Below are 72,089 nucleotides of genomic sequence, written 5' to 3'. Positions count from 1 at the left end.
CATTCATTAGCACATCAGAAGCAGAGCTGTCATGGTACTGTGAGCGCAGCACCACGAGCAGCTGAAGAACACAACTGATTTAGGCAGCTCGCATTCGGTAATTTCACTGTTCAAAAGCTCTCTGAGCTTTTATAGGATGAGTTACCTACAAATGTCTGTAACACACAGAAGTCTCTAGAATCTCCTTCTTGGGCTTGGATGGGGATGGACCTGGCAGTCCCCCAAGCTACCCAGTTTTCCAACTTCAATTTCAAATTTCCCGCAAACGTCAAGCGCTTGGACAGCTAAATTGAGGAAGTATGCACAGTTACACACAACCCTACTCTAAATTAGGATATCACCATGACTTATGGTCAACTGGATAATGCTTCCCATGCAAACACAGCATGCAGCTTGAGAAAAATTTCTCAGATCTTTGTAGATGTGATGAATGTGAGGAATAAAAACTTCAGTATGATTCTATGCTGAAACATGCTCTACTTTTATCATGATGTCATGGTTCAGTTCCTTAAATTAAAGGAGGAAATAGAACATAAAATTTGATATAATGGGAAAATTAAGCACTTTCCTTCCTAATTACACTTCTATCAACTTTTGCTGAAAGACTCTTGCTATTTCCTCCTATTATTAAAATAACATAACAATTTTGTTACCCTAGTTTTCAGGAAATCTTTTTTTTAGTTTTTTTTTCCACTGGGTATGACAACAAAGAGAAAGAGAGAAAAATTACTACAGAAAGAATTGTACAGCCTGAAAATTGCTTTTTCATTCAATGGGGACAAAAATTTTCATGTTCACAGATTCACATAATAGTTTTAGTTGGAAGGGACCTTAAAGACCATTAAGTTTCCAATTTCCATGTCAGGGACAAGCACACCTTCCCCTATATCACGCTGCTCAAACCCCCATCCAACCTGACCTTGAACACTTTCACTAATGGAACATCCACAACTTCTCTGGACAACCTGTCCAGAGGCTGCAGGGGCTGCCACACTCTCACTATAATTCTTTTTCTTTTATCTTGTCTAAATCTATGCTCTTTCAATTTGAGGCCAGTCTACCTTGCCCTATCACTACATGACCTTGTGGCCCCTTTTAGGTACTGGAATTTTCTATAAGGTCTCCCTGGAGCATTCTCTTATCCAGGCTGAACAATCCCAGCTCTCTCAGTTTGTCTTCTTCATAGGGGTACTCCAGCCCCCTGATCATCTTCATGACTGGACTCACTCCAATGTGTCCATATCCTTCCTGAACTGATGGCTCCAGAGCTGGACCCATTACTCCAGGTGGGGTCGCACCTGGAGAGGGGATTAAAAGGGAAAAATCCCCTCCCTTAAACTGCAAGGTTCACACTATAAGGCTGAGCATGTCATAAATCCATACACACACAAAGATGTGTTTGTGTACTATCTAGTCAGGCTGCAGTCTCCTATAACTTCATATAGACTGCACATTATTTTCAGGTTTATGTTTGAAGGGAGACTGCTGGCTTGCTGTAGTGATGCTTCTGTTGCAAATTTAAACTGGGACAGGGTCCTCTAAGGAACGAAAAAGAGAACACAGTCCAACATAGAATGATCTGGTGCAGGAATAGGAGGTCTGGAATCTCTCCTTACCTCCTTTATAATTAAAAGCAGAGAGTTTTGGAGTCTATGGTCAGCAAAACCCCAGAGACTATAGATATGACCCAATACTGTGTATATAGAAGAGAAATGCTGACTGAGTGCTTCAAGCATTAAAGTAAGCCTAAACTACTTAGAGTAATTGTATAACCCTGACAACTAATTTCTAATACTGATTAAGAGTTATAGGGCCCTGATTCTGGATCTGACCCTGTACAACATCTAGGATCCAGTTTAGCACAAATCTTACCCAGCTAGAGACTCTCACATCTCAGTTGACAATGGAGAGGTGTTTCCAGGTGTTTCCACAGAAGCATTCATGTGACCCATCTTGCAGACATCAAACCAGAACAAGATGAATCATGACTATAGAGGGGAATCAGGGTGACTAAGTCAGAAGTGAATCCCTGCAATGCAAACACTTGGAGGTGGTCAGATGAGTCCTGCCTTGACAGACCAGGAGCATTTGCAAGATAACCACAGGACTAGAAAACAGCCAGAAGGGAGTACAACAATGTAATTAGTCATCCTGATAGCTACTAGTGTAATAAAAAACTGAGCAATCTTTAATTGTCTCCATCCTTCTTCAGAGGGATGCGATTTACTCAGCTTTCCCCTTTTCTCATGCTTTGTCTTGTCATGTTACATCAGTCTGGGCAGAATTTCACATAGATCTCAGGGGGCCAAAGCCTCCATATCAAGTTTTGGTCAATATTAAAAATAAAACTGAGCATTTAGTCTCATAAAAGTCTGCATGAGGACTCCAATGACTTCAGATATCATCAGAAGGGAAATTGAATTAAAAAAAAAAAAAATCAAAAAAACCCAAACCAACAACGACAGCAACAAAAATCCAAACAACAGCAATGAACAAAACAAAACAAAAAAACACAATGAAACACACCAAAACAAAAACAAAACAAAACAAAATAAAACTAAACTAAACTAAACTAAACTAAACTAAACTAAACTAAACCAAACTAAACCAAACAAAAAGAAAACTGCACCAAGGAAAAGCTAGGGGAAAAATAGGTAAGTATAGTATAATTTTGGTAACAGCAAACTTAAATCCTACCAGGACTAACATTTTTTGATGGCTTGTACCAAGTCTTACAAGAATACAAAGTTTTTCAGAAGCTTTTTTCTAACATAATGACTAAGTGCATTAAATAATTCGGGAAAAATAAAAGTTGAAAAAGTTGTTGCTTCTTTTTCTTCACAATTTCCTACTTGTGCAGAAAATTTGTATATGACTTAAGGACTCCTCATGCTGAGAATGCACTAGAAGTTCATAAAGAAGTTTCTAATACTCTTTTCTTTACAGTGACTCAGTTGGATCTTCGTAGAGTTTTTTGCTCATTAATGATAAAGCCAACATGACAATCAGCAAAGCTGTCAAATGTTCAGCTCCAGTCCTTGTGGCTTTATCACCAGGATGTGATAAATGTTAATTGCAGCAACATTCTATAAAATTAATCACCCAGAGTTATTTCCTGAGCTTATAGTTCATGTGAGCCTCCTGCATTTCAGGTAGTGATTTGAAGAAAAAGGAAATAGCCACTGATGCTTGATGTGTGGCCTTCCCATTGCAGGGTGGTATTGTGTGAAAGACTGTTAAAGAATACAAAATGTGTCATGTTCAAATGGAGAATTTCAGATAAGCTCAGTAAAGTCACACCGAGAAAGATGATTAGCAGAATTGCTCTTTGAAGCCAAAAGATTTTGCAGGGTGTTGGGTCAAGTTGACAGCATCAACCATGTTCTCAGCTCTTACCAAAGAAATCTCTAAATTATGTCCTATATCTAAGATACTTCAGACCACACTTTGGCTGCACGCATACTTTTAGACAAGTGGTAAATGTTCATCATCTCTTTTTTACTTTCTTGGCATATCTGTCCTACATTAGCATATCAACAGAGCCATAAAATCTGCTTCATTGTCCAGATATTCATCAGCATGTTCCCTTTTGAAAATGCTGTAATACTGGTGAAATACAGCAAATCAAGCTGGTGCAGAAAGCTACAAGCACATTTGTGTGCCAGCTTTGATGATCTGCCTCTTCCAGGTTTCAGTGGGTTTTCATCTATACTGACATTGTCTCTTTGTAGTACGCAATTGTTAATAAAGTCGGGGAGATTATTTGTGTTTTTGCATCAGCTGACCACGTCCTGTGGCTCCATGGCTGCCAGGAGGAAACAAAGCCCACAGACAGTTATGTCCCACACTCTCTGACCTCTCAAAGGACACAGATGAGTCATAAGCTCATGATGCCTTTCTTCCGAGCTGCCTGTTGTTGTAGCAATTGCATGGTAGATTTTAGATATTTTCCATCAGAATCAATATATACTGGCACTCATTTCTCTGAAACCTTTATTTCTGACAAGATAATCACTGTTTTTAGCTACTCTTCTGGAACATGTAATAGTTTTACTAGTACTATACAGGCATCTCAGACTTTAAGAGAACTAGCTATTTTGATCATAGAAAGGCCAAACATGACTAAAATCCTCTTCAGTACTGGAGTTAATACAAGCACATTGTAAAGCTGTATCCATTGGTTTGGAAACACATCCCATACTTTTCTACATGTACTTTCCTATGTATGCCATACCTCTGCTTCAGCTCCCCTGGGCTTCATGAGAATCCTACACTTTCTTGGAGAAGATACTTATAAACTGCCTCTGCTCCATAAAGGTTTTCACTACAGTGGGGAAGCCTTAGTCCACATTTTACCATTCCCATTGTAAAAGGGCAGGGGCATTAAGATGCAGAAAAAGACACCAGTAATGCTTTACAACTTACTAATTAAAAAAAAAAATAGAGGAATGATATGCAGTCTGATGTCACTAAAAAATAATTTAGAAGTATGGACAGAGATAATATCCAAAGTGAAAATACCTGGTTATCTTCTTTTCAGTTCATCAAACAATGCTTAGCTCTCAGAGGTTTCCAACATATATCTGTATTTTTTGTCCATTTCCAAAGTTTCATAAGCCCAGTTGTAGGTCACTGGTATTTCTTCTTAGCTTCCCGAGGAAAAGTCCAGGGAGTTCACCACCCCAGTGAGGACCCCACTTTGTGGTTTCAGTACTCAGAGTATATAGGACAGGTCCTGAAATGCAGTGTTGAGATGGGTTAAACAGAATGCTAGATTTTAGATCTGTTAACATTAAATTGACACAGGTCACAGGAAATGTCTGTAACAACATGTAACAAGGCTGATTTAACCAGGCAAGATTTAATGTGACACCCTTTAAGCTGTTGTAAATTTAATTACCCAAATAGAGTGTTAAAAGCTAACACAGAACAAAATAGTATATCCTCACACCATTTCTGTTCAGAACACCAAGTAATGTAACAGATATGCCAGAATTTTGAAATGAAATAGCAAAACTTTGTATTGCATTATGTTAAAATAATTATTAAATAAAAACTAATTATGTTTTTACTATTTTTATTAATAACTTTTAATTTCTTTTTATTTTGACTACACAATTACTATGTTGAAAAAATAAAACATAGAGAAACACAAATCCTGTTTCAGTTCTTCCTGTTCTTGACAAATTTTTACTCTATGCTCATCAGCATAATTTCTTAGTTCTTTCCCACCCAAGCAGCTGAGAGCTCACTGTTTTGGAGTGTGTTGTGCAGTGCTGTGTGTTGCTGAATGCTTTATTGGAGAATGCCTGGCCACAGAAATACCCCTTTTGACAGCAGAAAAGGCAGCAGTGTTTCCAAAAGCCATTTGCTCTCACTGGAGATCACTCCACAGCCTGGAGGACTCCCCAAAGAGCCCCGCACCTTGGCGCATGACCATCCCCCATGGCAAAGGACTGAAGGTGACCACTGAGCAGGCATGAACACCAGCACTCCTCCAGTGTCTGGACTGCATGGTTCTTGTTCTCCCAAAGCCACTTCCTCTAGTCAGGAGATCTTCCCTGTGCCCTCCCAGTGCTGACCACAGCTTTACTCCTCTCCCCAGCAAGGTTTCACTTAATGGGGATCTGGAGGTGTCAACAGACTCTTGATGCTATCTTGTGCTAGACATTCCCACCGGCTGAAAGGGAACAAATAAATTTCAACTCAAAATCTTCAACATAGATCTGCACTAAATTTGATCATTGTTGCTCTTGTACTACAGAGGACGCAGTCATAATTCTGGTAGAGATTTTATATCTAACTGTCCCTGGGATTTATAATTATAATATGATATAATATAATAATACAATATCACATTATATGATATGATATGATATGATATGATATGATATGATATATAATGTAGTATAATATATAATATATAACATATAATATATAATATATAACATATAATATATAATATATAATATATAATATATAATATATAATATATAATATATAATATATAATATATAATATATAATATATAATATATAATATATAATATATAATATATAATATATTATATGTCATATGTTATATGTCATATGTTATATATTATATATTATATTATATATACAATGTAATATAATATAATATAATATAATATAATATAATATAATATAATATAATATAATATAATATAATATAATATAATATAATATAATATAATGTAATATAGCTATCAAACCAAACTTTGGAGCTCAGATTCTCAAGAAATATTTGGATGGGCACAGGAATTATTCCATGTATTGCTCTAAAGATTTAGGTTTTAGAATTAAGTTCATTGTGGAATACAGAAAGGAAAAACCCAGGGACATTTTACTGGGGAGAGAAGGTATTTGTGTGTATTAAGTCTTCCTGGTGTCAGCATTTTCCTGTTTGCATGGCAAGGAGTCATTCACTTACAGTGTGTCTTCACCCAAGCCTGACTGCATTGTTCAATGATGGATTTTTGTGCTGCTCTAAAATACATTATATGCTGATACCACAGGCTGCACATAAGAGTCTTCCTGATCTCCCTTCCAGCCTGAGTTATCCTGTGATCCTCTGATTGCATAAGGACTTTGACTGTCATCAAGCAAAAACTGCCTGTGGTAAGATGAACTTCAGATGCAACCTTGGATAAATATAGAGGACAAGTCACTAGAGAAGTGCAGCTGTCTCTGTGTGTGAACACTCCAATTTAGCTGCATTGGCTCATGGCACTTGTGTGTTCACACAGGCAAGTGATTCTGTCTGGTGCTGTCCTTTTTGCAGTTTCGAATACAAGCAGCTGGGAAAGCCCGTACTTAGTCATCTGTCTGCTTGTCTCCTTCCAGGAACTCCACAGAATGCCCATATGTTACCCTGTCAAAAGTGGCACTGCTGCTATCCACTCAGAGCAGAGAAACAGCAAGGGGAATGTTCAGAGAGCCCAATGCTGAGCAAGATCTATAAATAACACAGGTTTGAATCTGTGCTATCATTCTTTATTTAGGTATAACAAAATGATATGACATTTAGATGAGCTAGAATCTATAAACATTATTTTTACACATTTAGGCCAACAATGCTTACATGTAAAGAGCATATAAACTGTAATAAGCCTAACTGCAATTGTTGGGGCATTTTAGTGATGCCTATCACTAAGTAAAAGACAGGCCAGATGCTGATTTGTGTCAGTATCATTACAACCGTGGAAGAACTACAAAACCAGCTGAAGATGTCTCTGGATTAGAGAGGATTTTGGGGGGTTGGAGTTTTGTTTTTTGGGGACTTTGATGTTGTTGTTGTTGTTGGGGATTTTTAATGGTGTCTTTAATCTTCTTGACATCAGCAGGAAAAGCAATACAACAGATTCAAGCAATCCTGAAGATGGCTGCAGGATTCCATGCATCTGGAAGAGATGACGAACACCTGGATCTGCTTTTCACTATCAAAGAAGAACTGGTGACAATCCTGGCTGTAGTGCCAATGAAATAGTGGCCTTCAAGGGCTTGAGGGGACTGAGAAAAGCAAGGAGCAGAGCACACAGCCAGGATTTCCAATCAGCAGACCTCAGGCTGCTCAGGAAGGTCAGAGGTGGGCTTCCATGGAAGATAGCTCTGAGGAGAAAAGTAGTTCAGTGTATCTGTCAGGTGTCTAAACAGAGAGATAGATAAAATGATTCCAGTCCATCATAGGACCAAAATGTTCAGCAGATGATAGAATCATAGAGCCCTAGAATGTCCTGGTTTGGAAGGTACTTTAAAGATCATCTCATTCCAACTCCCCTGCCTTGGGTAGGGACACCTTCCACTAAATCAGGTTGTTCAGAGCCACATGAAACCTAGAATACTTTCAGGGATAGGACATCTACAGCTTCTCTGAGCAACCTGTAATTGTGATTCACCGCCCCCACTGTAAAGAACTTCCTTGTTATATCTAACTCAAATCTGCTATCTTGCAGTTAAAAACTATTCCCCCTTGTTCTGGCACTAAATGCTCTTGTGAAAAAGTCTCTTGCCATCTTTCTTGTAGGCTTTCTTCAGGCCTTCAAGATGTACACCTTAGGCAGTCAAAAGCCTCCAAGAGGAGCTACACTCAAGACAGATGATGGTCACAAGTTTTTCAGGCAGATACGTGTGGTCTATTTACATATCAGGGGTTAATTCTCCAATTACAGCTTCAGGTAATCAAGTCATATACCCCCAGTTTTCTCTCTCCAATTCACTTTTGTTTATGCTTTTTGGGGCCTGAGGCAGTAGGGTGTCCTTGAATTTCAGGCTTAGAGGGATTGTTTAGTCTGACCAAAATGGGAAGACAGTAACTAACACTCAATGTGGAGTTTATACACTAATGCAGCACAGGATTTGAAAAATATAAAAGCAAAAAACATAAGGCATCACATCTAATCAACTTGGTGCCCCTCCTCTGAACTTGCTCTAACATGCTGATGTCCTTCCTGTGCTGGGGACCCTGGAGCTGGATCCAGTATCCAGGTGGGATCTCATGAGAGCAGAGTAGATGGGGCGCTTGGCCTGTGAGGAGACACTGAGGAAGCTGGACTTGTTCAAAATAGAGAAAAAACAGCTTCAGAAGGACCTTATGGCAGCCTTCCAGTACCTGTGGGTGGGTTTTCAAAAAGATGGATCCAAGCTCTTGACAGTTGTATGTGGCCTGAGGACACGTAACAGTGGTCACAAACCTTAAGAAGAAAGGTTCTACTTGGATATAAGAAATTTTTCAACATCTAGACAGACAAGTATTGGAAAAGCTGTCCATAAAGGCTGTGGAATTTGAATCTTTGAAAGTTTTTCAGGGTCCAGCTGGAAAGAACCCAGAATAACTGAAATAACTTGGTCTGACATCCTATCTGATCCTTCTTTAGGCAGGGACTGGACTAGTGATGTCTGCATCCCTCCCAAACAGAATGATTTTGTGATTCAGCTGCTGCTGTCATGTTTTCATGCAATCAACAAAAATTTCAGTGTGTGTCAAACTCAGGGAGCTATGAGGTACAATTCTCTGGGATCATCCAAGAGTAATATGAAAGGCAAGAGTTACTGAGATAGATGTACCACATCAAAGCATACTATTGAAGAAGGAAAATACAGAGATTGTTATAATTGCATTAGAGCTCTTCAAAATCTTGAAATTCAGTAGAGATTCATACCAAGTGGATCTGCAGAGCAGGAGGATGACCAGGGATTGAGAATGACATAAGCTTATCTGAAAAAGAAAACAAAGTTAGAAAAAAATAGTTTCCTTTAGTATATAATATAAAAGTAATTTTTAAAATTTTCCTACAATATGTTTGAAATGCAAAAACAAAGGAAGGCATATGTCTAGTAAGAGTCAATATTATCTGCAGATCATATAGCAGATGATGCAGAGAAGGCTGAAGTATTCACTAGTTTCTTAAATTTTTGTTTGGAAAGAAAAAGCTTGCTAAAATCCATGTGAAATTCAACAAGATAAGAATTTGGCTAGAATGCAGACAGGACACATTAAATAATGAATTTGAGTTGGCAAGGCCTGGTGGATTTCACACTAGAAATTATGCAGAGCCTGTCTTCCCTCATCCCATTTTCCCTAAAAATGAAGAGGAACAAACCCAGTACTTATGTCATTAAAAGGAAAAGGACATGCACATGAATAGAAGACCCACCATTTAGAAATAATGTTTGAAACATCTGACTGCTGTCAGAGCTGCTCTTGTGTAAGTTGACAGCGTCTAACTTTGATGGAAGTATAGAAGTAAAGAATTAGCCATCCAGTATTACTCATAACTTGAGGCTTGATTAAAAGCAACCTATGGGGAAAAAAACTCTTATAGAATTTAAGGTTTTTATAAGCAAGGCCAATTTCTTTCACATTTAATTTGAAAGACAGCTTACGAGAAAGATGTTCACTTGTCAATTATGAAAGATGATTAATACAATTTTCTGTAGATCTGCACGTTCAAAAAGAGGCAACAGATATATTTCAGTTTAATGAGCTGTTAGGAAACATGTGTGCCTTAGGGTATCTCAAGTTTAGAAAAGTTCTGCACCAGGTTCATTTTTTTCCAAAGCTCAGACCTACCTCTATTTTAAACTTTAGCAATAATAACTTGCTAATATTCTCCTATGGAGCCTAAGAACATATCACTCTGTGTGCATGATTCAACATAGAACATTTCTATGAGTTAGGTTCATTTAATGATCTCATAACTAATTAAATGCTGGCACTGAGAAGCATCTGCAGCTCCCCTTAATAGAGTCCAGAGCCCACAACACCTGGTTACCTTTTGGTGCCTAGTTATGACAGTGATCTCAGCAAGTGATTGCCCAAGTCCATTCACATGTTCAATTTCCTCAACAAATTCATTACTTAAAGGAAAGATTTTCACACAATTTAGTATAGAATTGAGACCTAGCATAGAAAAGGGCTTCAATATAGACATTTTATTTCCATTTCACCCTAATTCCATTTCGGAATTGATCTTGCCAAGTCCAAGAGTTAAGTTCGGACTCCAGCTCCTACAAAAAAAAAAAATCAGTAGGTTATTACAAAAAAAAATGTAAGGTTATTAATTAATTTCTGTTTATTTAAGTTGTCTAGAACTGAGACCCATGTCCTCTAATCCTAGGCAGTGCAAACCATAAACCACCAGCTGTATATAAGTCAATTAAGCTGCAACAATTTATGCCAGCAAAGGAGCTAGAAATCCTTTTTAGATAATATAAATTAAACAAGTGGGATCATCTCATAGCTCTGAGTCTTATTGTGAGTTCACAGCAGGTCCTGCTGTTTTGAATTCTAAGTGCTAAATGCCTTTAAAACCTGTGCAACAGTGCGGAGTTTGAAGATGCCAAGGAGTCTAAGGAAGCAGTCTCCCGGCCCCATGGAGAGAGGAGCTCACACTGGAGCAGGTTTGCTGGTAGAACTTGTGACCCCACTGGGGATCCACCTTGGAGCAGCCTGTTCCTGAAGGACTGCATCCCACTGGGGACCCAAACTACTGCAGTTTGTGAAGAACTGTCTCCCATGGGAGGGACCACACACTGGAAAAAGGGAATGAGTGCTGAGTCCTTCCCCTGAGGAGGAAGGAGCAGCAGAGACAATGTGTGATGAACTGACTGCAATCATATTCACCATCCCCCTGCACCAGTGTCAGGGAGGAATTGGGCAAGAAGCTGAGACCAGGAAGGAGGGAGGGGTGAGGGGAAAATAATTTTATGATTTGGTTTTATTCCTCACTATCCTGCTCTGATTTGATTGGCAATAAATTAAACTAATTTCCTCACTTCAGGTCAGTATTGTCTATGACAATAACGTGTGAGTTCTCTGTCCTTGCCATTATCTCAGCCCAGGAGCCTTCCATTCTATTTTCTCTCCCCTGCCCAGTTGAGGAGGGCAGTGATGGAGACACTTTGGTGAGCACCTGGTGTCCAGCCAGGGCCAACCCACCACATCTGGGTGAAAGCCATTTCAGGCTTTTACTCTTAGACAGTTCAGTACATCTCTGCACACAAAGTAAGAGAGTTTATAGTATTTGGGCTTTTATGGGCATTTATAGTATTTGGGCTTCTATGGCTAATGTTTTTTGTATAAATGTGAAGCTCTAGTGCTGTTGCAGATACCCTGTGGTATTCAAGGCACCTGTGTGTGATTTGCTAATGCAACACAGAATCTGTGTAAAAGCTGTGCTCTTCTGGACTTGTAGCTAGCACCAAGCCAGCATACCTTAGATACTCAAAGGCATTGAACTGTCTTCCAAAAACTGAGCTGAAGTCCTAGTCAATAGACCTTCCTGAATGACCAACCTCTACATGCCTGCTTTAGGATGAAGTGCATCATTCTATCCCTTGACTTTAATGAATAGGACTCATATGCCTAGGCAGATGTTTCTGGCATTATTTGAGGTGGTGTAAGGTTGCTACTTGGAGGTGCAACTCCAAAGGGGCCCAGGTTTGGTGTATGACCATTGTCACATCTGCCAGCCCCAAGCAGAGGTTTTGGGCAGCCCCAAGGATGCCTGATCATAACACTGATGTACTGAACTGCAGTCAGCTGAAAGCTGTAACTATAGCCTAGGCACACAACTAACATATACACATCCACATGATCACACCCTGGTTTAAAGAAACTAATTTCAAACTGAATCCTTCACAGTTTTGTCTTAACTCTGATGCATACTTCACCAAGCTTCATGTACTCAGGTGTTACAGATGAGATCAGCCAATTTCAGGAAACTGTGGGATGACCTGAAACAGTCAATGATGCTTCAAGCAAGAGAAGCAACGAGTATCTGTGTGGGGGACACAATGAGATTAAACTAGCGCCCATTACACAGTATAATGAGAAGCAGTGACACTCAGTGTAATGAGCAGTGGTGACTGCAGTGCATGATCACTCTCTCACTGACAGTCTGGGAAATAGAACATGAAATACATGAACCCAGAGACCCAGTGATCTTGAGTCGTGTCTTGCTCATCATTAACACCTATATGAGTCATTAGAACATGGTGAAGACATTGCATAAACTTTTATTCACTATCTGCTGCAAACTGCATTGTTTAGCTGTTTTTGTGACTATCAAACACATTTCTATAAGAAGCTATGAGAAGAAAAATAAAAAAGAAAAACAAGAGTGTGAAACATTTCTGTTTGTCAAAGATAAATTTCCAGTCAGACTGTCTCTTCACTGTGATACATATCTGTCAGCTTGGTTAATTAGCAAGTCATCAAAGAAAATAACTTTTCACCTTTGCTACAGTTTCTGTTATAACTATAATTTGACAGGATGGACTTCAGTTCAGTCATATTTATGATAAACCAGGCTATGTTGTGAATGAGATTTTTCTCTTCATCATTTGAAGGCATAAATGTTACTGGGGCTCTAGCTCTAAAATCCCATGGAGCATGGTGAAAATGCTTACTGATTTGTGTCAGGTACACAGTGAAAAACTGCTCCTGCTCTGGTGAATCATCCTGGACATATTGCATTTTTTTTCTGGGCCGTTGGTCTACTAAAGGATATTTGCAACACGGCAGAGAAATACTGTGGACCAAAGGGGTGTAGTGGGATCTAGGATCTTCTGTGTTTAACACAAGTTACATGCTTGACCTCAGTTACAAAGGGCAGGATTTGATTTGATGTTCTGTGTTTCTATAAAACAGTATAGCACATGTATGTGTATTGATCAGCATTTGAGTGCTGGTCATAATCTTTTTTAAAACTTATTTTCTTATCTACAACATACATCAGCAAAACCCCAACGGCCCCTGGAGAGACTTCAGAAGAATAAACAGCCCTTGTGTGAGCAGGGGCTTGTGCCTGAGTATGAGAGCACATGCTCAGTCTGCCGAAGATGCTGTAAGTTTGAGACTGTGACTGTGGTCTCTGAAATGGGAAAGAGGTGAACTATGCAGAGCTGTGTTGCTGTTTTCTCTAAAGGGAAAAAAAAGATGTGGAGACTGTGTTTGTCACATGCTGCATTGTGAAGGAGATATGTTTTATCTCCAGAAAGTCAAACAGAAAGCCTCCTTGGTGGCTGTTGTGTACCGGATCAGGGATGACTGCAGCTGGAGCACTGATCTGAGCTAGCGAAAGTAGATGCATCTTTTTCCCACACAGTGGTTATTTGCTTTCCACCTCAGCCTGGCCAAATGCTGCCTTTCTCACCTTTTCTTCTTCATGCCTGTCTTATCTAACTTGAATTTAGTATTTGTAGTCCAACAGGTCTTACAAATTAGCAATAGTGTCTTGGCACTCTGTGATCCAGACTCACCTTGCCTAACTTTAGAGATAGTGAGACTAAGCTTCCTTTCAAGAGAGAAACCAATTTTGCAAGTGTAAATGTCATCCTAGGAAAATTGTTCTTTACTCTGCATTCTGCTCTTTTAGAGGCTCGTTATTCTGAGTTTCCTATCTATTACCTGTACAAACAATTTCAAAGCAGCATATCTTCAAGGCATATCATTAAATTTAGGAATTTCTGCTATGTAATTATTATTAGAAAGCCAACCTACTTCCCTTATCTGCTTCTTTAAAGGTCTGTGTTCTGGCCAGAAAAATTCTTGCACCTGGCTAGAACAAGCATTTCAGCATGAAGGAGGCCATCAAGGATCTAATGCAACTCTAGTGTAGATGTCTTTGGTGACAGCACTCTTGACATGGTTTTCACTTGAGCTTTATTAAATATCTATTTCAGAAGAAAACCACCACCGCAATTTCATCACAAAAACCATCTCACCTGCTTCACTAATTTACAATTACTGGGATTGTGAACAAGTAGTTCAACAGTAGCTGAAAATATCACAGTCAGATGAATCAGGCCTAAGTTTCTCTGGGCCATTGTTTTCAATGCAGAAGACACTCACCTGCTACATTAAAGAATGAATTCTAAAAATATAATAAGTGGAATTACATAATTATCTTAAGCTTTATCCTAGTTTCATTATATTGATATGTACTACTCTCAAGTAAAGGGTCAACAAAAACTATAGAAATGAATAAATAAAAATTGTGATATTTTTTATTTTGGAGTTTCACAGTGAGAGTGCATCTTGCATACCTGTTTCCTCTAGAATTTTAATTTCTAACAAGAAGAACTGTGCTTCATGTCTTAAACTACCCTAAATGCTGCCAGTGTTCAATAGACCCTGACAGCCTTTACAAGACATTGGGACAGCACAGTGATGATACAGCAAACTGATTTGCTTCTCTCAGCTATTTAGCATCAGCATAATTACAATAAGCAAGAAACCTTCTTCAAATATTCATAAATACTACACATCACCTTGCAGATATTCTGGAAGAACAGCCGCTTGAGGCATCAAAGAATTAGCATGACAAAGAGAGCTGAATTAACATAAATGCCTTCTGACTTACTCCCTGTGTTTATGTACAGCCTGCCACCAGTTACCTGCATTTAGGTTATAGCAGATGGAAAAGAATGTCATGAAACTGGAGAATCATTCTGCTCCTCAGCTTAGCTATGAGTCCAGAAATTAATCATTCAGGAAAGGGATTACTCATGCTGACCTTATATTTACTGTTTGCTGGTCTGTTCTGTTTGCATGGGCCTTCAAGCATGTTGATGTTGATGGATAGGCTTTGGGACATACAGACACACTAGCCTGTTGAAAACCCTCCTCAGCTTTTCTCATCCTATTCATTAAGAAATAATCTGTGAACTTTTTTCCTCTGAAGAAATGTGTCAATACAACTCTTATAAGAGCAAAAGGAGGAAGAAAAAAAACCACTTTGTTTTAAACACATTATTTCCTTTAGTAGCATAAATTATTTCATTAATTCACTGATAAAATTGTTTAGTTCATGAAGGCACTATGTTTTGCAATGCATGAAGAAAAAAGGCAAAGTACTTTTCTTTAAATTAGTAACTTGGATGTTTAATTACTTTTCTTAATGTAAAGAGATGTTAAATGACATACTCTTATTCCCTGCTCTTTACAATAGTTTTTAATGCAGTCTGCTTATCAACAAAAATGTATTCATATGCATAAACGTGGATATTTATAGACACATAAACCAGTGAATTCTGAAGGAAATTTCCTTTTGAACATATAGGGAAGATTTGACAGACTTTGCCAATTCCTCAAGCAGTAGCTCAATCCATTCTGTACATGAGATCTGCATACCTGACCCACAGGGATGTCAGTCTTCCTCCGGCAAATCAATGTTTGAGCTGATTGGTATTTATTATTTTTCAGATGTACTTATACATTGTATTTCATACTTCTGAAGACTCTTCAGGCAGAGAGGTGCTCCCCATTGAGCACAGAGGTGTTTTTCTGACACAAATATCCATCCTTATGGAATATTTCACAATACTATAAACTTCATGCCTTAATTATCTCCTCCAACACCTGCTGTTCTGTTAGTACCAAACCCAGTTAACTTGGGCAGATAGAGAGCCTGTTTCTTCCTCCTCTGGTCCTAGGTCCCTTCTTTCCCCCAGAAACCCAGACATCTTTTGTCACATAAACCTCCTTGAGAGTAACATTTCATCCTTAGTGGCTTTCATAGACAGGCATAGGTTTCATGCAAACAGCCAAGTGAACAAAATGAGAACATAATTATAATGCAAAAAAAAGGCACCAGTGATGTTAATATATTTCTATTTTATGTTGGAAGGGATAAGCCGTCTTGCAGTCTGCATTTTCATTTGCTGTCCATTCACTGTTCAATATAAATTATGTTCAATTTCAGGCTTCATGTTTTACACAGCTTGTCATTCCTTATTCATTCATTCTCTTCAACATCAGCATTGCCAGGCACATGAATAAGTAATTGCACATTTTACAGGCATGTCTGTGGGAGGGCATGAATGAGTTATGACCTTCTTTGATTTACAGTCAAGAGCCTCGAAAAATTCTGATTTTAGAGTACAACTTCGCCTTGTTGCTAGGACCTAGCTCTCTGGCAGCAAATCTTAAGCCTACAGTCTGAGCTTGGTTTACCTCCCTTAATCTAGAGTTTTCATTATCTCCACACAGAAAGCTGTCTCCAAGCCCCAAATAAAATCTTTTCCTAAAATAATAACCCCTTTTTCTTTACTGTAATAAATCAGATTACTTCTCTCTGTCTCCTCCAATCATCGTGTGTGGGGAGAGCAATTGCTCATTGTCTATTTTATAGCAACTTGTTATAACCAGAATGGTGTCTTTATATTTTGTCTCATGTTGTCTTTTTCTGGATTAAACATATCCAATTTCTTTAGATCTTCTTCTTAAGTCATGTTATCTAATTGCTTAACTATTCTTGGAAAGAGTTCTGAGAGCAATCAGAATTTGTCTACATTTTACTTAAACACAATGCTCAAATTGTATGCAGCATTTTAGAAAAGCTTAACTTAGCTAAGTGTTTAGTAGATGGGAAAAAACCTTAATTCTTTCTTATCATTTCCTCTTCTGTTAATGCACAACACAACTTTCTGGAAAAAAAACATTGCACTGTGCCTCAATTTCTTTGACATGATAACTTGTTGGGTTGGTTTCTGATTTATTGCACCCCTAAATCCTTTTTCTGCTTCTCTTCAGCCTGGTTACTCATCATTTTTAAGTTTATCCATTTGATTTCCTCTTCCTAACAGTTGTTCTCCATGATTACCTGTATTGAATTTAATCTTGTTGATTTTAAATTTTGCTCTCTGCAGTCTGCTGGGATCTCTTCACTTACAGAAATCCTTGCAGGCAATTTTTAATGGTTAAGTTCTTTAATGACTTCAGAGTGAATTTCAGTATGTCTGAACAAATTGAATCCATCTAACTTATCTAAATGCCTTTAATGTTTCTCTTCTCTATCTGGCTCTGCACCTCTATATTGTCATTAAAATCAATTTAAGTACCTGGTGATGGCTGACATTGCGCTTTTTGCATTGGCTCAAATGAATAACTGCATACCTCCATAATTTCTACATATCATTCATATACACCTCTTCAATGTTCCCTCCTTTTTCACTGCAACCATGGTGAAAATACACAATAAAGGTAACAAGCAAACAGATTATCCTTCCCTTTCAAAATGAAGTCTAGCCCTGTTATCACAATGAGACATGAGCAAGCTGATATGCATTTCTCAACTCTAGTCTGCTTAAAACATAAGCAAGGTCAGACAAGAAGATGTCTAATAATGGCACTTTCTTACTTAGCAAAGTTATTTCCCCCATTGACATGAAAGGATACTAACTAGGCAAAATATCTTCTTTTTCTAGCTAAGCTGCTTTAGCCCTGGTGCACCAAGGAAGAGAGAGACATATTCAGCTCTTCTTGACTGGAAACAAAATTCTAATGAAGCTTGTTTTTTGTTAAAGGAGATAATTAAACAATTAGAAGGCAATCTCACTTTTCTTTTTTGCAGATTTTAAGTTTGTTGCTGGCAATCGGATGCATCATTTGAAATCTGTAAAACAGATTTTCAAATCTGTAAAACATAGGAGAAGTATGAAACAGCATACAACGATACTATATGTACAGGCTCTTATGACCACTGCTGTCCTGATTCTGCAATGAACTAACCATGGGTACATTTTTGTACTTGAAAACTTTACATTACTGGGAAAGTAGCTGTGGCCTAGAGCAACAAATTAGAGTACTATCTCCAAGATAGAAGATAAATAGATGAGAACCTCATGGACTCATAAAATAATTCAGGTTGAAAGGGACCTCAGGAGGACCTCTAGCCCAACTTCCTGCTCACAGAAGGATCAGACCAGGTTATTCAGACCTTTATTCCACTGACTCTTGAAAATTTTCAACAAACCACATGCTTGGACTCCACAACTTCTCTGGACAGTCTGTTCCAGTGCTCAGTCATCATCACAGGAAAGAAGTGTTTCCTGGTGTTCAGAAGGAAACTCCTGTATTTCTATTTTCTGTCCCTTGCCTCTGGTCATGTAGTGCACTGGGCACTACTGAAAAGAGCCTGGCTGCATCCTCCAAGGCCTCATCTCCCCTCAGCTACTTATTGATATTGATGGGATTCCTGTAAACCTTCTCTTCTTCTGAAGAGGTGCTCATTCCTCCCTCTTCCCTTGGTTGGACTCTCTCCAGTGTGTCCATGTCTCTCCTGTACTGAGCAGCCCAGCACTCAACACAGCACTCCAGACCTGGACTGACCAGCACCAAGGGATCACCTTCCTCTCCCTCAGTGCATTCCCTAAGGCAGCCCAGGATGCAGTTGGCTGTTTCTGCAGCCAGGGCCCATTGCTGGCCCAAATTCAATCTGCTGTTCAGACTTCCTGCCTAGTTTCTTCTCAGCTGGGTGGCCCCCAGTATATACGGGTGCCTGGGGTTGCTCCTCTTCAGATTCAGGACTTTGCACTTCTTTTTTTTGAACTTCATGAGGTTCCTGTCTGTCCATTTCTCCAGACCATCCAGATGCCTCTGGGTGGCAGCACAACCCTCTGGCATATCAGCCACTCCCGGTCTCGCGTCATCAGCAAAATTTTGAGGGTACATTCTGTCCCAGCATCCACTTAATTAATAAAATTTTAAATAAAACTGGACCAGTGTTGATCCCTGGGGTGCATCTTTAATTACTGGCCTTCAACTAGATCTCCTACCATGATTGCAATCCTCTGAATTCAGCTGTTCAGCCAGCTTTCAATCTACTGTATTTATCTGCTGATCTATCCCCTCTCTGTGAGAATTTTACAGAAGAGAGTATTGAAAGCCCTTCTTCAACAGAGCCACAGTTTTTCACCTTCTCCTGATGTTTCTCCTCCAGTGACTTCTCCCATAAGACACTATGAGGTTAACAGTCACTGCTCCTGAGGTTTTCTTGTGGATGGTTGGGGTGCTCAGTTGTTCACTGTAATCTTCTGTTCATGAAACAGCATTACATTTGAACTCTTCCTTGACTTTACTATGTAAGGGTTGCTATGTAACTTTGGTTTCAGATGAGTCACTCCTGCGACAAGCCTATGCACACATTACAGCATAGTAATGGTGTCTTACTGGTTCAGACTCCATGCAAGAAGTCTCAGGCCCTTTGCCTCACATTTTCTTGACTGCACTTGTGTCAAGGCATCCAATCTTTTCTGCAGTCATGTTGAACTTTTGCCAGCTGCAGGATTTGGAAGTGACTTTCATAACCTCATGCCTTTCCATCCAGTGGCCTAGAAGTTGGATTGCAAGTGAAGTGTAAAAACTGCATGTTGGCAAAGGAATGAGTGACAACAAACTCCCTTGAAGGAAGACAAACTGTAAAGAAGATTAGAGAGGATAAACATTGACATGACCACTAATCAAGCTGGTATTAGCAGTGTACAAGATACCAAGGTACAGATGAAGAACTGAGTGGTTCAGTGACCAAAATATGTCAAAAGGTGAAAAATGGAACTCTGGGTACCAATCATCTAATGAGAATTTTGTCTTAAAGCTGAGAAGTCATCTGCTGGAAGCAAATGATAGAGATGAAACTGATTATTCTTCAGGACAAACATAAGCCATCAAAGTGAAAAAGGGTATCCTGCAGTAAATCAGTCCAGTAGTTTCCCATATGGGGCACAAAACATGGAGTAAGACGTGACTAACCCAGAATGCTGTATTCACTCACTATTCATGTTCAAATATGAATTTGAATTTGAAAGCTGTAATGAAAAGCTAGGATACTGGAGGAAATATGAGGACTCTTAAAAGTAGGTGTTTTGTGTGACATGAGGCATTAAAATGTGACTACAGTGATATAAAAATGAGATTATTTTTGTCTGACTTTGGGTTTTTCTCCTACTTCCATTTTCACTATTGTCACTATTCTCAGTATTATCAATTATTAGCATTTTTAATTTTCCAACAATCTCTGAAAAATTCCATGGAAAGAAATAAATCTCTGAGAAGTAATCTTAACTGTTTCTCAAAAAAGATAAAAGGTTAGGCAGTAAGGAGAGGGAGACATATATGCTAGGAGAAAAATTACTCAATTTTTTTTTTGTTTAATAAAAAATTTCTAAATTTCTATAAAGAGTGACTGTCTAGTGTCTCCTACTAAATGGTGGTTGTTTGACTTTTTGTGAGAATGGAAGTAACTTCTAGGGAAGTACTTGAATGAGAAGAGGTGTGTATATCAGTAGGTGAGCTCAGAAAAGCATTCTCAGGGCAGTAGAGGTAAAACTTTCCAAACAGCTCTGCTATGCAACTAGAAAATGCAAAAATCAACAACAGAGGAAATGAAATATAGAGAAGTGACAACAGGATGCAAAACCCTGAAGGTGTAAGGAAACGTGATGCAAAATGTTGAAGGTGCAAGAAGAATGACAAACTTCACGTAATAAAAGGGAAGAAAGATAAAACACAGTTTCACAGATAACAAGGCAGTGCTATTTTAGAAGTTAAAATATTACCTGTGCAACTACCAACAACCACAGATCTGGAATCCAGATATCACCCTTGCTCTCTATTCTTCTTCTCATTTTATCAGCACTGAATATTCAATAATTAAAATCCCATCATTTCCTCACTGACTGACGAGGACAATGAGACTCCAGCTCAGTCTTCCAAAGTACTGAAGAGCCCATACAGGATAAGTTGCTGGTTTGCTGCCAGATGAAAACAAAACTGACCCAAAAAAACCCTACGGTGGGTGTTACAAGGAACATTCCTAAAGTCAACTTTTTGGTCTTGTTGCAGTCTTGAATTATTTTCATGTACTTCCCTCTTGGCTACTTTTTCTGACACCTCTCATCACTCTTGCTTTCTTGTGTAAATTACACCGATTTATTAGACTCCAATTTTCTGGCATGTAAAAAAGCTTCAGCTAGCATGTAACTAGCTTCAGCAACACCTCTGAAATTAATTCTGCTTGACAAGAAAAAGTCACAGGCACAGTGCGTGTGGTGGAGATAGAAAAAATAAATGCCCAGAGCAGCATGATATATCACGTGGTGATAAGGCAGAGTTAACAGCTGCTTGAACCCTTTGCAATGAAAGCACAGCTATGGCCTATCAATTTTCAGAAGACCTTGGGAGCACTTTTATGTTCATAATCAGCACTCCTACAGAGGGGAAATTTTTATCTATTTGGTTTCACACAGTTTTTGGAAAACCTTGAAGCTGTATTGTGTACACTAAGGAAACCTGCAATACCGTATTAAATGGAGGAGGTTTTGGACTGCTCTATGCTGCAACGTTGGGAAAAGATCAGAATAACAGAACTCAGAGCTCAGAGCACAAGGAGTTATTTGCCTGTTCACAAAGAGAATTTAACACAGTAAGCCCTACAGTACCCTTGTGATCTTCTTATTGTATGCTCAAAACATTAAAGCTGGAGAAGAGTCTACAAGGAGTGACAAACTCCTACTCTGTAGTATCCTTTAAAAATATTTTTCTTAAATGAAAAAAATAATTGCCTTTTAAGATCCATCCTAATAGTCATTTTGTGGAAAGGAAGAGATGCTTCTGAAGAAACAGGAATTCAAATTTTATTCTTCTGACCCAGCTGCTGTCTAAACTCTGCAGCTAATATATAGGAAGCGTGCTCCCTATGCACCTGCTACATGTAGGGGCATCAGTTTGTGAAAACGGTTGTGATTAAGTAGATGAATTGCATGGATTCTGCCAGTGAAAATACGATCTCTTGTCTAAAGGTAATTAGTTAATTTTTTTTTTAATCTTTTGAGCTTATTAAAGCATATATGAAAGCCAAGGTATGTAATCTGGACATCATGTCTCTGCTCTGAGGGATTAAGGTCACTAAAAGAGGACCATTTACTTCTTGTCAAGGTATTCAGTCACAGTCAAATTAAACCACATTCAAACATAAATACATCTTTACTGGATTAGAACTGGTGCTAAGTATTAAAAGAAATCTGCAAGGTGATGGAAGTTCTCCATTTTCTCTTTCAGTTATTACTTAGTTCCAGACTTTAAAAACTATGGTATTTTTAACTGCAAATTCTGTTTATTCAATGGAGGTTTTGGAAATCAAAGTGAGGTTTGTCCTGGCTAATCACAGTCTGAAATAATTTTAGAAGTGCCTTTATGGGGAGACAGGGGGCTGTCAGAGCAATTTTAGACATAGTGGAAGGAACAGAGCATGGTAATGATAATTTCAAAGAGTTTTCTTTATTAGAGATGCTGATAATTGTAAAGTCAAGAGCCCCATTGGCTATCAGAGATGAAATCTAGTTTGCAGGACTAAAAATTAGATTTTTGTTTCTGAACTCAGTAGATCTGCTGCTGAGTCACTGAGACATAGAAATATGGCGGCTCTTTGTTTTTTCTCATAGTCATTTTTTCAGCCCATGCATTGTAAGCACTTAATGGATTTGATATAATGGCACTTGGAAAGGGAACACAGATCAAAACTGTGTTGCAATCCATATATATCCTACCATTATGTTACCAAAGTAAGTTTTGCTTCTAGAGCAGACAGAAAGTAACACATGAAAGCAATTGTACCATGCAACAAGACAGGTGAGACTATTATTAGCATGGTCAAAATCAAAGCTAAAACATTCTTAGTGATGGTTCAAGCCCATTAAGGGTAATAAGAACTCATTTAATAATTAATAGCACAGTAACCAGTTTCACTAAAATCTGTCTGCAATAGTCTGTGAAACTGATGAAGGAATTAATGTACCTTCAGCCATTTATGAAATCTTATAGATTTTATATGTTGATACTCCCTTGAGTACTGATCAAACAACAAAAAATTCACTTTTTCGTATTGGTTGTGCCATTGAAGTCTCACGACACCTCTTCAGATCTGTATTGCACTAAAATACAACTTAATGTAAAATTAACCTTCCTTTGCTGATTCTGGACATGCTGCATAAATATTAATGTGTGAAAGCACCCCATTTAGAACCAATCAGTTACATTCTCAAAATCTGGGGGTCTCTCCCACAGCCTACACCCCTTCTGACAGCCTGCTGACCACACTGACAGGAAAGAAGCAGGTCAGCAACTGGCTGGAGACAGAAACAGCACTTTGCTCATATTTACATCCCTTCTCTGACATCAGACTCTAGGTCCTCTTTGCAGTCCTCTTTGGACTGGAATGGAATGAGCCTCATTGCAAGGATGCCACCACTTCCCAGGATACTTGGTGGCAACTGCTCAAATGCACTCAAATGACCCTGGTCTGAGGAGCCATTTTAGAATAACAGGCTTACATTTGGAAGAATTTGCCAAAGAAGTGTCAGATTTAGCAGATGGGAATGTGGCTGTGAAAAGCAGAAGGCTGTTTCTTTGCTGTGTAAACTCAAACGGTGTAAACTCAAATGGCCAAGGAAATGTCCTGCAATGTTCAGTGAGAGGTTGTGGAATGAGAGAAAACCAGAGGACAGTACCAGAAGTGCAGGTTTTAATTCTGGAATCAGAGAGGCTGCTGACCCCCACTTTTTTTCTGCCAGGGCTGACCTTAATGGATGAAACACACAGCAGCCCTGTAAGCACAGTTTCAAAGTCAGAACCCACTTGCTACAGCTCTTTGGGACACCTGAAACACAAGGATGAAGAGAAACAGAGTGATCCAGACAAATCCAGGGTAGGGACTGATAATAATAACTGTGCTGGGAAAACTGGAGGGGAACTCACCACAGCTGCATTATTATTCACCACACTGTGCATTATCGCAAACCCAGCTCTGACAGACATGCAGAGGAAACCAATAGCTCTTTTAAGCAACAATACTGTAGTAAATGGGAAGGAATGGAGGTGAGAAAGCAAATTGATACCACAAGGAACTGAAATTCCAAGCAAATGAAACCAGTTAGAAACACAACAGTGCTCTTTGCAGGCATACCTTTGAGGAATTATTGGTTAAATGGGGGAAAGCCATTAGGGTAGCAGCAGGGGAACCCAGCTGGAGCAGCAGCAAACACTGAATCAGACTGGGAACCTCTTCTTCGACTGAATTATCACAGAGGTTCCAATAAGCAAGGAAAATGTTGAGAGATGAACAAAAGGCTCAAAGAGATGATAAACACAGGAATGAGTCAGGACTTTAACATTTGCTAACGATAACCTGCAGCAATTGGACTTAAGGAAGAGGGAAAAGAGTGAAGCATTGTTTAAATAGGAGACCCAAATATGGTACAAATCCCAGAAGCGGAAAACGACAAAAGAAAAGGCAGCATCAGCTCCGAGACTCTCCAACATTCATTCTGAATAGTTTTGGAAGAAAAAGAGAACCACATACAAAAGAATATCTAACTGCTAGAGCAGCTAAAATGTTTGAAACTGCAGAACCAGACAAGCAAATGCAATACAAATAGAATGAAAATGAGCCATTCAAATTAACAGAGAGTATTGTTAAATTCAGTGAGGCATGTGAGGAGGTGCATGAAAGAAAGGGTGGGGGAGTGGTCCATTGCCCACAAAATCAACAGAAAAATAGAAAGGACAAAACCCAATGAAGTGCTACTTAGGACATGTACGTAATTAACAGTTGAAAGGATGGTGGATTAGGTGTGACCCTTCAATGAGAGAGAGAGATCTGTCTCTTGAATACTGAAGTTAACACTATAATGTCTGATTTTAAGTGACATGTGAAAACCAGTATTTTTTTCAGAGTACAGATAAGAAAATGAAAAAAACAAAACCAAACAAAATGTGCCTAAAAAACCCAACAAAACAAAAGGAAAGGAAAGGTTGTGGAAGCCTATGCATATATAAGAACTGCTAATTTAAGATAAAACAAATGTATCTATAAATATATAAATAACCTACCTATATATGATAGCTATAAACCTACCTATAAATAATAGATAAGAAATGGATAATAAAAATTAATTGAGTACATATAAACAATAGTATAGCCATTTTAGGGGATGAATTACATGAAATAAAAAAGCAAACATGCAGTTAATCAGGCCTTTAGGATCACTAGAAAATCCTATGAAGAGAGATACTTAAACTGGAGTAACTTGGATAACTATTAATAACAACCCTTAAGCTGGAGTAATTAGGATAACTAATAATAACAATCTCTAAGCTGGAGTAACTTGGATAACTATTAATAACAATCTTTTCTGCTTTATCTGCCAGAGGTAGAACAGAAAAGGAATCTATTCAAACACTACAAGTATATTGAATTGTAAGTTGTTTGACTCCATTTCACTTAATTTTAATTTTATTTTATTATCATACCTGAAACAGGATAGATGTAATACTTTTATAGGTCAGTGGCCTTGTCTGGTGTTGTGACTGATGAAGGATATATCTTATTCTATCAATATGAATATGATTAATCGATCACCAACTCATAAAAGTGTGTATGTAATATAAAACTGCACATGGATATAATTTTGTCTGTTTATAGGACTTACTATTCCGAGTGTTGAAAAGCAAAGGTGAATCAGTCAGAAACACAAATGTAAGAGCTGTATTTTAAAAGACTGCATGTTTATGTAGTGCTACAGCCAAGACTTTTTGAAACACCTATGAATAAAATCATGGACCTGGGGTAGAACAAAAGGTGGGATTTTCTGGGTAGTCTCTACAGAAGGAGGACAGCAAACATCAGGGCAAGGCAGGCATTACACTTTGGAAGATAACAGCTTTCTGTTCAAAAAGTGGTCAAGAGTGACTCTGGAATTGTCCCATCCATATCCAACCAATCTGTAATTGCTTATGCAGGCTGCAAAGGTCTTTGTGTGTGCTTTTGCCCAAACTACCATAAACTAATTTATAATATGCATGTCTGTGAATATTTACTGTAAACTCTATGGAAGGATATTATTTCTTATTATATACATTTTAAAATAACACTTATGAATGAAATTATTGAAAATATGAGTTATAATAGGCCAGTAAATTTTGGGGTAAATTTCAATCGATTGCAACAAATGCTAAGGGTATTTAGAAGGTGAGATGAGTTGGACTTGATGGCTGAAGAATGATCAGGGTGATTTTGGTGACTGTGCAAATTGTGTGGACCACAGCAATTCAAAGCTTAGCAGGCTGGTACATAACAAGTACTAGAAGATATCAATGGGCTGCGCTTGGACTTTTCCAAGTTCTCACATCACAAATCCAATAGGAAAAAGTGAAAGCCTTGAAGAAGGTCGATTGCCCTGTCCTGATTCTGACCTCAAGTACAATGATTTAGAGTCTCAGTATTAAAAATTATTAGTGGGAACTTTGTCCCTGTAAAACGTTTGCTTTATATAAACGTGAATTTCAGAAAGGCTTTGTTGACACAAACATAAATTTTAGAGGTACATCCTTTATTTCAGTCTAACATTTGATATTTTTTTCCCTCAAACAACTAAAGTTCTTAACAATTCTGCTTTAAACTTGTTATCTGACATGAGGCAGTAGTACCAGAAGTACGAGTAGTCAGAACTAGCAAAGTGCAGATTAAGGTGCTATTAATCAAGTGCCAAGACCTCAGCATAGAAGTATTGGTGTACTTCTGCAGGCATTACAAACGTCAGTATTTCTGTAGGGGTTACAAAAGCAGGAGACTTCCATAACACAGCAGTGTTTGGTTAATTTTTCCTTTCTTTTGAAGCCCTTCCAGTCTCTTGTCCAGGAAGACAAGAAGATTTTTTATCAGTGAGTAAGAGCATCTCCTAGGCCTAGGGGTGTTGGTGGATGGCAGGCTGGACACGAGCTGGAAACAGAGAGCCAATCACATCCTGGGCTGTATCAAAGCAGCGTGGGCAGCAGGGTGAGGGAGGGGATTTTGCCCCTCCATTCTGCCTTCATGAGACTCCACCTGCAATGCTGTGTCCAGCTCTGGGGTCCCAACACAAGAAGAACACGTAGGGGAGCAGCCATGAAGATGATCAGCGGCCTGGAGCACATTCTTAAGAAGAAAGACTGAGAGAGATGAAATGGTTTAGCCAGTAGAAGAGAAAACTCCAGGGAGACCTTACTGTGGTCTTTCAATACTTAAAGGGGTCCTACATGGAAGATGGGGACGGACATTTTAAGCACAAACCACGAACTCTTGACAGTTGCATAACAAAAGACATGGGGACCTGTGGCCCATCCAGGTGACCAGACACTTAGAAACACACCGGGATCTGAAGGATCTGGAGGAATCTGAGATTTGGACTGTGAGGGTATAACAGCCCCAGGGGTTTCTTTGTTCAGAGTCCCTTCTTGAAGGCACCAGCTTCGTTTTTTCTGTGTTGCTGCACCATGAATAAATTGCTTGATAGAATAAAGCAATTTACGGGACTGTTACGGAAAATCTGCGGTTAACTCTGGGATTAAAATCTGCAGTAAGAAAACCTGTTCTGCCTGTGTGTGAGTGCAGGATGTGTCTGGAGACAAGCACTGGACTCCAGTTGGATCACTGGAGCTGCTTGCTGCGAAGAGGCTTCAGTCCCAGCCTCTGGCATTGAGAATGTGACTGCCAGAGAGTCTCAGACTGTGAAGTTTACCACCATCCAACCCAAACTGATCTCTGGTCTGCCATCACACCCCTTCACCCTTTCCAATTAGTGTTTCTTTTCATTGTTTGCTCATGTTTCAGTGACACAGTTTTAGTTAGGACTGCACAAAGCAGTATAAATGCTGCCATTCCTACTAGACCCATTAGGCTATCCTCCTCCAGCTTCACCTACTTGGTCCCGTGGTCTCTGAAATAATGCAGCCTCCACAATCATAAAGGCAAGAATGAAACAGGGAACTTACATAACAGTGTGAGCCATCATGTTTCAAACACAAGGGAAAAGACAGGAAAAGGTTTGTAATTTCAAGGGTCTCTGAGGAAGCCTTTAAAAGAGCTTTCTAAAATTATGCTAGCATGGAATAAGAAAAAAAAGCAAGATTGGAAAGTTTTTAATAAAGAAAATTCCTGTAAAATTATGAAAGCTTCTTCAAACATTGAGACACAAATTTGGGAATGAAGAAACTCTACTATAAATATAGAGGCAGAAGGACTGTGGTGCCAGGAAATGGTAATCATACCTACCAAAAAACTGACTGAAAGAAAAGGTCCAGTTTGTCCCAGAGGGTGACCAAAAAAGAAAAAAAAAGTTTAAAATTACAAAGCAAAAAGCCATACACATATATGGATCTAAAACTGAAGATCAGAGACTTGGATAGGCAGACACTTGGGAGAGAATGATCTGGAGCTGCTATTCTCTTCTACTTCCTTTTCCCAGAAGATGCAGTAAGTAGTCTTAAAGCTCACCAACCCTTCTGCTGCAGACCCTCAAGAAGATATCCAAATACCACCATGCCCCCTGTTGCTGACACGTCCTATGGAACTGAGCTGCTTGGACACAAATTTTGGGCTAATGTCATGTTGTCTCCAAAGTTACAGGGCAATCCTGTCCATAGCTTCTATTCTCCTTTAAGATGTATGTGCTTTTGTCAAGTTCTAATGTTGACTAAAATGGGGGAATCCCATTTGGGGGAATCCTCCCAAAACTGCAGAGATTTTTCTCTCTCCACTCTGTGACTATTGTGAATATCACCTTAGCAGAGTGGTTGGATGTATTTCATCCCCTCCATACTGCTCACACTGACCTGACTTTCCATGGTTCAGTTGAAAGCTGCTTCCTAAAGTCCTCTGTCCTGGGAGTGACTGGGCTGGGTTTATGACTGGAAATGAGGAAAAAAGGCCCCTAAGTTCTCATTTCCTTTAAATCGTGTGAACGCCCTTACAACAAACAAAGGAATTTTCCTTCGCTTTGTCTGGAGAGGACAAATATCAATCCAATGCAAGTCAAAAGCAGGACAGACATAGCAGGAGGAGCTGGTCAGTTAGCACAATCTGTCTGGCAAAGCTGGTAGAGGGCCCAGCCTGCTCAAGAAGCCTAGGCTAGGCTTTGAGAAATGAAAAGGGAACAAAGCAGTAAGATAAGATGACATGAGGTACAGACAAGTTCCTGGGGAGAGAAAAAGGTATCAGCAGCAAGGGAGAAAGAAAATACAGGATGGATTGATATTAAAGCAGGAAAAGGATGGCAAGACTGGAGAGACACAGGAGAAGGGGAAAGGGTGAAACAGAACTTCTACAGTGTTGAAAGGAGAATTAGGCTTTGTTAGGCAAGGAGGCTGCCTGCACATCAGGAAAGGGAGGTCCTGGGATCTCAAAGAAGTTCCCAAAGGGGATACAAGGACCTTCTGAGAAAGCAGCCAAGAATGAAGCAATGAGGGGGTAGAAAAAGAGATTATAGTATGAACCAGATGTGATACACCCAAAGGAAGAAGACGTGGAGGAACTTGATAGGAGAGAGCAGAAGGGAACATATATGGGAGAATCAGCTCGAAAGGTTCGAATCCTAAAAACACAGCTTTTCCATACCCTAGAAAGAAACCCAGATTCCTGAGCTTCTTCTATCTTCTGCTGAAATCAAGTGGCCATGAAAGTCAATAGCTTCAGACTAATTTAATGCTGATGTAAAAACAGAGAATGACAACAAATTGTGATGTCATCAATTTGGAGAGAGCTGTAGAGAAGATTTAAATACATGAGGTTCACTATCAGTGACAGCCCACAGGAAGGTCAGTAATTCTGAATGACAGAGTATTCAATTTTTGGGTTTTTTTCCAAATGAAAATCTATGACATGACAAAAAAAAGAATGCCAGGAAATTACAGCTTAAAGTTGTCAAGTTATGTGTCAATTTTGGTACAATCCAAATTCAACACTTTTTTTGTCACCCTGTGTCACAATTGTGGATGACCACTTACTATCCCTAATGGACTGATGCACTCCATAAGTGGTTCAAGTTTTGCCCACACCAATGGGTGGGGAAATGATTATTAGGTTTCTCCTGACAAAAGAATGTCGTATTGCCAATTTGCATATCTCATTGGTGTACTGGTAGGTTTTTTAATGTGGCCCCTCTAAAATTTTGAGTCAAAAATCCTCTATATTCCATTGCTCTTCATGTCCCACCTTAGAGACCTTAACTTTAAAAATTGGAACTGGTTTTGGTTTTTTCTTCTGTGAAAGCTTAAAAGTATGATAGTTTGAATTGACTAACCCCTTATGACACATTGCATTTTTCAAGTATCCTGTTTTCAGTAATATACTAATTACTATTAAACATAGAAAAATAGGCTGGTTTTGTTGTCTTTGTTTTCAAATTTTCATCCATGACCTATACCATTTCTCCATAACTCACGCAGCCCTCATCTACTGCCAGCCAAGTTTCACTTCATAAAGCAGACACAGTCCTTTCCCTTATGTTAGTTTTAAACATAATGCTGCCACAGCATGTTCCAAATTGCTTCCTGAATTCTTCCTTTGTTGTTCTGCTTTCAGTCATATCCCGCGTGCCAGCCATACCAACCCTGACAGTATTTACTTTCTTATTGTTTGAGGTAATAATCATTCTGAGTTAAAAAACAATTCTGAGCTACTTCCACAAACATACCTCCAGGCATTTTGTACAGTTGATGAATTCCAGTCAATGTAGAATAATTAACATTTACTATAAATATATCTTTGTCCTAAATGATTTTGTCCTTTGTGCTAGGAGAATGACAGAAGAAAAGCATGATTATTACTGCACAAAGATGAAGAAGTAGTTGGAGATTCTTTTGAATTTAATACAATAAAATTCTAAACTAGATGTATATTTTCAACATTAAGAAGAAGACTCTAGTGCAGTGAATGACCTAATACACATAAAACCAACTCAATAACTTTCATAGATGAAACTCAACTGGAATGAAGGCCATCACAAGGGCACTGCACCTCTTAAAACCTATTACAATAATGTTTCCCTCTTAAACACTGCTAGAGTATCTGAAGTGGTTTTGAGCCTTTATGTGGTTTGCCACTGAAGACACACATAGCACTGCCTCTAAACAGCAGCTATACCTCGGGTGGAAGATTATTCAGTAGGTCAGCAGGCAAAGTAATGAATCCAGGCAGTGAGATCCAATTCACACCATGATCTATTGTTCTGTCTCCCAACCCTGAGAAACATGATCCATCTTACATTGCAACTGAATCCACTGCTGCTGACTTGCTGCTGGTCCTATTGATTATCCAAGTCAAAGGGCCACACTCCTGCTGCATTGGGTTTGCATGGCCACATTTTGGTAGCAGGAGGAGACAGGAGTGGCTTCTGTGAGAAGCTGCTGTAAGTTCCCTCCAAATCCAGCAGAGCAAATGCCGACCAACTCCAAGACAGATGTGCCACTGGCCAGGGCTTGGCCAATTAGAAATGATGATGATGCCTCTATGATAATACATTTAAGAAGGAAAAAAAAAAAGTTACTGTACAGATGTAATTGTGGCCAGAGAAGAGTGGGGCAAGAATATGTGAGAGGAACAGCCCTGCAGACACCAAAGTCAGTGAAGAAGAAGGGCAGGAGGTGGTCCAGGCACCAGAGATGAGATTCCCCTGCAGGCCATCCTGCTGCAGGCCATGGCGGGGCAGCTCTGCTCCTGCAGCCCGTGGGGGTCCAAAGGGATGCAGAGACCCACCTGCAGCCCATGGAGGAGCTGGACCCCACACTGGAGCAGGTGGATGCCTGAGACAAGGCTGTGAGCCCATGGTGGAGCAGGCTCCTGGCCTGCAGACTCATGGAAAGAGGAGCCCATGCTGAAACAGATTTCCTGGTAGGACTTGGACTTTGTTGGGGACCAGCACTGGAGAAACCTGTCCTTGAAGGACTACACTCCGTGGAAGAGTGACCCACATTGGAACAGTTTGTGGAGAACTGCTGCCTGTTTGGTGGACTCACAGTGGAGAAGTTCATGGAGAACTGTCTCCTTTGGGAGACACTCCATGCTGGGGCATTGTTCTTGTCTCCCTGAACAGAGACAAGAACAATGTGTGATGAAGTGACCATAACCCCCATTCCTGTCTCCCTGAGATGCTGGGTTCAGCAGGTAGAGCTGGGAAGGGGAGGGAGTGGGGGGGGGAGGATTTTTAAGATCTGTTTTTACTTCTTATTATTCTACTCTGATTCTGTTGGCAATAAATTCAGTTAATATCCCAAATCTGAGTCTGTCTTTCCTGTGAAGTAACTGGTGAGTGATCTCTCTTGGTTCTTACCTCATCTCGTGAACCTTCATTATATTTTCTCTGCCCTGTCCAGCTGTGGAGGGGAGTGATAGAAAAGCTTTGGTGGGTGTCTGGCATCCATCCAGGGTCAACCCACTACCTATGAATCACAGGTAATAGTGGGAAAACAAATTCAGCTCAGGATGTAATTTGGTTGGCGTGATGGTCGTTATCAGAAAATTATACATTCTAATCAAGTAATCACCAAGTCTGACTCATATTTTATTTCCAGGGGTCTATCATGTTCCACTTCCAGTCCCAGTTCTTATTTACCTGGCACAGAAGAACATGTGTGAGAGGAACAACAAGTGGATACAGCTCTTGGTAGTCTTGGTGGAAGTGTGCTATTACAGAACCACTGTAACCTAAATTTCCCATGAAAATTGGACTTCAGATAAGCAGGCCTTCTATTAACATATCTGACCTGTTCTTAGCTCCTCCCTATAACTTTAAACTTCTGCTAAATTGCACTGGATTTGAGTCCTGGCCTCAAGCTTTGAGGTTATTGTACTTTCAGACATTTTGTGAAAATCAAAAGCTGGGTAGAGGAGCCAGACTTCCACTCCTTTGGGAAAAAGCCAGTTGTATCTGTGTTTTGTGCATATTGTATCAGCCACCTGACTGATCTCAGGTGATACCTCACGTCTCAGCTGATACCTGCACACCAGGAGAAAGCCCAAGATAGCACAGTCCATATTGTCTTGGGGACAACACTGGCGGAAACTGGTGGTGAAGAATGAAATGTGACCTCTATCTTTATTTAAAAAGTTGTATTTAAGTGTTGAATTCGTTTGATTCACCAAACCAAATTATTCCTTGGTTCCAAATTTCAGCTCATGCATGGTCAACCCTGTGAAGCAGACATGCTTTACTGCTGGTGTTGGCAGACAGCTGCAGGCTTGTTTTTATGCAGCTCAGACCATTCGTGACAGCTTTGCATTAACTTTTAAAAAAGACAATAAGCTGCATAGCAAAATTAAATTTATTTTAAAACATTAACAAAATTGCTCTCAATTCCCTTCCAAGAAGTACATAACAGATTTTCCTTAGCCTCTTTTTAATGCAACAAAAGAGACAAAGAAACAAAATTAGTTAGTTAGCCCCAGTCCCATGACAGATTCACGGGACAGTCACCACCAGGACTTCAGAGCCTCCTGATTGTCAGTGCATCTCTCCCTTCCCAGCCCATCTAGGCCTTCTGGCTGTGACAAAACTAACAGCTGCTTGCAAAAAACAAGCTGAAGGAAAGAGATAACAGCACCTGAATGCTACATAAACATCAGGATTGTGGTAGCTCTCTCTAATAATATAAACCAATTATGTTCTTCTGGCTCTGGTTTCCATCTTAAAAAGGATTAGTCATAGGGTTATGCAGAATAAGGGAATTAGCCTTTCACCTCTGAAAAATGTAAGTTCAAATATTAGTTGAGGTCATGAATGAAAATCAGTTTCTTCCACTCCAGCTTGTGGTTATATATTAGGGAAGCACAACACAAATTGGCAGAACAGTCCCAGGAGAGGAATAGCAACAGCAGCTTGTGGTATACACAGAGTGTGTCCGTACATATATTGTATACAAAGTACATATATACATATAACCACTTACACTAAAGAATGGGAAAGGTGGAATAGGAGAGCATGTTTAAAGACAGGATGGCTTTGAAATGTTTTGAAATTTGACACTGAGTCCTAATCAAGAGATCTGACGTGGAGCTTTAGTCCTGCGATAACCCTTGGAATAATCTTCCCCAAGCAATCCTCCCCTTTAATCACCTCACACTGCAATACCTAGTCTAAGCTAGTCCTTAAAGCTCCTCTTCAGTTTCAGCAGAAAGACATGCACAAGGTTATCCATTCCACCTGCTTTCCACACCCATCCAATGATTACAGGACAATAAATGTTCACAATCCTTGGGAAGATGATCTCGATTTCTCCCTCCCCCTTAGGTTGAGATGTACTCAACCTAAATCCCTTCCCACTCGACATCTCTGTTTTGTCCAATCTATTGATCAAAGCTTCAAAAATGGGTGACTCTTTTTACTGAAAATTCACAGCAAAAGGATCTTCTTACGTGCCATGGAAATTCATTGTGACAAAAACAACAATAAATTATTGGGATTGGGATGGCAGATCTCATTTTATGCACAATTTCCAGCAGGTAAAAAGAGGTTGGAAAATTATGGACAACAAAATAAAATTCCTCTAACTAAAGCTTTTATTTCTACATTAAAAGTACTAACATTTCATGGAAAAGAAGAAACCCAGACCAGAAAGTGTTGATAAGTGAATCTTCTGTTCCTACAGAAAGAACCTTCTTGATCAGAGAAGATACACCCTTTAGTACAGGCTCATGACAGCAGTGGACAAGAACACAGACTTTCATTTAAACAGTGGGCTTAAGTTGACTTAAAAATATAGACTTGTATTAAAAAAACCCAAATTGTATAGAAATGGAAAAGGTATAAAAGGTAGAATACTCCAGCCCCTACCATGGTGTACACAGTGAGAACAGTCAACTCAAACTGAGATCGTTAAAAGTAGGAACACTATATGGGAACTGCATTTTAGCTCTAAGTGTCCCTTGGTTTTGCAGAAATGTGTGCGGAAATAACAAACATAGAGGAGATATAATTTCTTCTTCTGTGGAATACCTGAAATTCAAGAGATTTTGCCAAAGGGATCCTCTGTCCTGAAATTTCATTTGTGCTCCTGAAAAGTTTTGACTTCTGTGACCAAGTACAGATTCAGAAAGTCAAATCAACAAATCACAGAGAAGAAAGTGCTTGAATGCATCTCCAGAAAGCAGTCATTTGTCTTCAGAATGAACAGGGGGAAAAAATTAAAAAAATAATAAGACAAACAAGAGAGTTTAGCCTCAGGCAGCAGAGCAATGCAGGGAATATTTGCTCCACCATTCGGGCAATTCCTGGTCTTACCCTGCAAAACAAATAGAGCTTGCCTTTAGAAAACTGTAGATTGCTTTCAAAAAGAAACACAAGACATGGCTAATTTTCCTAGACATAGAAGAAAATTTTCCCAAAATTAAAAATATAAAGGTCTTAACAATCCAACCGTGAAGAATATATGTCTTCCTTTGAGATGGAGAGCTTTCTGCAACAATGAGTTATTTTATAACTGCAACAATCAATAGGATTTAAATACCCATTTCACTTTCAAAGAGAATTTGGTTAATTGGAAATAAGGCTACTAAAAAGCTGAGTAAGATCATCCACAGATTGTATAATGCATTTTAATCAATCATTTTACAAAGCAAATAAGATTAACATTTATAATTTATCCTTTGACAGACAACACTAAATAATAATTCCACTCTATGTTACTGATACTAATGAAGACAGTGGAAATTCAGAGCAGATAAAGAACATGCTCTTTACAGGTTGCTGAGGCAGGAAAGGTACCAGTTTTATTCCTACCTGCCTGTTTTTGTACTGTCAAATGCCAGTGCATCCACAGAAGTCAGACTCTTGTTCCAAAGCCAGAACGCTCACTATATTTCACATTTTATGGCAGGTTCATACTTCAGGCCAAGCTCAGGCCATAGCTTTCTAATTTTTCTCTAAATCACTTGGTACACTTTTGGGAGTTATTAAATGAAGTGAACAATGATACATAACAATTGTATGTGACAGGGAGAAATACATTGTTCCTCTTGTGGGGACACACTGCAAACCTGGATAATGCCAGGAGCAAAGCCTACCTTGAAAAGCCACATTTATGCTCAGAGGCAGTTTAAGCTTTCAACAAACAGTTAAAGATAAATCCTGTAGTAATGACAGACAACAAAATGGTACAGCTCTCCTGAAGGCACTTACACAGATTCTGGAAAGATGCCCAGAAAGAGCCTCAGGCATGAAAATAAATGATAATGTGTGTAAGTTTCCCATAACAAGTCCATAAGTCTAGAGTAGTACATAGATAATGGGCAGAGAGAATAACAACTTTCTGAAAGGGGAAATTGGAACAGAGGCCGATAAAGGGAAACACTGTAACACAAAAGTTATTCTTAAACTATTCTTAAAGATTCATTAGGGGAAAATCCTCCTTTGCACTGATGAATACAGAAAACAGGCATTTCCTTGGATCAGCTACCTTTTCAACTTCTGGAGAAAGAAAAAGGAAAATCAAGTGAACTCTCGCTTCTATCAAGAATGAGCCAGTCCTGTCAAGTTGCAGTTATTAGTTTCCTATATCAGAACTGCAAAATAACTATTTAGGAGTGACAATTCTCAGAAGAAGATTCTTTTTTGGTCCAAGCCATGAAGCTGTGATAACTCCAGCTGTCGTTTGAAAAGGACCATGTTGCCTTACATATTGCCTACGTTAAACAGAAAGCATCTAAAGTAGGGTTGTTTTCTTTTTTTTTTAAATCAGTGTGAATAAGACTGGCACAAAAGTCCACATGCATGATTCTATGTTCAGTCCAACAAAGACTACTTCAGCTTATCTAAAATTGACTAGGATTTTAAACCGAACTATAAACTATTTCTTAAAAAAAAAAATGCCCACAAAGTAATCTTTGGCATTTTGACTACACCTGAGCACGTTAAGCCTCAAAGAAGCAAGGAGCCCCAATAAGTTATTTACCGTTAGAAAAGACAGGAACTTGTCCTGTTTTTTCAAACTAACGCCAGAAGGCAGGTTACCTCAGGATCTAATTCTTGAAAACCTGAGGGGCATACCTTCCTCTGAAAGCAGGACAACCACACAGCGTGACCTGGATGGCCTGGAAACAATGCGAAGTAGGGCACGAAACCCTCCCGAGTTACGTGTGCTGCGAGCAGCGCTAATTGCGGGTGCCGGCGGTGCGAGCGCGGTGTCCCAGTGCCCGCGGCACGGGGGTGCACAGTGCCACGCCGCCAGCCGGGCACGGCGACAGGCGGGCCGTGCCCTCCCCTGCCGCACGCCTCTCGCTTGTTTACTTAATGCAAATGAGCGTACGGCAGCTGTCACTTTGAGGGGCCAAAAGGAAACGATATGTTTCAAGCGTAATTGCAGAGTGCAGCCCGCCGGTGCCCTTCTGTCGGCCCTGCAGCTTGGAGCGAAAATCCCGCGGAGCGCGCCCGGATTCCGAAGCCGGCAAGGGCGCGGGCACGTCCCGTCCGTGGCGCTCGCAGCTGTCGCCCCGACTGAGGGCGCTGCCCTCGGTCTCGACCCGACCGCTGTGTTCAAACGCGCGGCACAAGGCCACGGCGAAGGCAGGGTACGAGCCCTTCAGATCTGCCGCCAGGCCGACGGCAGCAATGTGCCAGGAACACTCGTCTGGGCGCACCGTGTGCCTGGCGGCGACAGCGGCGGGAGGAGCGCTGGCCTTGCGCTGCCGGGAACACCGCGGTCCGAGCCGCGGGGCAGGGAAAAACCAACTCCCCAGAACCAAATCACAAACAAGCCCCAAACAAGCGCTCTCCCGGCGGCGGATGGCGGATGTCCGCGGCTAAGCCCTGGGGCAGGAGCAGCGTTTGGGACAGCCCTCGCCTGCCCCGCGGCTCTCCGGCCACGCAAGCTGTCACCGGGGGTGGCCGAGCGCGGCTGCCTCCGCTACCCGCGGATGCCGCTTCTGCTACCCGCGGATGCAGCCCCCGCCCCGGCAGCCCCGGCAGCCCCGGCAGCCGCTCCCGCTCCGCGCCGCCGCTCCCGCCGCTCCCGCCGCTCCCGCCGGCCCCGCCGGCCCCGCCGCCTCCTCCTTCTCCTTCCCTCCCTCCCTCCCTCCCTCCCTCCCCCGGCAGGCGGGGCTGGGCCCGCCCCCGGGCTTCCCCCACCGCCCGCGAAAGGGGAGGGGGCTCTGGCGCCGCCCCTGCCCGCCCCTGCCGGCGGAGCAGCGCCCGGCGCGCCCCTTAAAGCCGTTCCCGCCCGCCCGCGCGGGCAGTCCGCGGGGCCGCCGCCGGTGACCGCGGGGAGGCGCCGGGACGGGGTGGCCGCGATGCTGGAGAACGGCTCCCTGAGGAACTGCTGTGACCCGGGCGGGCGCGGCCGCCTGGGCTTGGCGGAACGGGAGGCGGCGGCGGCGGGCGCCCCGCGGCCCGCCTGGGTGGTGCCGGTGCTGTCCAGCGTGCTGATCTTCACCACCGTGGTGGACATCCTGGGCAACCTCCTGGTCATCCTCTCCGTCTTCAAGAACCGCAAGCTTCGGAACTCAGGTAAGGACTTGACCCCCGTACCCTGCCCCGGCGGTGGCAGGGAGCAGTGAGCCCCCGGAGCCCCGCCGCTATCCTGGTCCTCGCTTCCAGCTGTCCTGAGGAGTCCAGCCCGCCTGCCGAGTCCGTGCGGGCCGCCCGCTGAAGGCGGGGAGGCAGAGCCCCCATCCCTGGGTTCTTGCCCTGTAGTGTGTGCAGGGACCCCCAGGCGCTCGGTCGCCGTTCCCAGCGCGCCGCCTCTGCGCTCCCCTCGGGCTCCGTGCTGCCCTCCGTCCGGGAACGCAGGTCCTTCAGTGGTTCCTAATGAGGCGTGATGTGGTCTCTATGGAGCTCCCGAGGAGGGGAATCGGTGCCATCCGGCGACAAAAAGCGTGCCCAAAGCTGTCGGAGGAGTGAAGGAGGAGCTTTTAAAACTTGCTCAAGAGTCCTAAAGATACGGTGCTGTGCATGCGTGGGGAAGCGGCTCAGCCCGCTCTCGGGAGCCCGCACCAGAGTTCACGGTAGTCTTCACGAAATCGCCTTCTTGTCTCCTCATCGCTCATCCTTCAACCAGAACGCAACAAATAAAGTGCGGTGTTGTCTTTGAATCGTGTCTGCACTTTCTCCTTGTGTGTGCTAGAATGTTGCTCTGCGGTTTTTACTTGCTAAACGTACTGGTTTTATCTCCTCATCTCTGCCGGGCCGTTTACAACCTGTTTCAAACTACAAAACTCTGTAGTTTCTCACCAACTTCTCTGATTTGCCTCCTGGCCCTGATTCGCGCCCGTCCCGCGGCGTGCGGATCCTGCAGCGCCTCCGGCTCCCCCTTCCATGGAGCCGATTGTTCCCTGGTGCGCCGAGCTGTGCACACCCGCGCTCGGCTGGATGCTGGGTGTCGGTGCAGTATAGAGTCCTATCCCCGAAATTATGGTGTGTCTACTTTAGTTCTTGTAGTACTGAGCAGTTCCCGGAACTCCTCGTTCCTTCGGGACTGGAGTTCCCTCGTTTTCCATGCGCACGCAGGTCGGGATAACCAAACTTTGCTGGGAGCTGGCAGGAGTCCGGAGCGCTACGCTCCCCGCGCTCGGAGCCAGAGGGCTCTGCCGTCGGTCCTCTGTGTCAGGGGTGCTCCCCTGCCGCCGGGAAGGAGGGACAGCTGCTGCCTTGTTTCTGCTGGGGGTACCGGGGGTGTTGTTTTGGGGTGTTTTTAACCAGCGTCGCTTCCCAAGCGCTGTCGCGTCTCACGCGCCGTGACTAGAGCTCCTGCTAACGGGGAGCAGGCGCTCCTTCGCTCTTGCTCCAAGTTAAATCGGACTCAGGGGCAAAAGCAGTTTATGGAGGGGTAACTCTTGCGCTCCCCAATCGCTGCACGCCTCGCTGCAGGCGGGAGATGCCGGCAAGACCCGTTTACACAGGGATAAGAGACCACACTCCCCGAGCAGCACCGAACCCGAGAGCGTCTGCAAGGGTGGTTTGGCCGAGCGAGGGAAGGCATGGGGTGGCCGCTGCGAGTCCGTGCGCTTGTGCTTGGGCTGTCCGTCCCGGGGGAGCGAGGCGGGACGAGCAGAGCCGTGCCGAGCCCGGCAGCGCCGCACGCCGCGGAGCCGCAGCCCTGCGTGCCCCGAGCGGGACCGCGGCCGCCCAGCAGCGCTGGCTCTGCCCCGGGACAGCGGAGCGGGGCCGGGATGGGATGGGACGGGAAGGGCTGGGAGCCGCGGCGGGCACGGAGTCCCGCGGGACCCGCCGAGAGTCACCGGCGCTCTCCCGGCCCCTCGGCGGCGGGGGAAGGCGAGTTCCCGAGGGATTCGCACCTGGACTCCGGGGGCAGGGAGCGCCCAGGGAACAGGGCTCTCGCTGGAGAGGGCGGCCGGCCCGAGGCACCAAATCCCGTCCAGGGGCGGGAAGAGAGGGACTCTCTTCTGAAACGTTCCCTTCACCCAAACAACAGCACAGGGAAGTCTGGACTTGAAGAGAGTGGTGCCTGGAAGAGTAAGTTTCAAGATACTGATCAAAGTACTCTGTGGCACCCTGGGACTGTTGGGGGAAAAAAACCAACACCCCCCCCCCCTTCCCCCCAGAAAAAAAAAACAAAACCAAAAACAACACCACAGAACAAAAAATCCCCCAAACGTAGTCGTCTTACCTAGTTCAAATACCTGCTAATTGATCTCCTTCTAGGATAATCCTTAATATGATGTCACTGACCCTGTCCCAAAGATCTCTTTATCTTTGATAAGTACTGTGAAAAACAGCGGGGAATTCTTTCTGCATAATCTTCATAAGGTTAAATACCTTTTAAATTGGCAGTTCTTAGTTTTACATCAGGGGGACAAGACTCTTGTAGGTGTAACTGAAAGGGCATAGTTTGGTAAATATCTACAGAAGGCCTTTTCAGGAAAAATTTCTTAGGGAGGAAGCAGAGTGGAAGAGGACTGGAAATTGATGTGGGTGGAGTGATAGAGGGGATGGGAAAGGAGCCCTTAGCCTCTGACAAAGGAAGGTGGAAAAGCAGGTGGACTTGCAGGTTTCTATTCTGAACAAACAAGAAACGATGTGTTTGCACCTGCAAGGGAAGTGAATGCAGTAGAAAGGGAAATGGTGAGGAAGAACAGCATGAAAGGAGTGTTGGACCTTGTCAGAGAAGAAAAAGGTGAAGTTAGGGGAAGGGTTATGACAGGAAGACATTTAGATGATCAAAGGAAAAAGGAAGAGCTATACATCATGAGCACTCAGTTCCCTTTGAAGACGCTAGTGAGAGATTTTTCTTGGATAAGAGTTTGGGACTTCAAATAAGTCACAGGTGTATAAGGAATAAATTAACCAGCTGTGCCTACTTCTGTGGCACAAGAAGTAATCATACCTTCAGAAAGCAATACAGGTCTAGCAGTTTTTCCAGGATTTATCAACACTATTCTGTTCTAGACTTCATAGACAGATCTGATAACAGGAAACAATGTAGTTATGCATCACTGTCCTAAAAATTAAAGCATGACCAAAAGTAAATCTATTCTAATACTGTTATATAATGGGAGGTGCAAGAATGGAGTGAAATAAAATGACCCATTAGTGACTGGGCTTGTACCCTATTATGTTCAGCAGGAGAGAAATAAAGAATAGATAGGATTGGTGTTTCTGTACATTGCTCATTCACTCCTCAAACATGGGAATTTTGACAGCCTTTCAACAGAATGATTGTTTCAGATCACACAGGAGCCTCTTCCCCACATTTAAATTTGGTTTTGGGGAAAATCTGTGAAGATTTTTCCAAGTAATGCATAGCATAATTGGTATGAATCAACATGCTTGTCTTACATAACTGCACCCAGTCTTCTGTGAGAGGCTGAGCAACTTCTGATCTCTGAAAGTGATTTAATTTACAGAAATTAATGCTTTTATCAGTTCTAATTTGGGAAGAGAGCAATTTCATCTAACACACTACAAAATTAAATAAAACTTCGTATGTGGAAATAATAAAATTAAATCAGCTTGCCTTTCTATTTGAAATGTCAAATGTGTTCTGAATTTTCAGAAACAATTATTGATTTTGTGTGCCTGCAATTAAACATGCCCGGTTGATGGCAGCTTTTATATTGCTGAACTTTTGAAGTGTTAAAGTTTACATGAGCTCAACAACCACTGCTGGATGATCAAGTATCCTGAAAGTGCATCAAGTAAATCAAAGCCACTAGATGCTTTTAAGAACCTTAAAGATACTTTTGTATAGCTGTAGTGATAAATGCAACATTATGGGCTGGGGCAAGAACCTGGTAGGAAGCACTCTAGAAAGTGGGAACCAGCAAGGCATCTCCCAGAGGAGAGAGATAAAGCAAACCATTTATACTTCATTGGTCCTAAAGCCAGCATAAAATCAGTGAGAAGTGAGAATTAGGCACATTAACTCAATATCATTTCAAATAGTAATGAGGACTTGGGACCCTTTGACTTTTGGCAGAATATTAATACTAACCTTGGTGCATTGCCAAAGAATGCATTAGTAGAAAGTGGTATTTTTAGTGCATTTTGTCAGCCCTCCTCACCCTCTCCACTATTTGCCTTTCTATATATACCAGCTAACACAACACAGTGAGACTCTCATTTCCATTTGAATAGCAAGGTGCTGTTGCAACACAAATTAAATCAAAAGGCATGTTTCTTTTACCTGTAAGAGCATTGGTGTATTCACATGTTTAGTTCTGTCTAATGTGTATGTGGCTCTAGAGATGGACAATGCTTCTCATATGGTCATCTGTACAAAATAAACAATCCTGCATGTAGGATTTTAATATTGGTGCTTTTCCATCTACTAAATAAACTTGTTCAGCAATATAAGCAAGTCTTGTAGCATTTTTCCATGCTCTTTCCATAGCCTTCACTCCACATTTCTGTGATACAGCTGAAGGTAAGTTATCCCCATTGTTAAATGCTGTTTTCAGTTATTCTTCATCTCTTTGGCCACACCAGTTCTCTTTTCCTCCTTTATTCCTTCACTATTATTTTTCCTTTCCACTGGAATAAAGGGTAGTTTTTTCCTGAGAGGGAATCCATCTCTTACAAAAGGCCAGTGGAGAAACCTGTTTCTGAAACCACTTGGAAAAATTGTCCTTTAATACCAGCAGTGACGCTGACAAGAACACATTTTGATGAGCAGATCGTGAGATCCCACTATGATGGTTTCAGCTTTTGTACCCCTTACTTCTTGAACCCTGGATCCACAGAATCCTTAGCTCCAGGACTGGATGTGTTTGGCTTTCATATTCTCTCTCACATTCTCCTTAAAGGTGCTCAATGCTAAGAAATTGGTGGAAACATAGCTTCAATATTCACAAAAGTTCATTGAACCCAACACTTGGAATAAAGGTTTTCTATCTCTTACCATGATTCAAACTCATTTTTACTTTATTTTAACTTTGTGATTATTAGTTGCTTACTTAGAGTGGATATCTTTATTTGTAGAATTACAATTGTCATTTAATTTGAATGAATTGTTTCTCCACCCGTTGAGAACTCTTGTGCAATATTAATGGGAAGTAAACAAATGTTTACCCCTCAACCTTTTTTTTTTTTCCCTAGTAGACAAGTCAAATAATTTTTGTTTCCTCTAAGTCACTAAGTTCTTAATTTTCCTGGGGTTTTTAGACCTTTCCAAACTAAATTAATCTGCCTTAAACAGAAAACTGACCTGTTCACAGTAATGCAGATCAAGTACCACCAATACTCTCAAGAAAATATTAACATTTTATTCTGCTCTGGCCTTTCCTGGATAGACAAAATGGACCTGGAATGCCTTGAAGACACATTTTCCTTTTATGTGGTAGCATAATATGGGTGACTGTTCTTGGTGCAGTCACTTGCTGATGCAGCTCTTCTTTTTCCTTTGTTACACAATTATTCCTTCAGTGCCTGACCTCATATCTCATGTTATTATACTCTATCCACTTTCTGGTCTTTTAGTCCTCAAGCAAAAAAAGATCTTGGCATGTCCATGTATCAGTAGGCTCTCAACTCTGTATTATCACAAAATTTCATTAGCTCTCTTTGTGTTTTGTGATGTAATACTTCTGAAACAGACAAAATTAGTTCAATGTAGGTTATCTCCCTCCGGTCCAACAATTCTCTTTCATCATTGTCCAGGAAGTGGTAGCAACAGACTGTAAGTGGTACCCTGGTGATTCCAAGGCTAGATTTGTTTAGAGCAACCTCCCAGATCCAGAAAGTCCAAGTCCAGCTATTATTAAATAAAGATGATCAGATTGGTTGGTGCAGCCACTTTGTATAAACTCACATTGATTTTATTCCATTTCTCTATCCATGCATCTTTAATTTTCCTATCCCTCCAAGTTTGTCTCTCCAATCTTGGCTACAACTGAGATTAAGAACCCAAATAGTTCTCGATTCATTCTTCCTTTTCAACAATTTCCCACCTTGAATACAGGTGACATGCAGGTGACATGTTAACACATACTCTATGGTAGACAAACTGATCTTCCAGAGGTGGCAGCACTGGTTTGCTATTCTTATTACTCCCTGACTAATAGCTTTTCTGACTTACTGCGAGCACCATTCATGCAAAAAGAAACAGCATTTGTGCAGCACCATAGCAAAGGAGGAGGAAATGGGTAGTAAAGTGTGAGAGCGCCACAGCTGCAAGTGAGTCATGGCAACACTGCTCTTTGGGATGCATGTGGGAGCCAAGCTCTGAGAGAAATCAAATCACTCAAGCCTGAGAGAAATCTGCACTTCCCTACTGGCAGGGAGGACTAGAGAACATCTCAGCCCCTTTTTACAGGTCCCACATGTAGCTCTCAATGCTTTCAGAACACAACACTATCTCTCAGATAACAGATGTTAAAAAATTCCTGCCATCAAGAAAATTCAATCTTTCTGATATTTTCTCTTTATTGTAGTGTAGATATGCTAATTCTTCACCTGTCAGCCTGCTTTGTCGCCAAGACCACCAGTTTTGTCTTTATTAAAAGGCCTAGCAAAATCTTTCTTCAAACAAGGAGCCATTTAAAATCAATTTTCAAGGTCCCTCTCCCCCAGTAACTTGTCTTTCCTTCCCTCTTTTCACTGTGCTGAAAGGGCATTTTAATAATTTTAGAAGTTTTTGTGAAGTCAAAGAAGTTTGGGGGGTTAGTCAGTTTCCATTTTATCAATTCTTGCTCTCTCTAGCAGTTTTCTTGGTGGACATATCTTTTACTTCTATCCTCATTTCTTGTCCTTACTGAGACAACTTCTTCTCCATCTAGATCTGGAACCTTTTCTTATATTTTTCCCTCTTTTGGATGCAAGTTACAGAATATTTTTGTACCTTTAATATGAAGAAATGCCAAGCTTCTTCCACATTCAAATCCCTAAGCTCCTCAATACAGCTGATTTCACTTTCCTAATTAGCTTCTTTTATTTATCAAAATGTGCAAGCCCCCTTCTTAGCTATGTCTGCTTTGTTTATTCTTGTATTTAATTTAACCAAAATAATCTCATCTACTTTCAATACAACCTTATTTTCTATGGCAGGCTCTTCAGGGATGTCTTTGTTCTTTATGAAAACAAAGGCTGGGATATATTGGGAAATAGACTCTGAATTGAAGAAATCTGCTGGGTCTATGTCCAGAACTCAGCTGCCATTTCTGTGCTTATTTTCCCCTTTACATATGAGGACCTGCATTGTCAAATTGGCTTCATTAATGTTTTCCTCCTAAAAGGAAGGTGTTCTCATCCAATTTCAGGTTTCTGCATTCTTCACTGCACATTGTCACTGCAACTCTTCCCCAACATAATTTTGTCTTTTACCAGGATACCCTCTCTAGTCTCTCTCCCTCTCTCTCAATCTCTCTCTTCATTCTCCTTCTTTTATGAAGACAATAGACCTTTTGGTTGGTATTTCTCTTCTCTGATCACTGGTGAAATTCCATTCTAACAGAATTGTTTCCATAAAGTTTTATTTTTATTTCTCACTGGTTTTGGATCACCTATTTTATTGCATAGGTTCCTGGCACCCTTTAACTGACTCTAGTGCTTTTTATATTACCACTCCAGTTGAACTCTGCAATGTTTGAGCTCCTGTTTTCTACATTTTTTGCCACCACCTTCCTGAAGCCAAAATTCCCTTGCCCTGGGTGTTAAATGAAGAAACTGTATGGTTTCTTCTCAAGCTCTCTTCCCATCTCTCAACTTCAAGTTCTTTTTATTCATTCTGCCAGCTTGGATTGCAAGCTGGTATCCCATATGCTTAGGTGAAGTCTGTCCATGAAGACATGAAACCTCTTCCCAGAAAATACCTCCAAATGATCAATACTCCAAATCTTTCCATATAACTTCTAGAACTATTCATTCATGTGCCCGTGACTCATCTCATAATTCTAATTATACTTCTATTCTCTTCTTGGAGAGGAAACAGAATTGGTTCATCACCAATTCCATCCTCTTTTCTGTGAGACTTGGTTCAAACAGTAACCAAATGAGAAAATAAGTCTTCAAACTTACTTATGAATTAATAACTCTGAACTTTGTTAACCTGTAAGTAAATCCAAAAGTAGAAGAGCAAAGTGAAGAGCCAGTATTATTAATTTCCAAAATAAGAACATTTCTTTAACAAAGAGGGTGAATCTTGCAGGTAAATTTAGAAAAAAAGTGAAAAATAGGAACCTTAGATTGTTCTAGAAGAGAAAAAATCTGAAGGATATGGAATTTTAAATTATTTCAGAAACAGAAAGTTTGTAATTACGATCCTAGAAGGATTGAAAGAAGTATTTAAGAGTACAGAAACATCATAAAGTAGAAAAATAACTTCTCTCTCAATCTGCACCACAGGGAATGCCATTTACGGTAAAATTGTAACTTAGTGCAGGTTATTCTGCAGCCATAGGGTGTTTTGTATCTTCCTTTGAAGCACTTGGCAATACATTATTGCCAAGTTATCATTGTTCTGAATTACCATTTACTGTTATCCTGTATGGTAATCCATTTGTTGATAAGCAAAAAAGAAGTTTATTGCCAAGATCAGGTCCAAGATACTTTTATTTTAGAATGTAATATTAAATCCTAGTCCACTTAATACGTGGAGCTATTGGTATGCTTATCTTTATAGGAAATAGAATGATAAGGATTTATTTGGGATGCAGAAGTACGTTTTCCTGAACTTGTGGAGAAGAATCTAAGGGTGTATTTATGTTGTGTATTTCATTTGGCACAAGTCCACTCTACCCATGTTTCAAGGGAAGGAAAACCAAAAGATGCTGTTAGAGTGATACTTTTGCTGCAACAGTGTATTCAGGCTCCCCTTAAGGCCTAGTCTAACACAGCCACACAGCTTTTGCTTTTTTTTTTTTTTTTTTTTTTTTTTTTTTTTTTTTTCAGCTCAGAATATGAATAAGTGAATAAGTTTCTTTCATCTCCTCGATATAACCAACGCAAACATACTCTAAGATACAGGAAATTAGAAGGAGCTCTTAGCAGCTGTATTGTGGCAGTTCCAATGGGTCTTAGGAGCACTCCCTTCCCTGCCAGCTCTCTCCTGGATTCTGGACTGACATTCCTTTTGTGAGACACACTGACTGCATGAGGAATGACCTCTCTGCAGTAAAGCTCTATTCTTGGATGGACCAGCAGAAGCAATTCAAGGATTCATGGTGCTCTTTGGCACAATCAGCCAGAGCTAAGAGACCAAACCTCCCCGCTGAGCGCTAGGACAACTCAGTTTAAAAGACTAATTTTTTCATCTATTCTTAGCAGATATATATTCACCAGATTACTTTAATCATTGTGTTGAGGATGTTATAGGAGACTACTCTCATTCCATTAAATCAGTGACAACCTGTTCTCTGCCTCTAGGAGTAAATTCTACTCCTACTCCAATACAGATCTATTATGAGTACCACTACCTTCAGATGTGCTTCAGATTTTAGCTTCTTAGAAGTTATCCTTTACCAGTGCATATTGGTGCCTTGAACTGGCAAGTACATTGCCCTGTTCCCAAGAATACACATGAAAACAGCCACATAATCCTGAGCTGATAAAACCATTTCTTCATTTGCAGAAAGGAATACTAATGCTATCGCAATTTTCATCTTCCCAAAAACAAATCCAAGCAGTTGTTCTGCTTTTTTAACTTTTCACCTTGATATGGGCATAGAACAGATTTCCTGACAGCAAAATCCCACAGAAACATGTCTAAATCACTGTGGGTGCAACACTGTGGTGCATCCTCCCTAACAAGAGTAGCTGCTTCAGAATGTTCTGTTTTACTTTTGATCTCCATACTGATAAGGACTGAGATGTATCAGAGGCAGCATTTTCCTGACATTTCAGCTTCATATGGAACAGCTACATCTTGACATGAAAGCAAATAAAAACACCTTAAGCACATTCATCAAATGCCTATAATCCTGACTGTTGGGATTATTTTGTTAATTATTTATTAATTGTAGAGGTATTTGATTACACTGTTTAATAAATGCTGCTTAAATTATGTCTGCAGAAAAAACATTAACCTTCTGACAGACTTACTAATTTTTTCAGCTGTGTTTTATGGACTTGGATCAGTTTCAATGTTTAAACACCTTATGAAGATGATAATAATTTATATGATAGTTCCATTTATACTGTCATCTTTTTGCTATAGAACAACAGCTGCTTACCTGTTGGTTTATATTGCCGTATTTGCTCAATGTAGGCAATAATTGCTGTCAGAAGATAGCACATGCAGCTCCTGGAACTAACAGTCTGACTAACAAGAAAAATATCCACTTGGTATCTCAGCCCTTGTAAATATAATTATGTTAACTAATTGTAAGTTTAGAGCTAGCAGCAAATTGTAAAATATATCACTGCAAAGAAGATGGGAACCAACAAGCAGCATCCTCAGGTCTCTATGCTTTGCTCCAATGCTGCCCAAAATCTCAGTGTACTCTCATTCTAAAACCAGTTAATTTCTTCCAAATAATTCAAGTGTACACAGAGTTTCATTTGAGTGCAAATAGGGAAAAGAGTGTTTTGTGTGAAGGCTGTCGCCTATGAATATATGTAATAATAATCAATTTAAGCATTTTTATGTGCTGATTTTTTATTCAAGTAAAAATAACCTGCTTTTTGAATATTATCCACACAGTTTAATGGAAAAAACTGTCTATTCAAGGTGCCCATTCTGTGCAGATCCTGTCCATGGTGAAATTCATTGGAGTTGTGATCCTTAGGACTTTTAAAATATGTTCTTAGTGGTCAACTCTAATCAGATTTTCTACTGAGAAATAAAAGGCTGTTATATTAAAACATGCTGCTTTTCTTCAAGACAAGGAAAGACATGTAAATGGCATAGTCACTTTATGTGCCAATTGGGAGTTGTCCATCCCTCCTTTCTGTGAACTGCCACTTAAGGTTCTTAAGAGTCTTGTGAATATATTCAAGAGATTAAACATTCCAACCACCTTGCTTGAAATTAGTTGTTACTCACTGGAATGCACAGAATGTAATTTTTGGATTGTTAGAGAGGAAAAAAAAATTGATTAATAGGGGACTGGTATCTTTGTATGCCTTTGTCTTGTTATATTTGTGGTCATGAAAGAAAGAATATTTAAAATTCAAACTTCCCTGCCTAGAGTCAGACAGCACACCATTATACTCCAGGTGTTTTACTAGCATAAAATATAATGTCAGAAAGTGAGTGTTGTGCTGTGGAAATGTAGAGCACTCCTACTCAAGGACAACAAGTCTCCCTGAGATATTTTTCAAGCAACTGCAAAAGTAATTGTTATTAGATTCACAGGTGGGGTTAGAGCCCATGGACAAAAGATTACTTTCTGAATCAGTTATCATGTTAAGCAAGACTTTCTTTTTTTATTCTTCCCTTTGCAGTGATTAGAAGTAAAATGTGTAAAACATTAATCAGATGTTGAGGCAGGCTTTGTAAAAGGATGGTGTAACAATATTGATTTGCCTAGAAAAAATATCTACTGGTAAATGGGTTGAAAGAGTTTATAAGATTTTACCTATGATTATGGTGCTGGGTATGAAACCTCAACTACACAATCCAGAGTCCAATTTCAGCACTGGACATCTGTTGTTTCAGAGTGAAAGAAAAGTTAACTAATTTGAGATCCTGTAATCATGCCTTTGGTCGGATAATCTAAAAACAATACAATCTTCTTTAGTCACTCTTATGAAACACATGGTATGCTAGGACCATAAAGACTATAAAACTTGCTGTACAGTCAGCTTCCTGGTTAAAGATGAAGCAAGAATATCTGCTCTGCTTATGGAGAGCAAACACAATAGTGAAGCAGGTGACCTTCGAACACTCTCAAACATTCTTGTGTAGTATGTATATATATGTATATATACATACTTATATATGTATATATATGTGTATATATATTTGAGCTCATCTTAGTAAAAGCTATATTGGTTTGCTCCAGTTTGCAAGTGTATTCATGGAGTACAAGAGGTGTGACTCAGTAGGTTAGGCGAACAGAAGTCACCCACAGCTGTGTTTCTGGGTCACAGGCCACCAGGTCACTCACTGGGGTGAGCTAGAATGCCACAAGGAGCTGGTCTGAAGGGCTGGTTGCAGTCACTTCACAGTGCTCAAAGGTCATCAGAGCAGCATGTGGAACAGGATTCTGCAGAATCTAGGTTAGATTATTCTAACCTAGTAGGTGAGTATTTAGGTAAGGAGGAGCATTCTAGCCTTGCTAAAGCCAGTGGGAATTGCTTTCTGAAAATGATTGTGCTAGGAGCTGGTGCCTCCTGCCTCTTTCTGTGCAGCCCTTACCAGACTCCACACTCCATCCCCACAGAGTTCTGTGCCTTTACTGGTTTGTAGATTTACTGGTCTGGAAACGTTTCTTGGTCCAGGTTCTGTGTTTGGCTCAGGCTATTTTGTCCAGTCAAAGATTGTTCAAAAAGTTCTGGTGTCACAAAGAATCTGAAGGCAAAGTATAAGAAAAACAAAGCCCCATCTATTCTAATCTGCACTGGGGCCTCTTCTTCTGACCTAGCAAGTCTAGGTCATTGTTAATGACCATGTCTGGTGTCTGCATGCATAGTAACAGGCACGATCTTAAGTACCCTCTGATATTTAGTAGATCAAGTAGACCCCTCATCTGTGACAAAATTGACAGCATCTCGCCTCTATCCCCTAGTGAGAACATTAAAAATCCTGTACACTGATTCCTTACTGGAACAGGTCACCCTGAGAGGTTGTTGAGTCTCTGTGGCTGTAGGCAGTGAAAGGCTGACTGGACAGGGCCCTGAACAACCCACTATAGCCTGTCCCTCTTTGAATGGGAGGGTTGGACTAGATGAACTCCAGAGATCAGTTCCAGCTTTTGTGGTTCTATGGCTATACTGGTGGCATGCCTACCACCCCTCATTTACCTATCTCAACATCATCATGACTTGCAGGCCTAGCCACAGTAGAGCTGTTGTCTTGTCATTTTTCAAGGCTTCTACTGGCTCTCAGAAAAGACCTTGATTCAGCAAATGATCATTACACACTTTGTCTGTATTGAGTTGGAACACAAAGCAGCTAATACTTCAGAGGAGAATACACAATCATCTTCTTTAAAAGCATTTTATTTATTCATCTGTTCACATGCTGTTTACAAACCTATGAGTATCATTATAAGATGAATCATGTCACTGTACTTTGCTTTAAGACCTTGTTTCCAAAAGAAGCAGATGGCAGAGACTGACAACAGCTTCTGAAGACATTCATCTCCCTATGCATGTTACAGTAATGAGGCCTTCCAAAAGCTCAGAACAGAAAGGGGAAGACTTTTCCTTTCTGAAAGGTTATAATGGCCATTTTTTTTATTATCATCTATTTTCTTCCTTGGTGAAACAGGAAACAAGAAAAGAAAAGAAGATTATAATGAAGGGACTCGGGTTGTTTAGAAGCATTGGCAACTTGTCAACACAAACATTTTCCAATTAGATGTTCCTGTGTACTCTATTTACTGCAGTGTATCAGATCCTATTTTAAAAAATCCTCCACCATGTTTGGGAGTTGAACACAGGAACACCCAAAAGTACATAGGAGGAGTAATGGGCCTAGACTTGGTTTCTTTTAGCAGATGGAACCAGTTGACATGTACATGCTTTGCACATATTTGTTTCAGTAGCTGCGGGCTGCAAGTCCTCCACCCGCAGGCCTGTGGAGCAGCTGAGCAAAGCACTGAGGAAATTGCCACTTGCATGACTTATGTTCTCTAAGTGGAGACCCCAACATCTACACTGGTCAAAAAATTCTGGGCTGCTTAAATTGGTCTGCAGGGCTAAACTACAAGGTGTGCCTTATCATGGCTAATCAAATCTCTTGGCAAATTGGTCCTGATTGTGCCCCATAGTCTCCAATAGTCCCCAGTTTTATTCACTTCATATACCAGCCTGATAGCCTCAGTGTCTTCAGTAATATCTTAAGCCTTATATTTTAAAATAGAACTATTTAATGTCTGAGATTTGTTGGTTTGTTTGGGTTTTTTAAATTCAAATAATCTGCTAGCAAATATTAAAATAGAACAAAACACAAACCAAACAGCTTAACGAAACAAAACATGGTCTTAGTTTGAACAAAATTATTTTCATTTTTCAATTTCCTGTCTTTTTTTATAAAAGAAGGTGGAAGTTAAGTTATTCTAAGGACTTGAGCAATGCTTTGTTGCAGTAATAAAGAAAAATACCAACATAATTTCCTTTGACACAAATATAGTTTAGATACAGTAGCAAAGATGAAGGTAATAATAAAGGTGATGGAATGAACTATTGTTTCACACCATATAAATTAAAATCTGTCAGGGCATAATGAAGTTTTTTCCCAGAGTTTTTATAAGTGAAATATTCTTCCTTTGTTTGGTTCCACATTTCAGTCTTTTATAGTTGATCTTGAACAAGTTTTGGGGTAGGGTTTTTGTTTGTTTCTTTAACAAAGCAACATCCTATAAAATGCGACATATTTCACTTTTATTTTTCTGACATGCAATATAATGCTGAGACATTGAATAAAAGAAGTTATTAAAAATTATAGGTGGCCCAGCTCTTTATAGGATCTAACTAAATTGCACCTGTTGTATTTTACAGCTTTTCATATTAGCCCCTTTGTCGGCAGTAAATGAGTTTTCATACTTGCAGTTGTACAAGTAGGTTTCCTATTCTTTCTTGGTTGAAGCAATCAACAGCTGTGATTACTTCAAAAGAAGAAAATTAAGCTGATGTGTACTGGCAGATATAGCAAACAGGACTTATTTCATGAACCAGTGAAAAACCAGTCGGGTTTTGTTGTTATTTATCAGCAACTGGAGGCTCTGAGGCTGGGCTGCCACTGGTGCCATGGCACTAAGCCTCAGAGTCAGTGTCTTGGCTTCACTCCCCGTGTGACATCTAAACTGGAAAAGGGGAGATTTTAAACTAAAGAGGGTAGACTTAGATTAGCTATTAGTAAGAGATTCTTTACTGGGAAGGTGGTGAGACACTGGCACAGGTTGCCCAGAGAAAACGTGGATGCCCAAACCCTGGAAGTGTTCAGGGCCAGGCTGGGTGGAGCATTGAGCAATCTGATGCTGTCAAAGGTGTCCTGCCCATGGCAGGGGGTTAGAACAAGATGACACCTAAGGTCCCTTCCAACTCAAACCATTCTGTGATTCTACAAGTCTATGATTCTCTCAGCAACAACATGGGCCTTTTCCATCCTAGACTACCCTCAAGGCAGGAGCCTGACTTCACTGTTAGGGCATGGATATAGGGGATCTTCTCCCCTGAGCCTGCTGCAAAATGCAGCTCAGTTTCAGATGGCTGGACACACAGAACAAGGCATAGCTGGACTCATACTCTGTCTTAAGCAGTAGAAGGAAGCAAGAACTGAGGAGAAAAAGAGAACAGAGCAACCCTGCACGATGCTTCTGTATTATTATAACTTGTGATTCCTTCCATCTCAGAGGAGTTCCTAAATCTAGTATGGTATGTCTGTTAAGTAAAATTCAAATGTAGTACTTCAAATAAGTACTCTTACAAGTACTTTTCCAGTCTTCCTTTGAACACAAGTAAAATTTTTTTCATCTGCAAAATCTGTTAAGGATTTACTACCTAGTGCAGCAGCCATTCCCTTCTATTTGCTTTTAATACAACTACAACTAGCCTTATTTAATAGCTCTAGCTCTTCTCTTTGCTCCATCCCTCAGCATCAGTATGCCACTATGATGCTGTTTGGGAGAAGAAAGTTGGACCAGTGCTGCCACTCTTCCCAGAGGATGCCTAACAAAGGTGGTATTATCTAACAGAAAAGTAAGAGCAAAATTCATGAACCTGGAGTGTTCTTCCTAATCAGGAAGATAGGCCTTGCACCTATCTCAGTTTCCCTGCTGTTAAATAATGAGAGGGATTTTTAAACTTTTTTTTTGGATGAGCATACTGATAAAGAGCACTCTACAATACAAGTGGTAACCTGTGTATTCTGATTCTAGGCTGAAATTCTTGAACATAACCTAGAAAGAGACAAGCACGCTAACCCCAGAAGAGCAGCAGGGCTGGTGAGTAGGGCACTCTCTGGGGACTACGGGAGACATAAACTCAAGTCTTTTTCAAAGAAGGGTTCTTCTATCATGGAAGAGTCCTAACTGCTAGGCAACAGTGAAATTTCTAGTAGTAAAGCCTGTCTTAGCTCTTCTGCTTCCCCTTTTCTTTCTGAAAATACCCTGTAGTGGAAAAGTTCCTGCAATCTCAGAAAGTAACAGAAGCCCAGAAAAGTATTCATGGCCCCGCAAATGTGGTATCTGATTAAGGATCAGCGTTCTGCTTTGGAAGAGCCGGCCCCGGGCGTTTCCCGCTGCCCTGCCCGGGGATGCGAAGCGCTGTCTCTGCCGTGGCTCCCGCACTAGGTGGCAACCGAGTGTCACCGCCGTCCCCAGCAGCGCCGAGCGAGCCACCGGCGACCAAGCTGCGCACCCAGGGACTGCAAACCTCAGGCCTTTTAGCAGCAGCACGGCACTTGTACAGCTGTCGTCTGTTGGCAAACTCAAGGCAGCAAACTCGCAGCAAGGACTGGTGTTCCCATACTTAACCAGAGGGAGAAGAAGCGGAGGTTTTGTTTTGGGTTACATTCATGCCTAGTTGCCAAGCATGCCAAAATCATGATCTCAAACACAACAGTGCAGTTTAGATACCTCCTTTCAGTAAATCTGTGTCTGTGTCGACAGCTGAGAGGTCTGCCTAATAAGCCTAAAATTCACCTCCTGCGAATGTAGCTTCCAGCGCTAACTCATAGCTGCAGATGTAGGGCCAAGAACACAGTTCTGTTCCAGTCCAGGAGTCTGCAAGTCACTTAGCCACAATCTCTAAGTCCTTTTTGCGTGCTAAGGTTTTGTTCTTGTGAGTCCAGCATTCTTCTTCAGGCCAGTCCTGCTTAATATCTTTATCAGTGATGTGGACAAGGAGATTGAGTACCCCCTCTGTTGTTTGCAGACAACACCAAATTGGATGGGAGTGTTGATCTGCTGGAGGGCAGGAAGGTTCTAAAATATGTTGTTCTAGTGGAAATCTATCACCTCTCCCTTTCCCTCACATCAAAGCCTGCAGTATACCTCCCTAATATCTGAAATATTGAGACAAAACTACAAAAGCGCATATCACTGCCTTTAAACTGTCACATTCACAAAGAAAACAAACACCCATCTGGCATTTGTTTGGAGCATTATGTTACACCTTCTGTTAGCTACACGCTGTTGAACATTATACCAAATTAACATGTCTCAGTAAATCAAAGCTTACCCTAGGTCTTGGCTTGTACTGTCACAGGGAATTCAAATGTCAGTGTGTGAAAGACTTAATTCTCTGCTCCACCTGATGTCATAGATCGAAGAGGGTGATGTCTGTATGCAACATATAAAAACTTGTTAAACAAATGTGTAACAACCAAAACACTACCTAAAAAAACCCACAAACACCATGACATATGTTATATAACTAAGCATTTTCACCAGTTTAAAACCAAAGAGGGAAGAAAAACCTTTAAAAAATAGTTGCTCATTGCAATTGCTCCTGGTTTTAGTAAAGAAATTCAAAGTCAGTTGTCTTCTCAGAAGGCAGATGCTAAACCCTTAAATGTTTTGGCCTTACCAAAAAGTTTGTTCTGTAAGTAAATTCCCACAGCATCAAGTCATATCAAGATTACAAGAGGGTGTGACAGTTCTCTTTCTCCTGTTAGTTGTAGTAAGTAAACTAGTATGCAGCAATGCTTCATGAAATACCTATCTAGTTCTGTTGCACCCAAATTCAATATCAGACCTTATTTTCTTTTTTATGCATAGAACTATCAGTGTTTAAAACAGCACAGATGTGCATATTTTTAAATACCTGGCAAGACATATGGCTTTCAGTAGCTACTGCTTGTAATTAAGGGATATTTCCACTCCAGTGAAAAAATGAAAATACCTCTCTCTCTAGTGAAACTGAAATCTGAGAACAAAGTTCATCAAGTAAATTCCAGAAGCAATGATGATAATTCCAGCTAGATGAAAATTCTGTGCTTTTTATTTTGTTACAAGCAGCAAAAAGTTACCTCTTAAGTTATATTATTAATGTAATTTAGGCCACTCTAAAAGCCCTGAGTTAGGTATGTCAAGGAGCATTTACTTTCTCCAAGCACATAGAAAATGTCTAAGACCTTTGATTTCTCAAAATGTCAATTATTTATGTTTTTTGAATTAGAAAAGTTTCTCTCTACTTCTGTAGATTATTCATTGCAGTAATAAACATTAAACTTAATACTGTAGTCATCCACAAAGACAGAAAAATACCATTGGAGCTTACTTTGCAGTGCACAGTGGGAACATTCAACCCTGCAAAAAGCCATAGAAGTGACAAATCACCTGAGGCCTTTATAGATATTGGATCATTTTTCTTCTGAGTTGTAAACCAGTAAATTAAGTTTTTGACAAGTTCCTTGCTCACCCTATTTATTCATTGCACCTGGAATTTTCAAGAAGTCCTAAATTGTGCTCAAAACTTTGAAAATATCTTGCTAAATGTACTTTACAGTTTATTTACAAATGTGATTGAAAGAGCTCAATGCCCACTCTATTTCAACTGAACAATTACATTTTGGGTAGAAGCTGATGCTGGAAGGCCTTAGAGTTTAGATTAATCTTAGTGAACACACTAGACTAAATTCTCTCTTTCTCCAAAAGACATTCTAAAACAGAAAAAAGAGTATTTTCTTTCCTTCCTTTTCCTGTCCTTTTTTCCTTCCTTCTTTTCTTCTGACTTCCAACTTTTGACTTCTCTATTTTCTAATGTCAGATACAGTGATGAAAAAAAGTAAGAGAAATTCTTGTTGCCAGGATGTAAATATATCCTGATAAAGATGCCCTTGTTCTTTTGTTAGTTTTGTTTTTGTCCTGTTTGCCATGTGGCTACAAGAGGCCTTCACAGTCATCTCATCCTTCCTGCACAAAGGGACCAGCTTTATTTAGGCCAGTACTGACAAATATTTGTTTTCTATTTTCTTACAATCTTCAGTGGCAGACTCAGAGCAAGGTGTTCCCACACTTCCTTCTTCTTGCCATTAATTTTTTTTCTCTGTGTCTATATTGAAACTTCCTTGTTGTGACTGAAGCTTGCTTGGAATCACAACAATCATAGGAACATTTGAAGTTATCATGGCTCCCTCAATCACCTCCCTAATTTGTTCAGTCTTTCCTCACAAAGCATCCAGCTGCAGCTATGGAAAGACTTGTGTAGCTTTTTAAAATATAGGAAACAGGCTACTAAATGCATAACAAGGAACTATCTTTGTACAACTATCTGAAATAAGTTGTGCACTGCTCTTGAGATAGGCTATGTTTCTGAGGGTGCAGATGGATAATCCTGCTTTCCATTAAGTTTACTTGCTGTTGTGCAAATTCTGGTGAGCATGGTGGTCCCCTAAGTGTATGGGAGAAAGACAGCTCCCCATTCCTTAATTCAAGAAGCTACAGATGTAAAGCAGGTGGAGAAAACAGAGTCAATGTGAAATTCCGTCATTTTTGATTAGCATATTTATACATGGTTGTTGCTTTTACGACTTCCAGTTAATGCCATTCTTAATATGACATGGAGAACTTGTTAGTTGAGGACTAGTAAGCTCAGAATATGTAGAATGGAGCACCTAACTTCTCCTTCCAAGAAATAATTATGTTCCATGCCCAATTTTTAAAATTGCTTGGCTTTTTCCATATCAGTTCATGCTGTGAAGGACTTCCAGGAAAGAAAGAAGAGTAGGAAAGTCATATTCAAAACCATACAAACCATATACATTTTATGTTACCTAAATGCCAAGAATTCAACATTAGTACCTCTATCTTCTAAAGTGAAGGTCCTAAAGAACATTTTTCAGGAATATAGCTTACTATCTCATTGTTTTATAAAAATACCCTTAGATACAATGTCAGAAATTTCAAACTGATGAAAAGGACACTGGTTACAAGGCCCAACCATATCACCTATATTCCCTGAATATCATCATCAGAAAATATGAATACTTCCTCTTGCATGCAAGGAACTTTTCTTTGTATAATTAAATTTGCCTTTCTGCAGAGGATGGTGAAGATGATCCACTCTTCCTCAGACAATCCAAAAAGAAAATAACTGCAGTATGGCTAGGCCATTCATGCAGAAAATATCTATTCTACAGAACATTGTGCAGCAATTTAGAGTATACATAAAACAAGACATCCTTCCAATACCTATAAACCTAGTCTTTGTATATCCTTCTCCTTTATGCTTGTGAAGCCCATTAGCATGCAAGTGATGGGATAGAGTGGCAGAATGGCTTACTTACCTGGCACAATTTAGACTTTTTTTTCTTTTTCATTTTATCAATCCAACCGTGGAGTTAGCTACACTTAAACAACTCATCATGTGCTTATGTAATGGCTCACTGATGACTATGTTTATTAAAGATAAAAAGAGCAAGGAGGATATAATCCAGTCACCAACAGACTGGAAACACCCTGTTGCTCCAGATATTTCCGTGGCGCTCCAAGTTACGTTGTAAAATCATTTCCCTGTTGGTCCTATATACCAGCTGCTTGCTGACATCACCAATAATTTACCATTGCAGACGTCCAAAATAATGAAACACTTTTCTTCTTCTTCACAGCTATGCTTGCTTTCAGACTTATGCTTCTGTATTTTTCTTTCCTTCCAGGTAATGCATTTGTGGTGAGCCTAGCTTTGGCTGATCTGGTGGTGGCCTTGTATCCATACCCGCTGGTGCTCTTAGCTATTTTCCGCAATGGATGGACACTGGGTGAAACGCACTGTAAAGCCAGTGGCTTTGTGATGGGACTAAGTGTAATAGGCTCTATTTTCAACATCACTGCAATTGCAATAAACAGATATTGCTACATATGTCATAGTTTTGCCTATGACAAAGTGTACAGCTGTTGGAATACAATGTTGTACGTCTCCTTAGTCTGGATATTAACAGTAATTGCAACTGTGCCAAATTTTTTTGTTGGCTCTTTGAAGTATGATCCACGCATCTATTCATGCACGTTTGTACAAACTGCAAGCTCCTACTACACAATAGCTGTGGTGGTCATTCACTTCATCGTCCCTATCACCATTGTCAGCTTCTGCTACCTTCGAATTTGGGTTTTAGTGCTTCAAGTTCGAAGACGAGTCAAGTCAGAAACAAAGCCAAGATTGAAGCCAAGTGACTTTAGAAACTTTCTTACCATGTTTGTTGTTTTTGTGATTTTTGCCTTTTGCTGGGCACCTCTAAACTTCATTGGACTGGCTGTAGCCATTGATCCTACGGAAATGGCACCAAAAGTTCCTGAATGGCTATTCATTATAAGTTACTTAATGGCCTATTTCAACAGCTGCCTTAATGCAATAATATATGGTCTTCTTAATCAGAATTTTCGGAATGAATATAAGCGAATTTTAATGTCACTGTGGATGCCAAGGCTTTTCTTCCAGGACACATCCAAAGGAGGAACTGATGGGCAGAAGAGCAAGCCTTCTCCGGCTTTAAACAACAATAACCAAATGAAAACTGAAACCTTGTAAATGTGTAATAGTCAATACAAGAGTTTGTCATGGAGAAAACAAGATCATAGTTGTAATGTTCTGGTCATTCCTGCTTAATTTTGGGGAGTTTCCACTTGGATCACACTTTATGACTGGAACACTGTCTTCATAGTAAAGCACATTGCTCTGGATTAGTGATTTATACAAGATAATTATTGAAAAGATGTTTCAGAATTAAAGCAGCAGGTGGGTGCAAGCTGTTTTAGTTCTCAGAGCTGAATCCTGTTTCCAGACATATGAATGAGGTATTTTTTTACTTCTGCGGGAGTTTTGCATTCTTTATACAAGACCAGGATTCATTTCTTTGAAGATGTAGTGAGTCTATGTGTTCGTCAGAGCTCATCAAAGCTCTGGAGTGATATTTTCCTCTCTACTGTGTCTGAACAGAGGGTGAGACAAACACTATTTTTCACATGTAAGCCAAACATTGCATTTCTGTGACAATAATGGTGTCTTTGAATCCAATTTGTAAACTGGAGAGAAGAATATTTGCGTAAAAGCAAATATTAACATTAGAGACTTTCCTCACAGGTTCTTCATACTTACATACATTGAGAATGGGAATACGCTGTGTCTACTCGCTTCATCTTTTGTGGTTAATTTTATGGTAGATAATGTAATTGGTTGATTTCTCACAGATTTACCTTACACAATATTCTTCCTTTAGAAAAGATTGAATTTTCATTGAACTTCTTTTATTCACCAAAATATCTGTATAAAATGTCATTTGATGCACTTTAGCACACCTTACACATTTGAGACAGACTGGAAATTACAGCATATGACCTGTAATCATCTGTACTGGCAACTGAACACAGACAGGATATCCTAGATCATCTCAAATGATGCTAGACCAAAAGAAGAAGCCCGTTTGACTATAATGGTAGCTGATAAACTCAACTCACGTCTACATCTAATCTCAAACAAAACCCACTGCTGGTATCTAACCTACCTATCTAACCTTCAGGGTTCCCTGAAGTGGAGATATGTTTCCTTCCATCTGTGATGATAAACACACATCCAAAGATAAGATTAATTGCTTTGTGGAGGTGCTGGTCTCCTTTCACTGACTTTAAAAACAGCTTTGATTAATAGTTCAAACACCTAATTTTGGATAGGTAGAGAGGGATTTATCTTGCTTAATTTGGGATGAACCCAGTGTAGATGTTTGCATTCAATCTATTTTCTAAATGTTCACAGTAGTTCTTAGAGTCCTAGGAAATTATTCCTTTTCGTTTGAAACAGATATTTTTATTGATCAGGGGAGCTATCAGCAGAACTCAGTAACTGTATCTTTACTGACTCTAAAAAAGGTCAGGAAGCTCACACACACACATTTCAGGCAAGGACAGGCCATCTCAATTCCATAAACAGTTTACCTACACTTCATATTTGCAGTTCATAAAATAAAAGATTATTTTCCGCTTTATTTTTAAACTCATCTCAAATTCTGACTGTATTTCTGCTTTTCCAGGTAACAAATTGCAACAGTGACTGCGCAGATCAGATTACTATTTGGGTTATACTCCAGAACATCATAGTAATTTACACAATTTGGTTGTACTATCTCAAAATCAGACTAGGATTTGTGCACAAGCACATAGTCAATGAGCTTATTTTATCATGAGGCTTGAAATGCACATTGCTCTTAGCATTTCTTAGCAATGCTATTCAGGGTAGAGGAGCTAGGTTTCTGGTAAATCCATGTCAGGGATTGAAATGGAACAATGAGGAATTCAGGTTGCCATTACATTCCAGGTTTCCTGACCAGGCTATTATGAAAAATATTTCTGCAGTAATATTAATTTGTACAGCAAATATACTCCTTCTGAAGCCATAAAGATGTATTAAACACCACCCTTGTATTGCTAGAGTGATAGAAAAATATCAAAGAACCACAGTATTTTAAATGTTCTATTAGCTTGCCAAAAGCCTATGTAAAGTACATCAAAGTAACAAATGTGAATATTATTTTAACTGCTTTCTTGTTCTTCACATGATTTCTGATAATCTCAGAAGTCCAGCACCCTCAGACTCATACAGTGGTGAGCTGATAAGAAGATGAAAACTTTGTGCATAGGGGTAATGAAGAGATGGGACAAATATAACCTCATGGCAGAAAATAAAAATATTGTGGCTAAAAGTAGCAATCATTAATAAGTAGGTTTTACCTGAAACATAATTTTGTAAGTCTGAAACAATTTTGATAGGCATTGTCTTTTTCCACGATGTCCACAGCAAGATATGGAACACAAAATCAATATACATGTATATCTACAGAGTCAATAAGAAGTTTCAAAAGTCTCTGAAACTTGTAAGAAAGCATATAAAATTTGATTCCTGATTCCTGATAGTCCAGTTTTCTGACTTCTCTGAGTAGTCAAAATTGCGATTTGAAAGTTAAAATTTGTTGTCTGACTTATTGGTGAACTATTATTAGAAATAATTTGATAGACCTTGGTTTATCTCTCACTGGAACAAGTCAGAATAGAGTCCAAAAACAATTGGTTTAGCTCCATAAAATAAATTTAAATGTTAGAACCATTTCGTTGGCCACAAAAATGAGCTGCTATCGCTCTCAATACTCATGAGGAGCAAACTTGAAATTTGTATAAAGTCATTTTACAAATTTTATCTGCTCTTTAAAAATTAAGTATCACTTTCAGAATCCTTGTTCTGATATGTTCCCAACCATCCTAAATTAAGCTCACACAAATAATTGAATAGCATCACTGAGACGTGGAATGGCGTGGTTTGGAAGAAACTAGAAAGATCATTTTGTCTCAGCCACTCTGACCCAGTCAGGGACAGCTTCCACCAGACCAGGGTGCTCAAGGCCCCATCCAGCCTGGCCTTGAACACTTCCAAGGATGGAGCATCCACAGCTTCTCCAGGCAACCCATGCCAATCGCAGAGAGAACTGTTCCAAAATCGGATCTTTCATCACAGTTGAAGGAAAATTTCTGGAACAGTGCTAATTTTTTAGATGTGGATTTTATCACCACAGCATTACCTGGAAGGGGCCCTGTACTGTATGGTAGTTGCAAATCCAATTTGCTATTATTGTGCCAGGTACTGCTACTTGTTGAGTCCTGATGTATGGAAAATAACTCATGCCTGTTAAAATAGTTTTTATACCATGTATTACTACAAAGCATTGCATTTTAGTTGACCTGGAAATCAATCAAATCCATAAAATCTAAATTTTTAAGTCAATCAAATGCATAAAAATTATATGTAGATAACCCAATGCAGCTCTCAATGGTGAAAAGTTTTTGTGTAGAAATGTATATTTCTACCTATATTTTTATCAGCAGCCTTAAATTAGTTTTCTCCCTTTTCTTACTTTAATTCAAAATCCATTTTCCCAAAGTTAAGTTTGAAAGAAAATTCTATAAATGCACTATCAAGAGAGTTGATATGGTTGTAGCATGATTTGAAAGTATAGTCAGGAGGAACATATCAGCTCTGAAAAGATCTGTGTGTGTTTGAGGAAATTGTTACTTTTGTTATATAAAAGTATTTACACCAGCATATCTGATATAGGCACTTTAAGAAAAAAGAGGAAAAAAAGTCAGGTAGACCCTGTGTCCTGCACAAGGTAACTAGTGAAGGAAAAACTAGGGCCTCAGGGAAAAAGTCTGTTTCCAGAAAATGTGGAGTGTTTTCAAACCTTTAGTGTTACCTTGATTGAAAACTGTTGTATTTTCTGTTAATTAAAAGAAGTAAATGTATTCTAGAACTGTTCTTACAATAGATTTCAGATTAGAAAAAAGCTTACTCCCATGTAGATGTGTGAAGTGCAGTTGTAAATTCTGTTACGGTAAAGAGAGAAGTGGAGGTCTGGTAAAGTCTAAATGAGACTGAAACAATGCATTAATCTTATCCTGTCTCTCTGTGCTAGTGAAAATATCACTCTCAAGGAAGAATTAAAACTAAAGGCACAGTCCTATTAATGTTGACTTTGATGAGATTTCTGATTAAATTATTGACTGAATGGAATAATTCTGCCTGGCTCATTCTCAGGAGCAGAAACGTTTTTCTGTTTCTCCACTTCTTCCTTTAAGAACGTACTTGGATAAAAATTATTGTTTTCATTTCCCAATTGTATTTTAACGAATTGAACCAGTCTGGGAATTTGCCAATGAATAAATATATATGGAAGATTGTATATATTTCTTAATATGTATATAAAACAGTTTTGGTCATCAGAACAATTTGTTGCACTTAAAGATGTTTACAGATTTAATGGAAAATGAGGGAGACGATTTATTTTCATTCATCTATTGAAATGTTGCTAGTTTAACTGGATCTTGCACATCATTATTATCTATAATAATAAATCAATATTTTACCTCATGTTACAACGAGCATGCAGTGACACCACTATGAATGTCAGCTGCAGGACACACAACTGGTTCCTGTTCATTGTCTTGTTAGTAACACCTTCATCTGACTAATAAGATAATTTTTTCAGTCTATATTTATAAATACTTTTGTGGCATAAAATTACTCCAGGTTAAGAACATGAAGGAGCTGTGAAAAACTGGGCACTCCTAATTTGACTGGAGTTGGAGGTTAAACCTGGAGGTGATGCACTCTGTGACCCTCTGGACTCGGCCACAGAGGTGGAACTGTCCCATTCACCAACTGTAGAGACTCTTGTGTTAAGCCCTGGGGGTTTTCCTCCTTGTGGATAGCTGGGAAGGTGCTATGGAATGTTGCTGTGTTTCACTCACAGAACAAGTTAATCTCATGGCATTGCACAGGCAAAACTCCAAATAGCTCAGTGGCTGCAGAATGAAGCCTCGAAACTGCAGCATAAAGGGAGAATTCCTCTTTGGTACAAAGAAGTAGAGCTGGCCACAATAACAGCACTTTAAAAAATAATATTTTGTGTCTGAAATGCATAGCAACTAATTTTACTCTTCTGTAAAGCTAGTGAGGTTCCCTTTACCTGCAGTCATGGGATAAAATCAACTAAATGCATGTGAACTGATAGTACAGACCTCATAAATGAGGTCTGTTGGTGCCAGATGTGTTTTATTTACAAACTTATGAACATTGAGGTTTTGTTCAAGGAGGAAGAAAAAAGATGGAGAAAAAAAAAAAAAAAAGCCTGTGAAAGCAATTCATGTGACTGTAGTTTTAAAATTCTTGTGGCAAATAACCTGTATTTGCCTGTATTTTCCATAAGTGTAATCATTATATTCTGGGAACAAAAATCCAAAAGGCTTTGCAAAAACTTAATTATACAGTCCTGTTTCAAGGCAAAAGATACTCTACTCTAGAAACATGTACTTCCCAATTCCTAATTTTCAGAAGTCTTCATAGGACACACAGGGTGGTGTGAGGGCAAAACACAGAAGATTGCACGATTGCGAATATAAATGCTTTTTACTTTGTCCATAAAACAGACGCTGCCTGACTACTTAGGAAACACATCTCAAAACTGTTAAGGGACTTTAAAATAAAGACTACCTCTGTTTTGAAATGTTCATATCTCTGTGGCAATCAGTATATGAGCAGATAGAAATTTTCCCTCACAATCTCAAGCATACTGCCAGAATTCCAGAATTATGTCTTAGGCTGGGAGGGATCTCCAGAATTCCAATAGTCATTATGCCCTGCTCAAAACAGATATAAACTGATCAAGTTGTTCAGGTCTATGCTCAGTCAATTTTGTACATGTCCAAAGATGGAGACTACACAACATTTCTGGACATTCTGCAGCAGTATTTGATTGTCTTCATGGGATTTTTCCCCCCCTAATATCTATTTGGAATCTCCCACCTTGGAGTAATTTGCTCTCATTTCCTCCCATCCTATCACTGTGTGTCCTCAAGAAGACTCTAGCTCTATCATTCTCTGATCAGCTAATTGTGGACAGCAGCACGGCCTGTCCTTCAGCATCTCTTCTCCAAGGTGAACAAATCCAGCTTTCTCAGACTTTTCTCATATGGCCGGTGCTCCACATCCTTTATCAGCTTTGTGGTCTCTGCTGGGCTTAGTCCAGTACATCAATTTCAATCTTGTACTTTAGAGTCCAGAAGAGGACACACTGTCCTAGATGTAGTCTTAAAATCACTGAGCAGCATGGATCCCTTCCCTTGCACTGCTGGTGACCCTTTTCCTAATGCAGCCCCCTGCTGCAAACACATGCTGCTGGCTTATGGTGTGCTTCTTGTCCACAAAGGAGACCCACATCACTTTCTCCAGAGCTCCTTCCAAGATGGGTGAGCCTCAACCTGTAGTGTTGCATGGTGCTATTCCATCCTACAAGCAGCATCTTGCTCTTATGGAGCTTCATGATGGTCCTTGTAACATATAACTTGTCCAGGTCCCTCTAAGTGGCAACCCTGCCCTCCAGGACACTGACTGCTTTCTCCAACTTGTTGTTGTCTACAAACTTACTAAGGATGCACTCTGCCCCATCATCTGGGTTGTTACTGAAGACTTTAAGTGAAATTGGTTCTGTTATTGATCACTGAGGGACCCCATTAGTTACTGAACTTTGCACCACTAATCACAGCTCTTCAGGTCCACCAGCAGAGCCAGTTCCCCACCCACCATTTTGTCTGCTTATACAGCCCTTGTCTTCCAAATTCAATGGTAGGAGACTATGGGAGATTGTGTCAAAGACCTCATTAAAATCAATGTGCACAACATCCACATGCTTTCTCGGCCACAGCACCCATCACTTCTTCGCAGAAGGCAGTAAGGAAGGTCAGGTATGATTTCCACTTGCTAAACCTGGAAAAATAGTTAAAGCCAGGAAAATAGAAGACTTGAGGTTGACCTCAGTGTGGCCTTCCTGTATGTTGAGGGAACTTATGGGGCAAGATTATTTATGAGGGCAAGTAGTGACAACACCAGTGGAATGGGTCCAAATTGGAAGAAAACTAGGTTTAGATTAGATTTTAGGGGAAAATATCTTTGCTGTGAGAGGCACTGAAACAGGTTGCCCAGAAAACCTGCGGATGTCCCATGCCTGGAGGTGTTCAAGGCCAGGTTGGACAGGACTTTGAGCAACCTGGTCCAGTGAAAGGTGTCCCAGTGGACATAGATGACCTTTAGGGTCCCTTTTGACCCAGGACACTCTATGGTTCTATGATTCTATGATAAACCTGTGCTGGCTGCTCTTAATCTCCTTCTCATCTCTTTTTGAGTTTAGAAATCAATTACGAGTCTCTTTGCCCCATCATCTTCCTGGAGACTTAGGTGAGACTGACTAGCCTGTAGTCCCCTGAACCCACCTTCTTACCCTTCTTAAAAACCATGTGATATCTGCCTTTTCCAGTTCTGAGGAGCATCCACAGTTGCCATAACACCTCATAAATGATGCAGTGGGGAATCACAATGTCATTAACAAGCTTAGATTCATCCCACCCAGTTCTGTGGACTCATGTGTGCACAAGAGGCTTAAATGATGCCTAACTTTCTTCCTCTGAGTGGGTACTGGTTTGCTCCCATGGATTTTGCTAGAATGCTCAGGAACCTGGGAGCCCAGAGGACAAACCTTCCAGTGAAAAACCTGAGATGGAAACTGCAATGAGTGCATCAGTCTTTTCCTTGTAGCTTCTCACTAAGTTCCCTACCCTGCTGATAAGTGGGCACCCAGCATTCTTACGCTCCTTTAACACCAATGTGTTCATACTGTCCTAGTTGCCCTTTACCTTGTTCACTCCAGGTCTCTATGTGCTGTGTGAAGGTGATTACTGCACAAATTAAATTCCGATCTCTGTGCTCCAGAGCCTGAAGAAGCCTTTCCCTCTCCATTCCAGTTGCAGCAGTCCAAGATTTTGGCTGGGAGAAGGAGGTGCCATTTTATGTCTTGAGGTGAGCTGGCACAAGCGAATCTTGATGATCCAAACTGAATGCACAGCCCAGGGAGAGAGAGACTGTGCTGGCAAGTCATTTAGTGACATTTTGATCAAATGCTAGAACAAGTTGTGAAGGACATATTTTTGTGAAGAAATCAATCAATCAATCAATCAGTCAAAAAGAAAGAGCGGGCTTTGGGATTTTTTCCCCCTCTATTTCATTAGCATTCTAGGGACTTCTAAAGGACATTTTTATATGGAAAATGTTATTATATTCTGCTCACATTCACTACTATTCTGCTCTTTTTCACTTTCACTTATTCACTCTTTTTCACTACTCTCAAGCAGAATTTCACTGAAAGTCCATTTCATCAATCAGGTTCAAGCAGTTGTCTCTCTTAGTACTATAGCATCATGTCAAAAGTTGCTTAGCCAGAGTAAATACTGCAAATCTATTTTCTGTTTCCTATATAATTCACTTTGGTTAAAAGGCAATAAACTAGAAATATTTAAAAGAAGTGTATGTCATATATATAACTTTAGAATTTTAACCTAGAGTTTTCATGCTTTAATGTATTCACCAATCCTACATGCCTTAATTTATGAATTATAATCCATAAAGTCAAGAGCTAGTGATCCCAATGCTTTCCAAATAGTAAACCCTAATTCAGTATTTAATCAAATGCAGTCTTTTTGTCATGCTTCAATTACTATGTCACTGGAAATTAATGCAAATTTTAAATTCATAGAACTAGGTTGCTGCAAGGGTTAATTAGTTTTAGTCTAAGCACTTTACACAATAGCACAGCTGGAAATTGGAATTTCAAGCAAGATTTCATCATTTAAGCTAGTACATCAAAGATTTTTCCCTGTGCCCTGAAGTAGCACTGTTCTTAAATTGAGTGTCACTGCAACACCATAAAGCTGTTCTGCTGCTAAATTTCAAGCAGATATTCTGTATTTTAGAGTATTTTATACAATTATCAGATACAAACTATCAGAAAAGCTACTTCACGGATTGATTTGGATACTCCTGCACACACAAAGTGAATGCAATGGCCCTAACAGCCCATTCTGGTATAGATCATAAATTGGTAGGGCCTTCAAGTCAGCTCTGCATATGGAGTTTGCGTGGAGCAGAATTTAAAAATAGAACTGTAAAAATCCTCAAACAACATGATCATGTCCTGTATACAGTGACCATCTCTCAAATGGATTACATGCAAGGAACTAGGTGACCCCAATCTTGGGAAGGGGGAAAGCATATAGATTCTAGAGTTATATGGTCTGTCTTGTTCTCTGGCTGACCTTCCAAGAGATACACTTGCTTCTTGAACAACTTCTGCCATCATCTTAACTTTTCCAATACAAAAAGTACATGAATTGAACCGAAACTTTTGAATGAAAAATTGTGCTATTTGAAATAATTTGATGTCCTACTGATTCATTAAGTTCTGTGCCCCACTCCTGTGCCATCTCAGAGGGCTTTGTTACAACAAGGCTGTGATCCCATGTCCTTTGGGGCATATAAGGGATAGATTCTCCCTTACATGCTCATTTTCTTGAGCAAAGGAAGGAATTTTACAGTAAATTTGAATGTGTCTCTTTCAACTACATATAGTTATTTAAAAAAAGGTATCAGAAACAGTGAGGTCTTCTTCATAGTCTGTTAATGAATGCTATCTGAAGTTGCAGGAATCACCAAAGAATATGCATGCAAATCATGATCCATTCTGTCTGTCCTTAGGCCGGTATGCAGCAAGTGGAACAATGTGCAGACACCAAGGCTTTTTTTGTTGTTGATCTTCTTGAATAATATGTCTTTGTTACTCAAATTCATTCCAAAAAAGCTGTCTCTAATGAGAAGGGATTTTAAACGTATCAGATTTTTATTCATGGAACGAATATGAATTAAAAGCATGAAAGGCATCTGGACAGTCATAAAATTCAGTCTCTGGTGTGAGAACCTCCTAGATGTCACACACAATGCATATGATTACTTGCCTACACTAAACACTCTCCAGAGCAGTAGAAATCCCTGTAGCAGAATATGTCCTACCTGGCTTCCTGAAAATGAAACCCAGGTAAGCATATTTTCTACCTCATCTTTTTTCCCTTGACCCAACAGATTTGCTGACACTACAAATCTTACTTATAAAATAGAGATTCAATTAAAAAGCAAGACTTTACTGGATGTGAGGGTGAACTTTTTGTGTGCTGCTGTAATGCAAATGGTCCAACCAAGGAAGTGCTTCTGCTCCTCAGAGTAAGATCTCTGCAAAGGACCTCAGTTCCCAACACACATGCAAATACAGGCACTGATGAACCTCTCACAGCCTCCTCTGGGACACAGGCAGATGTCTGCAAAACCAGGTTTTCTGGAAATGGTTCAGTAGGCTCAGGGTTCCTTGGTGACTCTATCAGCAGCATTCCCCCCCTCCTGCCCTACTGCTGCCACTAGCACTTGTATCATAAGACTAGATGCTAAAGAAAACACCTAATTGTCATGACACTAGTGATAAAACCACAGGGGTTAGACACAACCAGAATAAAATGGGAGTATTTTGGAATGAGATGACATTTAAGGTCGCTTTCTCTTCACAGACTGTTCTATGATTCTGTATTGTTTCTCTTTTTCTTTTTTTCTAGATGATATTTCTTACAAGTAGTTTGAATGGGGTGCCTTATAGTTTAATGATACAAAGCTAAAACATGCAGTATTTTTCATGGCTCTATGGAAGACTCAAAGGAGGGAGGTTTGTTCTGATGTCTTGCAAGTATTAATATTCCAAGTTTAGAACACACCACCTCATGACCTCAGAGTAAGGACAAGAAGCCAGCACTTCTGTCAGCTTTCCGTTCTGGCTTCCTGGACTTGCTCCACTGAGGTCCTGGACTTTGCCCCCACCCAAACCCTAGGGGCACTCCACAGCCTCAACATTTATGGGCCATGCTGAAGCAGCTGAAGAGAGGATGGTGGCTCTACCATGTGTGGTTCCTAATTCCTTATGATCCCAAGGAACCTGAATCCTTTTACAATCTGTGTTCCTTACCAGTTCTGTACTGCCCATACGTGTGGGTAAAGGAAGACCTAGCCTGCCCAGCTGCTGGGAGACTTTGGCATGGTGGCAGCATATTTTTAAAAATAGGTGAAGAATACCAGCTACAGATTTGTGTGAACAGGTAATACCACACATACACATACAAATTCCTTGGAACTGTTATGCCATAAAAGACTGCACAAGCAGGATGGCATTAAGCTGATATTTATTAAGTTGCAAACCTACTGTGAGACTTTAGGAGGGATATATTTAAGAAACCAAGACATATCAAACTTCAGTTTATTCCAGGAAGTGGGAAAATTTACTTGAAATTTCCCACTCCATCCTATAATCCTACGTTCTTAAATTTATCATGAAATATTCTCTTAAATTGGCAGAAATGGGGTACAGGGGTAAACAGTTCTGTCATGCAAATGACATTTTAAACTCTTTTATCTCTCATCAGAAGTACATGGAAAGAAGTTTATTTTATTCTTCCCCAAACATCACTGCCTATTTCTATTTTAAACCCCAGTATATGTATTAAAAATATGTTCCTATGATTTTAACGGCCTTTTTTGTATTTGGAGACTCATAACTTCATTAGGATTTCTGTATTGTAAAAGGTGTGTGTGCTTTTGGAAGGCAAGCAGCAAGCACAATCTCTCATTAGGCCACAAGTAGTTTACACATTTCTGTTTTCCAAGTGGCTCACAGCTCATTTGTCTGTTGCATTTAAGCAGTGTCTTTGTGGTTTTAAGTGGATAGATTGTAACACAAAATATTTAAAAATTAGGAAAATTTATTTTTGAGAATCTCTTAGAAGAAAACAGTTGGCAAGCAGGTTTTTATCACTTCATACTTTATATCTGGTTTCTTTTGCCTTTAGGCATACTGGTAGACTTCTTTATCTACAGTGTGAAGCACCAGGAAAAGAAGAAGCAGGAACTGGAGTGCTCTTTAGGAAAACTTGGTAAAATATTGCTCCTAGCATCCATATTTCTCCTCTGCTGTATGAGATGTGACAAGCAATAAGGGCTGAATCATTTCCTATGGTTCTTCAGAGACAGGAGCTGATG

The 72,089-nt window shown here is 40.1% G+C and overlaps 1 protein-coding gene across 1 annotated transcript; it reads left to right on the top strand.

Moving 5' to 3' along the window:
- The first annotated feature begins 38,389 nt into the window (after positions 1-38,389).
- Positions 38,390-64,509, top strand: MTNR1B (melatonin receptor 1B). The gene is made up of 2 exons (XM_058019037.1): positions 38,390-38,606; positions 59,257-64,509. Exons 1-2 carry the CDS (start codon positions 38,390-38,392, stop codon positions 60,123-60,125), a joined length of 1,086 nt encoding a protein of 361 aa, XP_057875020.1. The 3' UTR covers positions 60,126-64,509.
- The last annotated feature ends 7,580 nt before the right edge of the window (positions 64,510-72,089 follow it).

This window comes from Melospiza georgiana, chromosome 2 (genome assembly GCF_028018845.1).
Source record: "Melospiza georgiana isolate bMelGeo1 chromosome 2, bMelGeo1.pri, whole genome shotgun sequence".
Taxonomy (NCBI): domain Eukaryota; kingdom Metazoa; phylum Chordata; class Aves; order Passeriformes; family Passerellidae; genus Melospiza; species Melospiza georgiana.
The sequence above is the reverse complement of the archived record's forward strand: the minus strand, read 5'-3'. Positions and strand labels throughout refer to the sequence as shown.

Bases quoted from the DNA above. Each gene is read 5' to 3' on its own strand.
- MTNR1B (XM_058019037.1), top strand. From the start codon at position 38,390: ATGCTGGAGAACGGCTCCCTGAGGAACTGCTGTGACCCGGGCGGGCGC. The intron at 38,607-59,256 runs GTAAGGACTTGA...CTTTCCTTCCAG, and splicing joins CCGCAAGCTTCGGAACTCAG to GTAATGCATTTGTGGTGAGC.